This window comes from Vanellus vanellus (genome assembly GCF_965231255.1).
Source record: "Vanellus vanellus genome assembly, chromosome: 1".
Taxonomy (NCBI): domain Eukaryota; kingdom Metazoa; phylum Chordata; class Aves; order Charadriiformes; family Charadriidae; genus Vanellus; species Vanellus vanellus.
Genome location: NC_138905.1, coordinates 176162032 through 176234120, shown reverse-complemented (window position 1 = coordinate 176234120; position 72089 = coordinate 176162032). Strand labels below are relative to the sequence as shown.

The 72089-nt window shown below is 41.3% G+C and overlaps 1 protein-coding gene across 2 annotated transcripts; it reads right to left on the bottom strand.

Annotated features, from left to right (window-relative positions):
* Positions 1-25141: 25141 nt before the first annotated feature.
* On the bottom strand, positions 25142-66982 carry TBC1D4 (TBC1 domain family member 4). 2 transcript variants are annotated; one of them, XM_082488223.1, is made up of 16 exons: positions 66855-66982; positions 64880-64971; positions 63987-64097; positions 63244-63363; positions 58394-58468; positions 57168-57394; positions 55182-55331; positions 46761-46921; positions 45785-45994; positions 42113-42271; positions 40443-40601; positions 39749-39993; positions 36774-36933; positions 34367-34536; positions 29517-29693; positions 25142-27410 (listed from the first exon to the last, which is right to left on the bottom strand). In XM_082488223.1, exons 1-16 carry the CDS (start codon positions 66973-66975, stop codon positions 27192-27194), a joined length of 2556 nt encoding a protein of 851 aa, XP_082344349.1. In that variant the 5' UTR covers positions 66976-66982; the 3' UTR covers positions 25142-27191. The 2 variants fall into 2 exon arrangements, with proteins under 2 accessions (XP_082344349.1, XP_082344350.1); XM_082488224.1 differs by lacking the exon at positions 55182-55331.
* Positions 66983-72089: the final 5107 nt, after the last annotated feature.

Below are 72089 nucleotides of genomic sequence, written 5' to 3'. Positions count from 1 at the left end.
GATTAAGAATTACGCAAAGGGTTTAAATTACTGCAGAGCTGTTTTGCGTGCACTGGCCTGTGGGTAGTAAGATATAATACCGCAATTGGCAGATGGGCAGAACAAAGAGCTAGAATATAGCAAAGAGAGGCAGGATAATGACGTAGTGATGAGCAAAACAGCAGGACAAGAGGCTGTGGACCAATTTGGAAAGTAAGTTACCGTGAGGAAAATCTTACTGCAGTCGTGATGAATATGTAATTTTCCTGCAGACAAATGCAGGATCAGATTAAAGACATTTCCCAAAACACTGTTAAGGTTATTTTAGTGAATTACCATGTAAGATAATCAGTTTTCCCATGACTATTATCTGCTTTTCCATGTGCAATGACAGGTAACACATTAACACATGAAAGAGCCTCCAGATACGACGTGGGTTCCAATGTTCAACAAATCTTAGCTGTGGACCTCTCCTTCTTCTCAAAGCTGGGACCCTTCCCATCCTGACGAGTTATATTGGGATGGTGCCTGCCATGGACTCACATTTTACCTTTAAAACTCCTTGATTTTATGTTACCCAGAATTCTGTGCTTTCTAATAACTGCAACATTTTTTTTAACTAATTAGGCTAGCTGTGTATTCATTCCCCTTTGATAGAATTTTCTCTTCAGTAGGGACATTGCATTTAATTCTGTTAAGTTACATCAATATAAATATGTTACTCTCTCAAAGTACATAGTTTCCCACTCCCATTCAGTTAAGGGTTCTGGGTTTGAACTGTTTTAACGATAGCTTTGGTGTGCTTAGTTTTAGGAAATTAGCATATTGGATGGGTTATCTCCCTTTTTCTTGGCCTTTGTATAGAACGCTTTCCTATTAAATACAGAAAATTAGGATTCAGTACTAACCCTATTACTTAGACCATAAAAGCAGATTGGAAACATGATTGTTGCTTCCTTTTATTCCTATAAACAAAAATCCATCCAATTGCTAGGATGGATTTATAGTGATTCATAATGGACTAATCATTCCCACAACCCTACCAATTAACAATATTACACCAGAGATTAATTTTTCTTGTGACATTTTGGACACATGTTGCACTTACCAAGGGTAATCGTGGGTATCCATTAATATAACCTGACAATCACATCTGTGATTAGCTCAAAGTCTGTCAGTGAAAATCCACCAACACCCATAATCACCTCTGTAGAAAACAATCATAAAAAAATATACTCTAGGCAGTTGCTGTCTTCACTGTTTTACATATTAGCTGCACTAGTGTTTTATATCATAAAATGTCCTTAGCCATAAAATATTGCCATTTGCAAATACTTCTATTCATCAAAAGCAGAATGCGTGGAATGTTTCTACAAGACTGCACCCTTTAAAGCCCTGATCCTGCAAATGCTTGACTTCGATGACACTCGAATGTGGCTATTACTCACGTTTCTAAGGTTAAGCATATTCATGTCCACTGGATCACTCCTTAGCCTCTAAGCATCTTGAAGCAGGAACATTGCCTGGAGATGAGTATACCTCTGGGAATAAATTTTCATTGATGTGCTTCCATGCACAGTGTATAAAGAACCAATGATGCATGTATTTCTTTTCTTTTAATGAAAATAAATCCACCCTGTGTCCTCGGTGAGACTAGTTTATCACCAGTACATCACAGCTAAATGAGTCACAAGTCAGCTAAGGCCAGTCCTGCCTCCTCAGGCCTCACCTCTGTGTCCCACGCTGGTTTCTACCCACAGAAAACACAGCTTTTAACAGCACCTCCTCGGGACTTACTAGCGGAAAACATGATTACAAGTTTAAATCTATTTGGTTTATATATTTCAGGTAAATCCCATCCTGTTTTTATAGGGTCATACTGTGATGAAGCTCAGAGAGGTTTGAATTAAACTACTGTGGCAGTGGACAACCCAATGAGTACAGGGCTTGAAAGGATCAGGACTGTAATAAACATTAGTCACATATCATTATTACATATCATTGCAGAAGAGCATACTTATAGTTCATTCCTGCTAATTCAGCAAAACAGCAGTATAACTGCAGTTTATTATTCCTCACATGGGCATTCACCATTTCAGAGCAGCAGTAAAACAGGAGAGGATCGGGACTGCAGCACATGAGCAGCAGAGCGAGAAATGCACCGGTTCAGGCAATCACAAGGTTTGCACTGGTACAAGAAATAGTTGTGTCCACCCAAACACACTCTGTTGAAATCAGCAGCCAGGGTCTCAAAAATAAAGTTGTAGAACCAGGTTCTTTGTTTGAGAAAGAAAAAATCCAACAACAACCACCCCCACACATACCATAACCTCCAGCATGGCACTGGACACACACACACGCAGACACACATTCCTGCAATGCCAATTTTATTGCCCATGCCGGTTCTACATCTGCCTCACAGCTGGAGAGAAGAACCAGAGGCTTCAAAGCACAACCCAGCCAAATTTTGCATGTACACACACACACACACACACAGAGAGAGAAATGTCAAAGGTACAGCTCAGAACTAACCCTCTGAGCTCTAATTCACCCCAAGGCTCAGTGCCGTGGGAGTCGCCCCATCAGTGGCACCGTGGGAGGGATGTCCCACTCTCAGGAAGGCTTCATCCAGCCCCAAAACCCCTTCGGCTTCTCCACTGCAGGAAACATCCCCGCTGCTGCCCACCCCACAACCCATAGGCATCCTCCGCTTCATCCTTCACCCCAGACATCTCCCCGGCTGCAGCCGTGTGGCTGCCGGTACCCTCCCATCAGCAGATATCCATGGCAACCGATCTCCAGCCCTGGGAGGAGGCAGGTGAGCTGGATTTAAAGTCGGCTCCTTCTGCTCCTGCCTCCATCGCGCGCTGCAAACGGGCAGGCGGGCGGTTTCCCCGGCTCCCTCGGAGGAGGATGTGCATTTCTGCCTCCCTTTGTTCCTTTCTTTCGAGCCACCACCGGTATGCTCGCCGCAGACACCCTTGCGCTGCTGATGTTTCTCGCTTAACAAAGATACTGTCCACTGGCGGTCCTCTCGCAACCCACCGAAATTAGCACTCGGCAGGCGAGCCTTGCGAATCACCAACAACCACAGAGGTTCTGGCCATGCCGAGTGTTCCGTTGCGCCGCTCTCGTAGACCAGGCAGCCGCCTAATAAATAGATTCTTATAGCACAATTAAATCGGGGGATGAAATAAGTGTAATCGTTATAAGGCGGCGGTTGATGCCACGGATACTGAGACAGGGTAACAGATTGTACATTGCTTCCTCGCTCCTTGCCAGCAGAGCCCCAGCAGCTAACTTGCACGCCGTGGCCCTGTGGCACGGCAGCTGAGCCCTCCGTGGGTTTGCAGCGAACCTGTTGGCTGTGGACTGTTTGGTCCACAGACAGCAAGCACACGCAGATGCAAGCAGGTGCTAATACATGCCTTCGCACCGATTTCCGTCAATTTGCGGTATCGACAGCCCTGGACCGAGCAGGGCTGCCAAAGGATTTTGAACTCTGTTGGGGGACTGTTTCCATCCTCGTTCGTGAGCTAATATTTTTGGCTATCCAGCAAAATCTGAGTTGCAGTTTGGCTTTGTGTTCCTTGAATGAAGCACTTTTTGTTTCACTCCGTGGCACTCCTTGCCAGATCCTTGGAAGGAGGAAGGACAGCGGAATTTGATGGGAAGAGCGCCAGCACACGGTCCTGCCTCACCGAGGCTGCAGCCATTCAGAAGCTGATGCTAAACCTCCGTGCCGCGGCCAGGTTGTTTCCGATTGATGTACTGCCCTAAATGGAGGCTGAAAGATAGGTGGTTTACCTTATTGTTTCCAGGGAGAAACCGGCGTCCAATGCCTCTGGATTTACATTCCCAAGAATTTGCCTTTCCTTTGGCCGGTGCACACAAAACCCTGTCCAGCTCTGCAGTCTTACAAAGGCTTCTCAGGCAGGATTAGTCACTGCATACACGGGCTGTTAAAACGCATTAGAATATACCTATTAAACATCTGTGGTAAATTTAATTTTTAAGACAAAAAGCCATTATAACTGTTTTAAATACTAATGGTTGGGTCCATCCCCACCCCCGCCCCCCACCCCCAAATGCACAGAAAATTAAGAACATCTGCAATCTGAAGAACCTCTTTATACCCTCTGTTTTAAATCCAAATTCTGACAATTGTAGCAGGTGAGCTCCTGTTAGCTGGGATGGCTGAACGGTGTGGGTCGTGGAGGTGCTTCAGGTGACTGATTGACATAAGCAGCTAAGATGGCACCAACAGCTTCTTCAGCTGCGCTGTGAAAATAGCAACCTATAGCAACAACAGGAACCTGTGTTTTCCTCAGACAGATGCGGTGGACAGGCCACATATGTAGCCTGTTAATACAGAGAGATGATATATACAGGCTTTCTGCCTCATCCTTCTAAAAAGGTTATTAACTGTCTTACTTACATCTAAGGGGAGAGATTGGCCAGAGCTGTCATATGTTCCTGTCAGATTTTTCATACTAGCACTGCAAATTAGGGCTTTGGGGAGTTAGCAAAAAAAACCCAAAGATAGGTGGTATGGAGCTGGGAGGAGGAAAACGTAGAGTGCTGTATTTGTATAGGGTTAAACAAAAATGGGATCAGATTGAAATTCAGCCCCATGCAGAGGGCTAGCTTGAGTCCCATGAAACACCCCATTAAACCCTGACGGCTTGCATTGTGCACCCCACAGGTAAGAGAGATCTTTCGCATGGAAAAAATACCCCCATTAAAAAAGAGCAGTCTGGCTTGGTGTCCACAGCATTTCCAACTGCCTCCGAGAAGATACAATGCGGTGTCAGCATACACTAATACCATCCTCAAGCACATAAGATGCAGCTATCACTAGAACCTGGAAGGGGAGATAGAGAGAGACAGAGATATCATAGCAATTTTCTCCTACACAGCAACAGCCATTGTTGGTCAGGAGTACAAGGGTTACAGAAGGGAGGAATTTCCGCACTGGAAGTTCAGCTACAAGAATCCTCCATTTCTGTGTGATTTGTTCACTGCATGTTCATATGTTCACAAAACCGACATTACCAGGCTTTATTCTTCCCTGTCGGTTATTTCTTTATGCTGTTGTACATGGCACGTCTTGTCATAAGTCTGGGTATCTCAGAGGCTGCCCTAATGTACAATTCCTGCATGGAAAAAAAAGGGGGAAAAGGACCTTTGCCAAGCTCCCACCACATCTGCCCTGCCCTCTTCCCACACGTCGTGGACCACCAGGACACCATACTAGAGTGAGGCACGTGGTACTTCGGTCAAAAGAAGGTTTCTACTTAATCAAAATGCCTTTTGATATTTCAAACTCCCTCTCACTTAGCCTGACGACTTTGCTTTAGCTCTGTTTTGGCTCCCCACTGCCTGCACTGGTTCACTGCTCCCTCCCGTCTGCGCTTGTGGTCTGAGCTCCAGCGCTCTGGAGCCCAGGCTCAACCCATCTGAGCACATCAGCTGCCTCGATAAAGCCGTAATAACTGCCTAGAGGTGACTTCCGAACAGAAGAAATGCAGAAAAGACAAAATAATTCTGGTAAGAGTAGGATTCACAGCATGAGTTGCATGAAATTTGGGAAGCCTTAAAAAAGAGCACGAGTGTTTTGAGAAACTGGCTAAAAACCCGGAGCAATTTGTAAAAATCATTAACTGCCTGCATTTAGAAATTCAAAGTACAGAATTACCACAGGAGAGTTTATTTCCAGCCTCTCCCAAGCTTCACTTTCTCTTTTGTTTAGCTGATTCATGACAGCTGGAGGCAAAGACTTGTCATTTTATTTATCTGTAAAGTACCATGTACACCTCTTGCCCCTTATATACAACAGAATACAAATAGTTATAATAGCAGCAGTGGAAAGCTCTTGTGAAAGTTTGCTCTTTGGAGACTTCAAGACTCTTCCCTACCCAGTTAAAAAAAAAAAAAAAAAAAAAGTCCAAATACATCCGAGTAAACTTCAAATAAGCACTAAAAGTGTTTCCAGGATTTGAGGGTTTCTCAAAGATTTACTGTGCGTCACTGGAATGCTTTGCTCACCAAGAGAAAGATAACAAAGCTTGTTTATGCAACTAGAAATTTAACTTTAACACAAATTTTTCTCCTATTGTTTCTGAAGATATTAATGTTTTGTTTAAATAGAGCTTTCCCTGCTCAGAACCTGGCTGCTTCTGCTTGATCCTGCAGTGAAGTCAGCATAATCCTGTTTTATGATGCCACAGTCTGTTGCCATGAAAATAATTGCCGTGTCATAAATTCAGCATTATGACTTTACTGGGGGATGAAGAAAGAGAAAACAGGCTGAGGGGTTCAAAATACCTGGTGAAGCGAACAAATGCCTTTGAAAAGTAGCCACAGCGGCTCAAGGGAAAAAGACGACACGACACCTCAAAGGTAAGCAGATGTAGGCAATGACACGAGGCAAAGTTGCCCCCAGTGTGAAAACTCTCCTACATGAGACAAATCGGAGCATATAGGTCACAGAACAGTCGTGCTTGCATGAAGGGTGGAACATATGGAATTTTTTGCTGTTAATTAGGGTGTGCCTATGGCAAGGCCACTGCAGTTGGATTTGCTTCAATTCAGAAATGCTCAGCTCACCATAATGGTCTGGTTGGAATTCAGAAAAGAAAACCAAGTGGGATTTTTTTTTCTTTTTTTCTTTTTTTTTTTTTTTCCCAAATGCCAGAACAAATAATGTAGAAATCAGGAGGAATAACAGCACGAAGAATGGAAGAGTCCCCAAAGTCTCCAAGCTGGGCAGTGATGCCCCAGGTGAGAGACCCAGGTTTGGGATGCCAGCTAGGACGCAGGTCCCACGCTTTTGCATTCTGCTTAGGGTCAGTTCTTGCCTTTCACAAAATAAGGATGGTGATGTTTAGCGACCTATGTAAAGTTCACTGGGTTGAGACGAAGGGGATCTGGATTCTGTTCTTGTCACTTCCATCACTGGCTGAGTGATGCTGGGCCAGTTCCTTTGCCATACCCCAGTTTCCTCAGCTTAAACCAGGCTAACAATACCGACCTCCTCTATAAAGAGCTTCCCAGTCCACAAAAATCTGGATGTTATTACAATGATTGGCAATCACATCATGAGGGTGGGATTAATTTGTTCAAATTCAGATGTTTAAAATATTTTTAACTCTTTCATACCAACCCTAAGATCATGCTTACAGTCAGTTTAGAAGTTAGGGTTCTCTTTTGTGTTTGTGTGCAATATTTACGGGACTCGATCCAATCACCAAACATAAATGCAGCCCGGAGTATGAACTACATTTAGAATCACCTTTTGAAGGAAATGCTGAATCCTCAGGAATTGAAATCTTAACTGATGAAGTGAAATGCTCTGGTCCCTCAAAGGGATATGTAATGGAGCCAGCTCATCCAGGCTTATTTTCCATATACCAATGGCTTAATAATAAATAGAAGTCTTAATTATGGCTCCTAAACAAAGCAAAGCCATCCATAGAGCTGTTAAGGTGATGCCTGTTCCTTCAGTGAGATGTTTTTTTTGTCGCTTTGTTTTTCTTCTCTGAGTCAAACCAACAAAAATTCAAACTTGGGACTAAAAGCTACAGGGAGATGGGTGGACTTTGGACAAGGTCTATAGTGAACTATCATGTCACGTCCACACCGGGCCTTACACAAGTATGAACATGTCTTTCAGATGACTGTCCTTGTCACAGCACCCATCATGTATCTTATGGACCTGACAGGGTGGGACAACATGGTGCTTGGGGAAAACCCTCAAGTTTCATAAAGTCCCTTAATGCTCATAATGAACTTAGGAACCAAAGGACGCTTTTTAAAAAGGCTTTTAATTTGTACTCTCTCACCTGAGCATGAACGTGTTCCAAATTAACACTTTGAATGAAACAATTTGCTGTGGATCCAAGGAGGCAATCAATTACACTTTATCTAGGTCTTTCCAGGGGAAGAGAGGGTGAATGAAAATGAAACTGCAACATTTGAAAAAAAAAAAAAAAAAAAAAAAAGAACAGAGACACAGATACACCAGCCGTGCCGCCTGTCAGCTCCAGAATAAAGAGAAGGACAATTTAGAGAGTCTCCGCTACAAGAAGATGCCCTTTTATGAGCAAGCTTTATTAAAGAAAAGCTCACCGCTTTCATTTCTGCGGTAAAACCTGAGAAATGGACCAAGCAAGACTAGTCAGTTATGTTCGAGGCACCATTCTTATGGTCCGTTTCCCTTTGACATTTTCTGTTACACATTTTCCGTTACCGCAGCACGTACTTGCTAGTTCGTTTGACAGCCTGTGCTGCCCTATACACAGACCTGCTTATTATATCAGGTTCACTGAGGTTCAAGAGCAACTCAAATGTGAAAGAGAGCCGTCGTTTAGTTTCACAGTAGTGTTGCAAATGCTGCGCAAAGGTATCCGTAATTTCCTGAAGGACACGCTGACCCACAGACCCACGATTTTCCATCAATGTTGCAGGGATTGAGAACTCAGAAAGTTTTTTGGTGGTTTGTGTTGCGTTTTTTTTTTTTTTTCCTGCAATGATTTAACCATGAAAATTCACATCACATGAGATCTTCCAAATATAGCCTCTACTGATGAGAAGAGATATATTTATCTCCCTTTGTACTTCTCTAAGACCACCACAGACACAAAGAGTAGAGGCTATTAAGAGTGATGTCCCAGCTGTATTAGCCTTTCTATAGTCCAGCTGCATGCATGGAGTTGAATTTATTGACTAGATTTACATTACAGAACACAAGAATCCAGAAAAAGATTCCACTGAAATGAGGAAAGAGACTGGATTTAAAAAGCAATTTTGGCTTTTATTCAATTAAGAACTTTAAAAAAACAATCTTTGAAAACATAAAGCAGCAACAAGATGTTTTCTGCTGTATGTGTCTTTGCAGTCCTATGTATTAGAATCTTCTAAAATTATTCATGGTCTTTTCCTCTGAGATAACAATCAGTGGAGAAAGAGAGTACCTCCTCTCAACTGCTTTCTCCTAGGCTTGAGATAGCCTCTGATGTTGACTAGCTTATTTGAAGTTCAGCATCACTTGGCTAGAAAAATCAAATAGACCACAAAAGTTGGATGCTTTATTCAAATAGCCATTCATATTTTTTCTGTCTTATTAGAAATACACAGGATAACAACTGAAAAATTCCTGAAACATACACAAAACCCTCAATATTTTCAAGACTCATTCTTTTTGTCATGTCTGGGTAGACTCTACAATGAGACATCCTTATTCCTTATTTATGCTCATTGCTACCATTACAGAACACTTACTTTTTTTTTTTTTTTAACAAAAATTTAATAAAGGCCATTCATTCTTGACTGTTTTCACCTCTGTTTTACCACAGGGTAGGTGAAGGACAGCAGTCCCTCCAGAGCTGCTTCTGTTGCAAACCCCCTTGTTAAGTTACTAGCAATTAATTTTATATTTTCTGCTGCTCTCCCTCCAGGGTAGGTCAAGTTTGAAGCAGTGGTTAGGATTCTATTTCACGGACAGCCATGTCCAAGAAACGAAAAGAAGAACATGGTTTATCTGAAAACAATACCTTCACTTGTTCAGTTAAGGAGTCCACAACTCTGCGTCTGTAGATTCAGCTGAGCTGCACATTGCTTAGGTGCAAAGTCTTTGCCTTTCAGCATGGCTAATACCCTTCCTCGGCCAAATTCCAGAGGGATTTCATTACAAGTCCAGACGTGACCGCTTAATTGACTTACGCCAGAAGGAAGATGACTTATTAAATAAAATGTTATTTGATTTAATCATGTTTCAGAACTGACTTCTCCATTGATGATCTGGAAAAACCAGGAGGCAATGTAAACACCCGCATCCTAAGGCCAGCGCGAGCAGTAGCTATACTACCCCTTAAATTGTGCTTCTTGAACAGTTTGTGGGTAGAGAAAAACTAGACTTCAGCTGGCCTTGTACTTTGAGGTTGAAGACCGTTCCTGGGGATTCGGTGACAAGAATCCCCAACTCAAGTCAATTCAGCAGACGACTGAAGAAATACAGATGAGTTATCTGAAAATGCAGAAGTCTCCCCTATCTATTGCTGTCACTATCTGAGCTTAATGCGAGTGACGGACATTACCAAAAGTGTAAATACATTGCTCAAACAGTCCACGCTGTTTGGATTTTTTGCTCAGAAGCAGGCAGCTATGGTAAAGGCGTGCTTGGGCAGGCACTTCTATGCGGGTGGGATTTAAACCAGAAGGTCCTCCCACAGTCCCACAGCCATCCCTCTAATGAAGGGATATAAAATAATATGAAGGGATATAATGAAGGGATGAAAATAATGAAGGGATATAAAATAAAGTTTAGTTTGAGGAGGAGGAGGCTGAGAGGAGACCTCATCACTCTCTACAACTATTTCAAAGGACACTGTAGAGAGGTTGGCGCTGGTCTCTTCTCACAGGTAATTAATGACAGAACAAGAGGGAATGGCTTCAAGCTCCAACAGGGTAGATTTAGACTGAACATTAGGAAAGAATTTTTCACAGAAAGAGTGGTAGAGCACTGGAATAGACTGCCCAGGCAGGTGGTTGAGTCACCATCCCTGGATGTGTTTAAGAGATGTTTAGATGTGGTGTTGGGGGATATGGTGTAGGGGAGAACTTTGTAGAGTAAGGTAGATGGTTGGACTCGATGATCCCAAGGGTCTCTTCCAACCTAGACAATTCTATGATTCTATGATTCTATGAAGGTGTTTCGTTTTGTTTTCAAATAAGATATACCATGGCTGGAAACAGGGGGCCTGGATAGTAGGTGTGATCCACAAATGACACCTTTCCTCATCTCTTTTCCTTTCCCGCACCAGCCTGAAGCAACATTCGGGGGCAGCCTTGCGGAAACCCAGGGCAGGCTTCTCCAGCTCACTCTGCCACGTGGAGCACATTGCCATCCTCTCTCCGCAGGCTGCCCGCAAGTCTGGTCTCTGTCCCAGGCCCACAGATACTCATCCCTGGGCTGCAACAGCAGCTGCAAATTGCTTGGATGTACAGAGCAGGTGGAAAATCCCTGATCGGTGCCAGGACCAAGAGGACTTTATTGCTAAGGTGTTTTAGACTTTACCTGCATTCATCCTGCAGAGATAGAAGTGGCTACACAGCTCACAGGACTTAATCAGACCCGCTGTGCTGAATCCAGAGACGCAAAACGCATACTTTGGAGGCACGGCGGAGATCTCAATATAGCAACTAGAATAGGAAAATATAAAGGTATGTGTGTGTGGAGGATGAAAATGGGTGCCGGCGGCTGCCCATCGCATCGCACAGGAGTATGCAGCATACTGGCAATGGTCACAGGGGGGTATTTTGTCCTCACTCTGTCTGCTAGATGGTCCATGCTAGGTGGCTGCTTCCCAGGTAGCAGTAGAACTGGAAGAGCAGGGATCATCTGTTAGCACGTAAAATAAAATCTACTTTTCTGAGGAAAAAAAAAAAAAAATCTCATTAGAGAAACCATTCCCCGTATCAATGAACAGAAACCTCAAAAGTGCCCCGCACTTATCCAGATATAGAGGGCATATTTGAAAGGCAAACGTGAGAAGACCTGCCAGGTTCCCTCACCTATGGCAGGAGAGGTCATTTGTGCCCCAAAGCAGAAGCCAGTGCTGGCAATGTCCAGCTGACAGGTCAAAACAGAAAGACATGCTTGCACACTGGTCGGGTTAACTTTACAAGAGTAATTTATGTTATTCAGCTAATTTCTGAGCAACAACAATATTCACTGCTCACTGAAAGACTAACTCTGTCAGGGTAGTAATTTTCCCCATGAAATACGCAAGTAATTCAAGGAGCAGAGATCTTTGCAAAGAGAAAGGAATAGTTGTTTTTTACATATCAGATACCTTTTAGCTTCACTATCGTGATGGAGTTTGAAAGGAGAGTTAAAACGTCAGGTGTGTTTCAGTTTATACGTCCACATGCGCCAAAGGTCCAGCGCAGTACCTGTTTGAAATGAGCTGCTTTCCGCCACATAGGACCATGCTCCCTGTGCAAGGGGATGGAGTCGGGACTGTAGTCACCTCTTTTTCCCCCCTTTCGCTTCTATCAACTCATATATTCTAAGCATACACAAACGAGTTGTCTTCTTAGACAACAGGCTTCAAAAACAAGGGGGGGAAGATGTGTTTTTCCAGGTCTAGATGGCTCAAAGGATTCTACAGCTATAAAGATCTACCCACAAGGGGATTCACATGAGAAGAGGCACAGGATATGATGGAGGGAATAAAATAAAAAAAAAAAATTAAAAAACCAAGGCAGCTCACAAGACCAAGAAAAAAGAAGGCTTTTAAAAATGTAAAAATCCCCCAACTTGATGCTTTTCAGCATCCTAACCAGTAACTGCTGAAGCTGTGAGAAGACAAAGATCATTAAGCTGGAATATTGGTAGTAGTTCTTTCACAAGGGAATAAAAGGTCACGATGACGTCTTCCCTCCAGGATGTAGTTTCCTAATTTTCTCCCCAGTACCAGGAATGGATTCACTGAGAAAGCCGTGCCCTTGTGGAAGGCGTGAAATCTTCTGCTTAATATTTACATCTTTACCAAGCAGTAATATGGAAAACAGGTTTGGGGAATGTAGAAGCAGGCAGCTTGGGGAATACTCCAGCCCGGGCTGAGCCTCTGCAGAGGCAGACAGCCACCTACTGCCAAAAAATGAAACAGAAAAAGCAGCCACACAGGCTCCCCAAGAGCTGCATTACAGAAAACCGTGCCTCACATGAAACAGCTTTGCTTGGTACACCAGGCAATCCATACTGGCCAGCATCAGGACAAACCTGTCTCAGGAAACATAATATTTTTTTCTCCCACTGACACGTTCGTGCCGCATCTAGGGGGAAAAAAAAAATAAAAAAAATCAGAAGCAGATGATGGAGTGGAAGCCTTTTCCGTACAGATATGCTGCGGGTTTTCAGTTTCCATTTGTGGAAAATCCCTTCTCCCTCTCTCCCTCCACCCCCACCCCCCCCTCACCATGCACAGTCGAATTCACAATGAATCCCCACAGACTGAAACGCTCCGAGCTCTGACAAGGAAGGGCAGCGAAAGGAGGCCAGCAGTGCAAATTGGAGCAATGGGAGTACACCGCAGGTAGCCGAATATCACATTATGCAGGCACCACAGCCTACGGCTTCCACCTGGAAGGAAAAGAAACAAAAGCCTCCCTTTGTGTCCCAGGGTTTTGCAGGAATTAAACACAGCTCCCCTTTGTGGCAGACCCAGACTCTCAGCAGGAACGAGGGGGCAGCCAGTAAACTCCCCGGGCTGTCCTCAGGGAATGGCCTATTTTAAGCCTGCTTGCAAACGTGTCCCTGCGTATGCGCTGTATTTTCATGGAAGAATAATTTAATCTTCATTGCCATCATTAATTTTTGACAGAGAGCACCATACGACATCCTGTTTACAGCCCACTAAATCTCCATTACGAAGCCATGCTTACAGAAAGAAGAATAATCTGAAGAGCCGTGTTAACTTTTATGATTACATTCCAGCCCTAAAATACAGAAAGATGATTAAAGTTAAAAAAAATCTAAAAAGTAAAAAAAAACCCTCCAACATTAACATTTTGCTATGCTGTTATCAGGCTCCAGAACAAGAAAATCTTATTTAAATAACCTATAGTAATACAGCAAATGCCTTTAAAAATGCATGTGTAATGTATTGGCATTCATCCCTATTGCAATGTTTACCCTGTTGTCTCCAGCTGTGTTGAACAGCACAGGTAAGTGCTGCTATTGAGAGCCAACAGAAATTCTGTGGCAGAAGCAGAGATTTAACTCTGATGAGTGGGATTTTGCTAATACTTCTTCTTGCACTCATATCCTTTCATTCAGAAACCTAAGAAGTTTGGTGAGAATTTTTAATTTCCCCTGGGATAAAACTATGCAGAACCAAAACCTGCCATCAGCAAGGAGGACCGAGGAGAGACAAGAGCTCCAGAAGGCTTTCAACACAAAGGAATCACACACAGCCAAGGTTATTAGGGGGACTTGTAAAACTGTCACTAAATTTGACCCAATGGCATCCATATGTCTGCAAAACCTATGTCAAGGTAACCACCGCTGAGCAGGTATAGCAGATCACATCTCTGTTTTTGTCACCTGCTGCTGACACACGGCAAGAGCACATAGGTCTGTCATTGCCATTTCCCAGTGCAGCCACACTACCAGCGTCAGTCCTGGCTGGGCTCGGACCTTCTCATCTGCAGTAGGACTCCACACTGAAACAACCTGCAATGCTCGTTGCCAAATGCTGGGCTGGCTGCAACCTGGTCCTATGCATCTGGCCATTTTTGGTCATAGTCCCTTGAACAATCAAGTGCCTCCATGTTCAGATCTGCTCTGAAGAGCAAGAGGTCCCTGGCCTAACACCTCCACCACACAGAATCACAGAATCATTTAGGTTGGAAAAGACCTTGAAGATCATCAAGCCCAACCGTAAGCCTAACACTGCCAAGTTCACCACTGAACCGGGTCCTTAAGCCCCACACCTATATGTCGTTTAAATACCCCCAGGGCCTTTTTTTGCCGGGCACCTTTCCAGCCACTCTTCCCCAAGCCTGTGGCGCTGCGTGGGGTTGTTGTACCCAAGACCCTGTCATCTTGCAGCCAGGTCCAAGTAAGGTGGGTTATAGACAGACATTTTACCCTTTTGGGTACTATGTGACATGAGAGGTGCTCACCAGCCAGGACACAGCATGCAACAATAGCACCATTTCAACAAAAGGGAAATCCCATTGTTCAGGCATAGGTTTACCCAACTAAATTAAGCACACCCAATTAATTTAACACTTCCTCAAAAGTCAGTGAAACAAGAGAGGACCCTCCAGAGAGCGATTCCAATCTTAGACTAAATTACTTGAAAGTTAGCATAAAGTCTGGATTATCCCCTGGAGGTCTCCCACTCCTTACCTCCTGCAGAGTGCATAGCAACGCCAAATAAGTGCCTCACATTTTGGGTAAATCTGGACAATAACTGTCCTCTAACCCATCACCTTTATTTAGCTTTGAGATGAGGCTTTCTTTTTTGCAGGGGTTTGAAGGACATCCAAGACACAGCCAGGATTTCTAGCCCTACCTAACTATTCCAGATGGAGGCTATCCTCTTTCAGTATATACTTTAGTAAGTATGAATATATATTAAGTATTTTGTGAAGCATTCAAGTATATATTTAATACAGTACTTCTCTTGTCAATCCTGTTTCTAGCAGCAATCATTCTTCTCATACACCCAAACTCCTTTGGATTTAAGAAAGTTGACTCATGGCTCAATATTCTAAAATAATCCTCATGAACGTTAGCTCCCAGTCATCAGTTTCTAGTGAATAACCTCAGTGGCACTACTGAGGTAACAGCTCACAACTGTGCAGGGCAAACGCAGGTTTGTGGGGGTATCTCCATTCAGTGGGAGTCTCTGGAAGGAATCTACCTGGGAATCAAGATGATAACACTTAGATGCTACAGCCAACAGCACTGTGGTTAAACTAATCCTAGTAGATTTTAAAAGTTCTATAAAAGTTTATCATTGTGTATATTTTGCAAATTGACACAAAGCTCATGTTTCAGATTCGTTAGTCTTTGCAGTCTCCCAAAACCTAGCAGCAAGCACCCATAACTCTTTTTGTTAGAGGAATGAATAAAATTCTGCAGGTTGAATTTTTTGCAGGCTATTTTTCTATTTGGGCAATAGAAACAAAAGAGAGAATGACTAACAGTTTTGAGTGTTTTCTTCCAAGTTCCCTCACAGTTGAGGGTTTTGCAAAAAGAGCAGGAGACGTCTTAATCACCACCCTCGAATACTCCTATTCATAGCCTGACACTACTGGTGGCTATTAGATATGACCATCTTTTTATTTTCTTTTTTATTTTTATTATTAGTATAGCCTGCTGAACCTTGCACTCCAGTCAGCGCATTGCACAACCTTCACCTGGGAAACATTGATGTTGTCCTGTTTCACACCTCCTCTGCAACCCACATGTACTTCCCCAATTCTACTTTTTGCCTCCACCCATTTTCTTAAAGAAAAGTTGTTCTCCTTTCTCACAGGTTAATGTCCCCAAGTGCCTCCTGACTATTTCAGCGCTCATAGTCCCTACGCTCCTTTTGCTTAGAGCCACTCGCTCTTGCTTCCCAGCCCTACCTCAGCCTTCATCGGGGGTTTGCTAAGAGGCTGGCGAAAGAGCAAAGGAAGATGACGCCTCAGCCCCCAAAGAGTCCACCTCACCTTTGCTGTCCGCATTCCTCCATGGAGCTCTCTCTGTTGCTGCTGGTTTGCCCTACCACCATCTGCATCTGCTCCTTCACTTCAGGTTCCTGGGCTGAAAGCGTATGGAGCAGGGGTGGGAGACAGGCAGGGAGAGCACACGGAGACGGTTGTGTTTCCTATGAAGATTACATCACTTCTCAATTGCCCGGGTCATCACCATCTCAGCCTGGTGCCCTGCTGCTCTGTCTCTCCCTGCCACATCTGCAGCGATCCTTGCCCTCTGTGAGCCACCTTGCTTTCTCCCTCCTTTCCCTCCAGCACGCAGAGCTGAGAGCGAATGACAGAGCTTTTAGTGCAGGCTGTGGTCAGAAAGGAACTGAGTGAATGGTTACTTGTACTGACATTTCTTTTTTTTCATGGCTATTGGGGACAAAATTGAATAAGGAGATAGAGTCAGCAACCGCATCAGCTCTGCACTGTGGTTAAAGGGCTGCAAACCCTACTGAGAAACTGGAGATCTTTTTTTTTTTTGCTTTTTTTCTCCTCCCATCTACATCTACTGCTTCTCTAGTTAATTGCTCTGACAATATTTGCCTAGTGGAGATCAGATGTAGGATTTAGAAGAGAGAATAATGTTAACAAATGCAACAATTAGATTAGACAAATGAGAATAGTGCTTAAATGCTTAGGTAGCAGACTTTGCAGAAAGCTCAACATCCCAAACCTTTGCAAGCTCAGTGCTGTACTTTAAGTTAATCCTACATGGTATAATATCTATGACTACATGTGGCTTTTCATGTGGAGGGAAAGGAAGTATTAAAAGCTTCCGTAAAAAGATGCCCAAAGGAAGCCACTCTCGGTAAACAAGTTTTATTGGTCCTGCAAAATCAAAGAAATGTGCTACTCACCCTTGAGCCCTCTATACTGAAATTTTATTTATCATTTACATGCACAGAACAACGTATATTTTTAATATTAAAAAAAAATAAATTAAAAAAAAGCAACAAACAGACCAGATGGATGCTGTTGCATTTGGAGGGTTACAAAAAGCTAACCCCAAAGAGGTCGCATGTTCCAACTGCCCAGCTTGGGATCTGGATTTCTCGGGGGGTGGGGGGCAAAAAAAAAAAGTTCCTTTTCACCTGCAGTTTAGAGGTCAACCCCAATAGATGTGGGGGTCGGGGGGTGTTTGTGCACTGGATCTTCTCTCAAAAGCTCACCTCTCCTTTCCTGGATTGCAGAAGTTTGAATGGTGATGAATTTGTTCTTTGGGAAGAGGGAAAAACTTTTACTGACTTAAATGCTACAGTGCCTTTGGTTTTATGATAAAACTTAGATCGTGGCTTGTTTCACGTGGGAAAAGGAACCCTATTTGTGGAAAGCAGTGATTGTGGGGGCCATCAGGGTGTTTCTGGGGCTACCAAGGATTTGGTTGTAGGTGCTTGCTCCTCCCTACTTTGTTACGGTGAAAGGAAGGGAACCATTATATCTTGAAATGTTTACAGCTTGAAGAGGGTTGCTGGCAGAGCCCATGAGAGGTATCACCAACCTGATTTGTGAATCTAGACCGTATGGTGACAGGCACCTCCAGCATGCAATGAGAAGTGGCACAGGTTTCTCCTCACGTTCCCAATGCAACCCCAGTCCTTGTTCTCGCCTGCAATACACGTTCCCTCCTTCCCTTCTGTTTCTCTTTTTCCTTCCCTGTCTTTGGGCCATTACAGTTTTGGCTGTCTGGCGTGGTTTGCTGCTGTGCACACATTACAGATGGGGTAGAGTGCATATTTATTTTGACAGATATATTGAACCAGGCCCCAAACTCCAGCATGCTTTATCTACTTAAGGCATCTGCAGCAGCAAATCCTTATCCTCCACCTTTCCCTGCAGCTCCAGGCAAAGTTGTTTTGCTATTCATTTTCCTATCGCGTGCAGGATGGACTACAGTTCATTTCTGTATTCAGAGGTTTATATTGAGATTCTCTTCAGATTCTGACTCCCTGGGGAAGAGGGGAAAGGAAAGGGAAAAAAAATAAATTAAAAAACAAACAAAACCAACCTACTAGCTTGGATCACACCACGGTTTTAGAACAGCAGCACCTCAGGTCTCGGCATGCGTGGAGGGACAGTAAGAGCACCACACTCTCCCCTTCTCCCTTTACTGCCATCACTGACATGATGGCTGCAGACCCCGACTCTGGGGTCCAGGAGCAAGGAAGGGTCGGAAAGTCCTGCCAGGATCCTGTCTCACACAGGGGAGCAGGGAGAGCAGCTTATGCACACTCCAAGGAGCAGAGGATCTGCCATAGACCAGATAGCCTGAGGGATCGTGTTTTGTTTAATAGCACGTTCATTATAATTTCCCTCAAAGTATGCCATAAATGGGAGAGTCAGTCGGTAATTGAGATCCTTTGAGGGTCTAATCATGCTCGTTATTTGAATCTCTAAGTACGAGAATAAACAAACAGGCTGTGGAGGCTGTCCTTGTTACATATTTCCACTTGCATTTTCTCCAGGATGCATTTCTGACCAGAAATCAGGCCTTTCGCTTCCTTAACAATTGTGCTAACCATTAGGTTGTTATATAGACGAAGAGAAAGGAGGTGCCACACCTCTGCTCTTCTTGCTGGTATTTGGGGTGGGTGGGAGAGAAGAAAGGGGTAGGCAAATGTTTTAGGATCCACCACAGGCAAAGAAAGGTGGATATCAAAATTAGATGAATGAGATTTCATCTTTGGAGGTGTCTCTACAAAGTCAGTGCCAAGCCAGAAAGCTTGATAGAAGACTAAATCAAACTTTCCCACTTCTAAAAACAGGCACCTACAATACAGTACATTTGCCTAAACTAACCATAATTGCCCTGAGCCCACGCTGCTGCTCTTACCAACTCACTCTCATCCTTCTTCCCACCTCTTTTAGTGATAAATTTCTTGGGACACTGGACATCTCTTGCTGTCTTACCAGATTTATGTTGTAGCATCTTTCTAGGCCCTGTTATATCACAAATAAAATACCGTTTCCAAAATGCAGGGTTCTCCACTTTGCAACTTTGCATCATTTTAGTGCTTTGGCTTTCTGGGATGCTATGATCATTTCAGGCGATGCTAGAAAAAAGACATGCTTTTTGTAAGGAGTAAGTAGGACAAATGTCAAGCCAGAAACCCTCAAAAATTGGCGTGTTATCACGTGCTTTGGTATAAATAAGCTGCTGTAAGAGCAGAAGTGTTTGTCACATCTACTTCACAATTTCCTGCCTTTCCATTTCTTCCCACCAACCCACACACAACCACTTTACACATCCTCAGCCCCTCCAATTAAACTAAACTAAACTTTCCTCCGGGGCTGTTTTACTGCATCAGGCTTACTTCCTGAGAGACAGTTAAAAAAAGGCCCAACACCTTCATGTACTAGGGGCGTTACAGTCAGCCAAATCCCAGACCTTTAACAAGAAGCCAGCGGTGCCAGTCTTGTGAAGTACCCTCTTGCATTCCTTGTGCGTAACCTCTGCAGGAACATGCAAACTAATCCCAAGGAACCACCAGACAAGGCTCTCTGCCTTTTCACAAGATATGGGTAGCAATGCTACTGCCCATCGGGCGGATAGAAATGCATTTCTTAGAAAACCACAGAGCTTTGATGCTACGTTTCTCCAGCAGGCTGGGGTTGATGAGAACATCACCCACAAACCAACGAAAACGGTCAGTGATCTCACCGTTTGTGAAGAATATGAGCAGGAGGGGCAAGACTAAACAAGTGGGGACCAGCTGGACTGAAAAGAAAACAAGATACGCAGCAGGATCCCATCCTCCTGCAGAGGATAAAAAGTTGGAAACATGAGTGTCAGAGCTGGGCTATCCTCCGCTACACTCTTAAGTCGTGTGTGTCCATCATCGTTCCCCCCCCCCACACATAACCAAATCGCCCAACCCTTCCCTACAAAGCAGAATTTTACCACAGCACTATGTCAAGTTTATTCTTACACAAAAAAGAGGAACCAAAAGCTTTGTGGAGAACTTTACCTATTGGTCTCTGTTAGAAGTTACCCTCCAATTGACATATTATTATAGTTATGCACATGCACGCTACTAAAAACAGCTGTGAGCAATTCAGTGGTTCAGTATACCTCACTTCCCTTCACTGGTCCATTTGGAGTAGGAAGGACCACCTTGCTTTTACTTGTTTTAGCCAGAAAGTCAAAAACTGAGGTTCTTCCAAAAAGACTGCTACCTTTGCTCCTTCCACAACGTGCAATACCAGGAATCAGCGAAAAATATACCAATTTCAGCCCATCAAAGTCTTCTGAAGTTTTCAGGATTACAACAAGGACACAAATATCACAAATTCTGGTCAGGATGCTGGCTTGGCAATGCATCCAGCTCCAACAGCTGTGACTGCACAGTAGGTAAAGGATGGCAGGGAATCACTGCTCCCTGGGCTGCACAACCCCATCCTTGCTACCAGGACCACCGGCTATGCAGGATGGAGATGTGCCTGGTCACCAAATTTTTAAGCCTCTCCCCCCCTCTCCAAAGCCTTAAGCACTGCTGAAGTTAACGTTGTTTCTAATTGTTTCTTAAATAAACATGTGACATCAAAAAATTACTCCGCAGATTCCCCCTCATCTATATTTACCCAGGCATAATACCAGCTGCCTACACAATTTTTGTCTTGCTAATGCACAGCAATAATCATAGATCCACCCACAGCCCATCTATTTTGGTAGAGTGCAGAAATAGACATTAAACCTATAAATGTCAGAGCATGCCTTCATTTTAGATGTTAGTATTATTTAAATTAGCACATGAATGATGTTTCCACAACGTGATAGCTTTTCAAATGACGGTATATTGCACATGAAGTGCACCGGCCCTGCTTTAAGCACCTTCAACCCATTAGGCCCATCTATAATTTGGTGCTTTCAGACATGCAAACGCATTGGAGGATAGATGCGGGTCTCTTTGTTTATGCCCAGAGGTCCCCAGGGAAATGCTGATGCCATAATTACCTGAGTATGGTTTGAACATTAGGCTCCCTCTGGTCGGGAGGTAAACATGCCTTGCGCTTGTTGTCCAGACGTATTGGAGAAGAGCTGTGTCTTGGTGGTTGGAACAGCGTGTTATCTTGAATGTGGCCTCCGCGTTTCGGATCAAACGCAACATCTGAAAGCAGTGGTGTTGGAGGGAAAAAGCATTAACTGGAAAATGAAAGTAGCGAATCATGTTTTCCCTGTAGCTCTGGGAAAAACAGGAGCAAATCCTTCATTTTTGTTCTGATCACTGCAAACCCACTAAGATTAATTAAAAAAAAAAAACTGGGAAGAAGGAGTGGTTCTTTGAGACTTAACGGGCAGAGGGAGGCTTATTGCAAGGAAGCCTTAGTTTAAAAAAAATAAAAATGAGTAAGCGCAGAATCAGACTGCAGTTAGACCAGATCAGCTCAATGCTGGTTTCAAAAGACATAAAAATAAATCCTGCTCAACCAGAACAGTACAAAAGGAGACACCCAGGATCAGATTGCTGGGGGACAATATGCCTGTTGTAGGGCATAAAAGTGCTTCCATAGTTCTCTCACACAAGAGCAGAGGCTAAACACTGCAACAGAGGCATCCGTTTCTGAGAACGCCGTATCTGTCATTTAGTAAGTCCTCTCATGACAAAAAATTCTTTGACCACGAAGATCACATTTTATTACAAACAGTGTGCAAATAGAGCATCGTGCTTCATCAGGCAGGAGAATAAGTTAATTGTCCTCTGTAAAATAAGAGCTGCGCGCACACCGTGCATAGCACAGGAGCTGTGCGACCACCACACCGTCTCACACACGCGCACACGAGCTGCATGTACAAAAGCAACAGTGACACCTCGTGGGCAATATACAGGTACAAATTTAATACCTACAGTTTCTTCTGAAGCATCAACTTGAGCAGATTGACTATTAAAAAATTAAGGCAAATGTTTTTTGTAGCACTGGAGGAAAAAAAAAAAAAAAAAGAAAAATCAGCCTTTACTGAGTGCCGAAGAGGATCGTGCAGACAGCCCAGTAGCTTCATACAAAACTAGTCTTGTATCCTCCTGGAGAAGTGCGGATGGGATGCTGACTGGAATTGGGGGCCTACAACAGGGTTTAGTTAGCATCAGGTGCCTGCTTTGAAGGAAATGCCCCACTCACCCCTACTTAACTCTGATTTGGTTTGCATCATAGAGCTGTCTCAGCACATAAAACAAACTGAAAACGTCTTTTGGAAGCACAAATTGCATGGGACAAACACCCACTCAGTCCACAGGACCAGACTTGACCTTGTCTGAAGCACGGAGCCCCAAGATGCAGCACAAAGACAATGTCCAGCCCTCGCAGAGCCATGCACAGACTGCATTTCTGGATGCTTAGCAATCCCGGCTTTGCATGGTGTTATTGTGGCTGCTTCCAAGCTCGATCTAGCCTGGATCTACTACTCTTCACTTCACACTGTGCTCCTGAGCATCTCTATTCTCCAGCACTAATGATAATAAACCAGGAGGAGCTGTGGACTCCCTCAAGGGCAGAGAGGCCTTACGGAGAGATCTGGATAGACTAGAGAGCTGGGCAATCACCAACCGTATGAAACTGAACAAGAGCAAGCGCCAGATTCTCCAGCTGGGACAGCGTAATCCTGGTTACATGTACAAATAGGGGGAGGAGAGGCTGGAGAGCAGCCTGCAGAAACAGAGCTGTGGGTTTGGGTTGATGGCAAGTTGAATATGAGTCAACAGTGTGCCCTGGCAGCCAAAAGGGTCAACTTAGCTTCTCTCAACTGGGAGTCTTATGACTCCCAATTCCCTTGTTAAAAAGTAGTTACTGAGCAGGTGTTCGGAAAAGAACACTAAAGGAGTGGAAAACCTTCTCAACTCAAATGAAACTCCAACACAACATTTCAGTAAAGGGTCACCGCCAGCACTTTCCTTTGGTCCAGAAGGTCAACATTAAAATAAAACCAAACAACACACGAAGTACCAGTCTGCCCAGATTCCATGCCATTGCAAGCCAGTCAGCACGCAACCCATTAGCTGCTCAAGGCACACAGTAATCTCTGCTTTACTCCCCAGCTTTTTACTGTCCCTGCCAAGTTTAACATGCTTTCAGACGGAGTGAGCTAATATATTAAACTTTAGGCATATAAACTCTATCCCTAGCGCACCACATGTCTGGAGGAAGGATATAGCTATGCATTCAATATGCCTTTTTGGAAAATAAAGTTAGATTTTGTTCTTTCTAGTCACTAGAAAGACTGAGGAAGGCAAAGCATAAGTTAAATGCATTCCATAGCCAACACTGACAGTAAAAGCTGAACTACAAAATTCAGAATCAATTTCAATTCTTCAAATGGATGGTGTAGCCCGGCATCAAGCTTGACATGTCACAGCCTGCACATGCCTGTCAACACCCATCTATGACTACGAAGACTGAGTGGATAATCACTATTAACAGTGCCTGTGGTCACACAAAAGGCTATTCACACTAATACTTATGTGGTTATAGGTTTAGATTAAGTGTTCAAATGTAGACCCTCTGGATCATACTACTAATACCAAATTGTTAGACCAAACTGCTGAAATTCTTTCCTGTGTTACAAATTGTTTGGCTTTCTTGTAGTGATATTAAGCGAGGCAGTGTCATGTTGAAGAGGGCATAATCAAACCACTTAAGATTAGCTGGATTTGTGATTTCAAGTCAGGTCTTCAACTGGAACATGCCATTTATCAGAAGACATTTTTTTTCAGTAAAATCGAATGCTTTTTAGAGAAAAGTGAACAAAACGCAACTTGAAGGCACCTTAAATAAGTATTCCTCTTTTTAGGAGAGAAATAAATACTCTTCTTTTTAGGAGAGAAAAAAAAAACAAAAAAAACCCAACTCTCTGACCAAGTTTTCCATCCATAAAAGATGCAAATACCAGAGAGTTCCCTACATTAGCCTTTCTTACCAGACTGACCTATTTCAACTGTATTCCTAGCAAGTAGTACTCTTCATTTACAGGTTAGTTTGCTAGGTAAAAGGACTGGTGTCTTCCCAGACTTTAAAAAAAGTCCTCTGCCAGTAGAAACCAGTCTAAGTTAGCTGTTCCTGAAAACAACAGATAATTTTTCCTCCCGAGTTAGTTCTCCGCAAGTTGACTGCAAAAACTGAGCGCACTGTTGTGCTTAGCTCAGACAGAACAATAGCTTTATTCTGAAAACTTTTTTTCCCAAACAGAAAAACAAATACAGGAATAAAAGAGCAATTTGTTCAAATCAGGGACTTGTCCCTTCTCCCAAGCAAATATTCTTGCAGCTCTGTCTCTGGTCCACTGCACCTTAGACTTGCCTCTTCACAGCTGCACAACTGCAATCAGACCAGAACATCTGTAAAGCTATCTATACAACAGACAGGGAGAGACAAACAGACACAAACACACACACTGTTGACAGTCTTCTAGATGATTGTGCTGGTTATTCATCTGGAGTTGATCTGGAGCGTACCTGCTTGAGTGTAGACTTCAAACTAGACACTCTGGAGATACCCAGTTACAAGGCACACTTGTATTCAGAATACAAATGTCCTAATGTCATGAGGCACTTACCTCACTGCAGCTTTACTCCTGCAGTTTATTCCTACTTGTTGATATGGTGTCCTCCACCTCCTCCCAAGACAGATGCACAGCATAGAGTTCATCAAATTACTATTCTCAACATGCATATGTACTAAATGTACTGCTACAGAAGAAAAATACCTTTTAATCACTTCAGTTAAGAACAATGCAAGACTATTTTCCCTGATAAGAATTTCTACCCTCCCCATGTCCTACAAACCCTGTAGGTTTTTTTCCCCACTATCAGAAACTAAACCCAGATCCTTTTCATCTTTCATGTAAACAGTACTATTGAGAATGAGATTGGTACTTGAAGTGTAGAAAAATAGAACTAGCCATGGGAAATGCAGCAATGACATTTATTGGAATTTCTCCAGGCATTACATGAAAAATTTTATAAGTGAAATAGAGGATAAAGCACATTCAGTGCATCTTAAAAAAAAAAAAGTATCTGAATAACCTTGATTCTTTGTAACACACACTACTGCAGTTCCTGGGATTGGTTTTCTATGTACATATCAGCTAAAATTTACTCTGAACAAAACTGCAAAGAACTGCCTTTTCACTTGGCATTTTCCCACCTAGTACAATACAATATTATTGAAATATCTAGACAGATTCCACATAATTTTACACACAGTGTTAAGACCTTTCACCCCAACTGTAAAAAGAAAAAATGAAGTAAATCAGTATCTTTAATCAAATAAAACACCATGGAAGTAAAAAACAACAACAAAAATAAAACTAAGGAGACCCCAAACCCCCAAGTTCCACAGCAGTGTGCCGCAAATCAGCATTGTTGTTCCTTACTTTTATATTAACATAAAGCATAATACTTAGAAAGCAGTGATATTCAGTCCTTGCTTTCTAAATTGGACAATCTTATGCATAAAGACACTGCTGGATTTGGCACTTTGCTTAATTTTTTTTCTTACTAAAAAGAACTGTTTCCTGAAATACAGTATAAATGGTAAGAGATAACATGAGCCACTGTAACACTCAATTAACGGTTCAGACATGCACTCCAAAATACCTGTCTATTACACATTTGTCTAAGCCTTCTCAAAAATTCCACTCAAAAACATTTTCATATCTATATGCATCTTTTCATACCTTTATAAACATATATTCTCCCTTGAAATGATCAGAGCTTACCTCACCTTCTGCCCAGAACACACAAATTCATGACTTTTGTTTTAAAAAGAAGACCACAAAGCAGTATTAAAACAGGAATAACCTGAAAGCATTATTAAAACTGCACCTGTACTTCAGAATCCCCCTTGAAATGTATATCCACTGTGTATGTGAAAACTGAAAGGTATGTAATATTTTAAACTTGCTTGGTCCTCTATCGTGCACTTATGCTCAACTTCCTGCAACCTGCCTCAATTTTCCCTTCAAATAATATTTAAGAACAGCTTTCTGCTTCCCACTACGGTAAGACAAGGCTTCTTGCAGTATTTCTTTGGTTAAATGAGAACCCCTTACACACCTAACTCTTATGACGGCAAGTCCCCCGCAGAAAATGAACGTTAGAATAAATACCATCCCACAGCCTTGCTTCCTTCCTCCTGTCATCCTGACCAACCCCAGGACAGGTGGAAGCAAACAGGCTGGGAAGGAGGTAGCAGTCACTGTTAGCTCTTGCCTTTACAAGTCCTGCAAGTGTGTATAGATATAGGTTTTTTAGCTCTGAGTTACAGAGGCGGAGCCATGATATGATGCTTTTTGTTTCCAGTTCCAACATGCATGTGGAATTACATCGCTGGCCAGTACAGCCCAGGCAGCGGATGGCACTAGAGCTCTTTCTGTACGAACCAAGTCATGATACTTATTCTGCTTATTGGTCTGTGCGCACAATGTCAGTAGAATTAAAAGAGAGGCACGCATGAGTTCACAAAGATTTTCCACAGAACATGTGAAACATGCTGCTCTTTGGAGGGAAGATTACATTCTTGTTTTTTTTTTTTCTTCAAGTATTATTCAACACACATATATATAAAGACACATTATCCTCATTTCACTACAAGACAAGCACATCCAGAGTGAATTTGTAGATCACCATTATCTTGGTGGTTCACTACTGAAATTTCTCTTTTCCTTTAGGTCAACTCTAAATATACATCTACTCATCATAATTACATATAAGAATCCTTTGTTTCCCCCTTGTGATTTATTTACATAATCATAAAAAAATTAATAGCCTGAATTTGCATACTGACATTTGAAAGCCCACCTGTAGCTATGAGTGTCCCAGCACTAGTTTTGGATAATACCGTTGCCTATTGCTAAGTCTTTTGAAAGCAGCATAATCATCTTTTGTTTCTCTTCTTTCCCTTTTTTTTTTTTTTTTGAAGAAACGCTGCCTAGAAAACCCTGGTTTATGGCTTACTCCTTATTTAACTTTATTATTTGGATTGTAGTTTACTTCCTTCAGGAGCAGTTCACAGTCAGACAATGCTTCTGCTGGCAAATACTTCATTATCTGCTCAAGAGTCTTTTGATATGTTATCTTCTCCTGTTCCAGGGACTGAATTACAGTCTTCATTTTGTTCTCTCGAGTCAAAATAGTCTCCAGGCTGGATTCCAGACTCTGAATTTTAGCATGAGCAACCTGTAAACAATAACATTATAATAAATTGAGACGTTCTGAATAACTTTTTTTTACATTATGACATCCTATACGTTAAGAAAAGAACTTAATTACATAGATGTTTCTAAAAGACATCTGTGCAGGCAGATGATACCAGGAATGCCTACTGTGTATCATATACAGAATCTCCTTACAGTGGCCAGATCAATCTGAAGGATTTCTGAAAGCTTTACAGAGGGAAGGAGACATGTGAGTTGCAGTGAGCAAGTGACAGTTGGGAGTAAGAAGGAACTGGAGCTGCAGGGAGAAAAAGGAAAACAGCAGCTGGAGTAGCACTGGAAGACGTAACTTGTGTGACTGTGATGCAGCAATGGGAACCCTATGTAACAATGTAAATTAGCAGGATGGAGAGGTTAGAAGGAAAGAGAACCTCAGCGTTAAGTCTAGAAGCAGACAGCATTCCCTATTCTCCAATAAAAGACCTACAGCTTCCTCTGTGAAAAAAGCCACTGAGTAGTACTCAGAAACCCTGGGACCCAAGCAGCAGCAAATGTTTTGCTGTGGGAAGTGGGGGAATTCTGACTGTTCCTAGGAAAGGGCCCAAGCAGAGGAATGAAGAAACTATACAAACAAAAAGACGAAGAGGTTAAGGAACTGAGGAAGATGCATTACAGTATGACACTCTGCAAGAACAAATGAGCTTCAACAGAGGCTTTCAAATCAGTCACTCATAAGTATTCTATGTCCTTGGTGCATTTTCAGAAGAGAGGTAAAAGCCCAGGAAGAAGTAAATAAATAAAAATAATAAAGCAAAAATAGTAACAGTAAAAAAGTCATCCCTGTTTTCAATATATAAAGAATACAGCACAGCACCCTGAGCTCATAAACACAAAAATAACGAGGACTTGAGTTTTCCTTTTTACCCTGCTTCTATTTTCAGATTTCAGAAGCTGAAGGTGCTCTCTTAGCTCTCCCCAACATTTGTTCAAATTAACAAATATAAGAAGAAATGGCCTGGCAATGCAAAAAGAAGAGCTTGTCTTTCAGGAAGATGCAAAACAATACATATTGAAACCCGAAACAAGTCTTGGCCAGGCTATAGGAGAAAGGGTGAATAGTGAAGAAGGAAGAGAAGACTTTTGTAAAGCATGACTTTATCGGGCAAAGTCTGGTGGGCACCCAGCTGTATTCAAGTCTGTTAGGACAGACCACCTTTCAAGATTAGGACTACGAGCTTCAACAGAAGGAAACAGAACAATACTGCTTACAAAGGTCTGGAGGAAGCAAGCCTACTGCACTATGGATTATTTCTTAAAATTTTCCAGTAGGGAAGCAAAAAGATGAAGGAACAAAGAACTTATTTTTCAGCAAGATACATAAATTTTGCCAACAGATTCTGTGGGAGATAAACGAAGAGGTAATTTGAGAAAGAGAAATCTAAATGAAGAAGGAAATGTGCAAGGAATGATAAAGGAATTAAAAATATGTCTAACAGAAATAAATCACTGTAATTGAGAGAACTGCTCAACCGCATAAGGTCTTGTGGTTAGGGGACTTCTCATGTACACTTAAAAAAAGACACTTACTCCTCTATTGGCTAAATCATAGAATGGTTTAGGTTGGAACGGACCTTAAAGATCATCTAGTCCCAATCCCCTGCCATGGGCAGGGACACCTCCCTCTAGACCAGGTTGCTCAAAGCCCCATCCATCCTGGCCTTAAACACTTTCTGGGATGTTCCAGTGCCTCACCACCCTCAGGGTGAAAAATTTCTTCCTAATATCTGATCTAAGTCTCCCCTCTTCCAGTTTGAAGCCATTCCCCCTTGTCCTATCACTACATGCCCTTGTAAAAAAGTCCCTCTCCAGCTTTCCTGTAGGCCTGCTTCAGATACTGGAAGGCCACTATAAGGTCTCCCTGGAGTCTTCTCCAGGATGAGCAACCCCAACTCTCTCAGCCCGTCTTCCTAAGAGAGGTGCTCCAGCCCTCTGATCATCTTTCTGGCCCTCCTCTGGACCCACTCCAACAGGTCCACGTCCTTCTTGTGCTGAGGACTCCAAAGCTGGATGCAGTACTCCAGGTTATAGAAATGACCTCTCCATAAGTTTGTAGTCTTAAGTCATTTACCTGTAGCTTCTCCAACAAATCCATGTTTTGTCTCTTTAGATGACTGTTTGCCCTCTCCAGCTTTTCCAGGGGTTCACCTTCATCACAGGGATTCACATTTTCCTGCAATTCATCCTGCAGAACATGGTACTCTACTTCATAGGCATGCAGCTGTTTTGAAATATCCATCTCAAACACCTGCCATGAGATAAAAAAAACAATTTTTAACTGCAGTGCAGAATACTTACTCCACATGAGTGTTTGGCTAAGAGGCAACTCTGCCTGATTAACTTAATGTTTTTTCCTGTTCCTCTCAAAAAAGTCTTTTAAGGGGAATTCTACAGTAAGAGCATTTTGGCATCTAGAGTTGTTATTGTAGCCTTAATAAATGTTGGGCTTCAGAATAAATTGGATCATCACTTTTATAATTACCAAATACCATCTCTCACTATGAGATGTATCAGCAAAAAAATCTTATGTCATCCAAGAATTTTATAATATGACTAAGTCTTATTATCTCTTGCTCAAGAATACTCAGAAGTTCAAGAAGAAATTTTTAAATTCAAGTCTCACCAGCTTGTGATGGGAGCAGGATCACACAATGAAAAAGAATAATCCAGGAGTCATCAGATCTCCACCCTCAAAACTGGATCTCTTGACTCCAAGTGCACATCCATAAACTTTTAGAAAAACACTCTTCGTGGTTACAGTTTCCCTGTGTTCTGCCTCTGCGTGAAGGTAGACTGTTTTCTTATTGGGATGCTTTGATGACAAAGCATTGTGAAAACTATGGAACTAGCAGTGATGGGACCATATGACCCTCATCTGTTTATACATCTCCTCACAGTCTCTTCGCTTCTGAAAGTTACCAAGTTTTGACAAGGAGGGGAAGGACGTCTACAATGACGTTAATTCTGCTCCTTGTTCTAGAGGTCACAAACATTACACCAACAGAAGACACGCACAGCTCCCCCAGCAAAACAAGTTCTGCATTACATTCACTGTTCTTCAGGTAATTCATATGAGGTAAAACTTTAAATTACTTATGGAGTTCAAGCTGGGATACTGCCATTTTCCTGTGTGTAGCTACCTGGTCAATTCTTCATCTGTGTATTATAATCCTGCATAATGTCTACATTTTTCTTTCATTATCTGCTATAAGAGGACAGTCCTGGGAATTACAACGCTGAGACAGCCAAATGTCTCCACCTGCACGCAGCCTAGGTAGGAGCAATACGATATAGACAGTGTACATGAATGCAAATCCAGAAGACTGCTCAGCATGAGACCACACCACGGGCAATCAGGTGACCTTCCTTTCAGAGCTGAGCTGACCTGCATATAACCACATCCACCTCTGCTCAGACTACATAATCCATTCTTTACTCAGTCAGACCTGGCTCTGCCCAAAGCCACTTCTACCACATCCACCGCAGCACGATTGCTCTGCAACCCACACAGACCATGGGACAGAGATTTAATTTCTAATAGTATCAAAAGCATTGAAATACCACCTCTATTATGGCCAGAATCAGTGAGTTGTAAAGGCAGACACTGAAGGGCCTAACACAGGTTTAACATGGCAATCTCAAGCAGTGCAATGAAGAAATGAAGATTTTGCACATCATCTAAAAATGAATTCTTAACTGACAGCACCTGAAACATTCAAGTGTTAACCAAGACACAGAAATGCATCAGTATTAACTTCACTCCTGCATATGGAGATGGCTTTCTAGAGCTCTTCTGTTATCTCCAAACTGCTATCTGAAGGGGGAAAACTGCTCACAGGTTCACAGTTAAGGTAGTAGATAAAGACTCATTTCAATTTGCAGCTTCAATACAGAGGAAGAGTAAGTAGAGAGGTGAAGATCCCAGCCACTGGCTATTTCACAAGAAGATTTAGCAGGTGCTGTTCCTATATCAGCATCAGTAATTCCTCGTTTCTCTTCTATTCTCGCCCTCTGCCATGAAGTTACAATGATACTGATGTAGTAACACTACTCCAGTCCTCCTTTCCCTTACCCAATAAAGGCAGGGATCAGTCCTGAGGGGCTTTTACCTCTGGCATCAAGAATCTGCCAAATGTGACCCTTCCAAGGACAGGGTTGAGGTGAAAAGGGGAAGTTGCACAGGGGCACCCTAAAAGTGATCCCCAGGAGAACAGAAGCCATGCTGGCAACAGAACAGCGAAAGTTTGGTTGATTTTGATTTTACTACAGATCATTTAAACAGGGCCTCACCAACCTCCTAAGTTGTAGGATTTTAAGTTGGAGGTGTCAGAAAACTTCCTATGGAGGTACTGGCCTTGTGCAGCCAGAAGTTTTAAGGATCAGGAGAAGAAGTTGATGTGATGCTGCCTCTTCCCACACTGTGATGTCTTCCCAATTTGCATTTCCCATCACAAATTGTCGGACTGCTCACCCACTAGCAGGGAGCAACATCTGGGTTTAGGTTTGGAAAACAGGCTACTTTTAGCCTTCTGATGGTGACGTGAAATTTGTAAGAAAAGTCACGTTTTCCCAATAGCTGGGACACAAAAGAACCTTTGTACTGAACCTTGAGGTAGCAACTAAAGTCTTGCTAAAATAGCAGTTCAAAATCCATTGAAATCCTGTCCTTCAGGGACTGAAGTCCTTCAGGGACTGCTTCTACCAAGCTCAAGATCAGAGCATCCCGACACGTAGGAAGTCAAGGAAGGGAGCCAGGAGACCTGTGTGGCTAAACAGGGAACTGCTTGGCAAGCTCAAGTGGAAGAAGAGAGTTTATAGATCATGGAAGGAGGGGCTGACCGCTTGGGATGAGTACAGGGCTGCTGTCAGGGGATGTAGAGAGGCAACTAGGAAAGCTAAGGCCTCCTTAGAGTTAAACCTGGCAAGAGGGGTCAAGGACAACAGGAAGAGCTTTTTCAAATACATGGCAGACAAAACTAACACCAGAGGCAATGTAGGCCCACTACTGAATGGGGTGGGTGCCCTGGTGACAGAAGATACAGAGAAGGCAGAACTACTGACTGCTTTCTTTGTCTCTGTCTACTCTGTCGGGGGCTGTCCTGAGGAGTCCTGTTCCGCTGAGACCCCAGATGAAGGTGAAGTCAAGTCAATGGATGAGTTTGCCTTAGTTGATGAGGACTGGGTCAGAGACCAGTTAAGCAACCTGGCCATCCATAAATCCATGGGTCCAGATGGGATGCACCCGCGGGTGCTGAAGGAGCTGTCTGAAGTCATTGCTGGACCACTCTCCACCATCTTTACCAAGTCTTGGGAAACGGGCGAGGTGCCTGAGGACTGGAGGAAAGCAAATGTCACTCCAGTCTTCAAAAAGGGCAAGAAGGAGGACCCGGGTAACTATAGACCGGTCAGCCTCACCTCCATCCCTGGGAAACTGATGGAACAGCTTATCCTTGGTGCCCTCTCAAGGCATATCAAGGATAAGAGGGTTATTAGGGGCAGTCAGCATGGCTTTTCCAAGGGGAAGTCATGCTTGACCAACCTCATAGCCTTTTATGAGGAAATAACGAGGTGGATGGATGATGGCAGAGCGGTAGATGTGGTCTACCTTGACTTCAGTAAAGCATTTGACACGGTCTCCCACAGCATCCTCATGGCTAAACTGAGGAAGTGTGGACTGGATGACCGGATAATTAGGTGGACTGCGAACTGGCTGAAGGAGAGAAGCCAGAGAGTCGTAGTCAATGGGGCAGAGTCCAGTTGGAGGCCGGTAACCAGCGGAGTGCCTCAAGGGTCGGTACTGGGGCCCATATTATTCAATATATTCATCAATGATTTAGATGAGGGAATTGAGTGTACTATCAGCAAGTTTGCTGATGACACTAAGCTAGGAGGAGTGGCTGACACGCCAGAGGGCTGTGCTGCCATCCAGAGAGACTTGGACAGGCTGGAGATTTGGGCAGGGAATAACTTAATGAAATACAACAAGGGAAAGTGTAGGGTCCTACATCTGGGCAGAAACAACCCCAGGTTCCAGTATAGGATGGGGAGCTACCTGTTAGAGAGCAGTGTAGAGGAAAGGGACCTGGGGGTCCTGGTGGACAGCAGGATGACCATGAGCCAGCACTGTGCCCTTGTGGCCAAGAAGGCCAATGGCATCCTGGGCTGTATTAGAAGGGGGGTGGTTAGCAGATCGAGAGAGGTCCTCCTTCCCCTCTACTCTGCCCTGGTGAGACCGCATCTGGAATATTGTGTCCAGTTCTGGGCCCCTCAGTTCAAGAGGGACAGAGAGCTGCTGGAGAGAGTCCAGCGTAGGGCAACTAAGATGATTAAGGGAGTGGAGCATCTCCCTTATGAGGAAAGACTGAGGGAGCTGGGTCTCTTTAGTTTGGAGAAGAGGAGACTGAGGGGTGATCTTATTAGCGTTTATAAATATATAAAGGGGGAATGTCATGAGGATGGAGCCAGGCTCTTCTCAGTAGCAACCAATGATAGGACAAGGGGTAATGGATTCAAGCTGGAACACAAGAGGTTCCACTTAAATTTGAGAAGAAACTTCTTCTCAGTGAGGGTGACAGAGCACTGGAACAGGCTGCCCAGGGAGGTTGTGGAGTCTCCTTCTCTGGAGACATTCAAAACTCGTCTGGACGCCTTCCTGTGCAACCTCATCTAGGTGTTCCTGCTCCGACAGGGGGATTGGACTAGATGATCTTTTGAGGTCCCTTCCAATCCCTAGCATACTGTGATACTGTGATACTGTGAAATTAGCTCCTTTCCTATTTCTACACAGTTCCTGGGAAGACGACTCCTTTGGATTTCAAACCAAAAGGAACATACTAAGAAGACTCTTACATATACCTTAGGCATGATCCTTTTAAAGAAAACTAAACAGGGGAAAAAAAGTAGAGAGAAAAACAATCATACCTGGGTAATAATTTTCTCCATTTGAGGCTGAGTCATATCTGGAATACTAGTTTTAAGAAAATCAACAATGTTCTCAAAACTCTCACATCCCATTATAGACGTTTCTTGACTGCTAAGTAGACTCAGTGCTACTTTAAATATGACTTCCGTTCCTTGAAGAAAAATAATGTCTAAAAAAAAAAGAAGATAATTTAATTATCTTGAAAATGAGACCTAAAGTATTAGATAAACATATATATTTCCTGAGGTTTTTTGCTTTTTAATCAATCATACTGCGGATTTATTCAGTTCAGAAGTGCAATGTCTTATTTCAACATGAGGTTAAAGCATATAAAAGCATTTTCTGTCATCTTGCAGATGTGAGAGAGCATTTAAGAAAATATTGTGTGCTTGCTATGTCTGTTACCGTTATCTGCAATAAGCATTTCATTACTGTCTACTGTAGACTGTTAACTAACTGCTAACTATTTTTAAGTGCGTCTATGACTAAAAAGCAATCGGGAAGCGGAACCAACACAATGTACTGACATTTCACTGTTTTCTACAGGCAGAAGCTAGTCCTTAAAAGATGATCATGTAGATTCCATAACCAATCATATTATTTTCAAAATCCATAGTAGCGATCACATTGGCTACAATTTAAGCCCCAAACCCTTACTTTTACACTATGTGGATGTGAGCGGAAAGTCTCAGCTCTGCAGAAGTCAGTAGACACAGACTGCACAGAAACTGGAAACTTGATTACAGTAAGGTAGCAGCAGTGGACTTGCAGTTAGCAAGATGAATGCAGCACATGAGCAGTTCAAATAAGCCTCCTGTGCCGTTGGCTCTGTCACACCAGGGCTACACAATTGAACAAACTCCTGATCCTGATACGAAGTGGTCATCCCTGGCCCTAATCCAGTATCACTGCGTAGGTAGCACCTTGACACTGGTGAGGCAGCCATCTCACTCATACATAGTTCCTAAAAGTCTCCCTTCTCAAGTCTCTGATGTACATTCAAGCAGCATAAATTTAAGTATATAATTTGTGATGGGCAGACATTAACAATCTGTTCCTGATGTGACAATGGCCCATAAAACACTGACAATGCAGGACTCCAAAGCATTAGGAAGTAAAGCAATATAGTGACTTGTGAGTTTTAAAATGGGAACATGCCTTGCTCAGCCTATTTACAGAGAAATGAATACTGACCCACCCCACCCTTAGTTAGATTTCCAAATTCAAAGCCCACTGAGGAAAAAAAAAACAAAACAAAACAAAACGAACACATTAGCCTTGAAAAACAAATAATAATAAAAAAAAAAAACTTGAGTGTCCCAGAATTCAATAATCCCACTGGGAAAGAGAAGTATCAATCACATGAATACCACTGAAAAACAGATACACCAATCATTTGTTCACCCAAAGAGCAGTCAGAAAAAGTTTGCTGTAAAAGAGAAAAACCACTGTAATGAAGAAATCACTAGGTCAAAAAAAAAACAACACACCCAAACAAAAACCAAAAACAACCAAACCCCTCTTCTCCCCCAAACCACCAGACCAAACAAATTAAAACCCAGTAAAAAAAGATGAGACAAAAGTCAGGTCAGATTTCTTAAACAAAGACAAAACATATGAAAACAGAAATAAATCAAATAGAAAATAAGTCTGATTTAAGAGGAAATACATGACAAAGTACTCAGATTCTTGGTGCATATCTGAGCAAAGTGAGTTTTACATTAATAAATATTTTTTTCAAAAAAAGCTGTATTACTAGAGATTTGATTCAGCTGGCAGTTCTTATTGACAATAAAAGAATACAAAACAAAATACCTGACATGCTGATATTGTAAACATGACAAGGCACAACGAATATTTAAGCTTCTGTACTACACTTTAACTGAAGAGGAGCATAACATGAAAAAACTATCTATATGGAATAAGACAAGGAAACTGTTCAATACATACATGAGTACCTGAAACAGCCTTTAAGTTCAAGTTTACTTGAATTTTTATTAAAAATCATTTTAGAATCAGTTATTCCGAAAAACCTTCTTGAAAATCAATACATTCTTTTTTCAATTTGCAAGTTCAGCAAGACAAACTTTTCTATAGACGTAAACTGAATGCTTGATGCATAAAATACATTTGCAGCAATAAACTTTCTGCTGTTCACAGTTCAGAAGTCTCCTAGCTAATAACAACAGACATACTTAATTGCTCAAGTCTGATGTTTCAAAGAATACAATTTGGTTTTCCTCTTTGAAAAGGAGCTGACATCCCACCATGAAGAGCGTTGCTACTTGCCACCCACAAAAGTCACCCAAAATGTCCCTAGTATGTAGAAAACTACTCCCTGAGAGTTTCAAAACACAATGGACAACATTGTTCTGTTTATTATTGCAATAGAATGAACTTTCTTACCAAATACTCTGGCTACAAATCCTAATGGAAACTGAGATGCGAACAGTGTAAGAAACCACGGTGCAGCATAAAGACTGGGACTGATTTCATTTTCTTCAAGATGATTATACAGGTCTCTGTGATAATCATGAAGAAGCCTTGAGAGCTGATACATCTGAATCTACAGTGCATGACGGGGTTGGGGAGGCGGGTGGAAAGAAGTAGAGAAAGAAAAGTTCAGCTTTACTCAGTTTTCTAAACCATTCACATTTCACTCCAGGGAAATTAACTCCAGTACAGATGGCACTGTAAAATGAAGCTTAATTGTTGCCTAGGGCCTGAAGTGATAACTACTCATATATAAACAACCCACCCCTAATGAATTAAAACCAACACAGTAGTCAACAACAAAGTACAGTTTGAACTTGATTATTAATGAAGAATCATTTCAGATTCACAGGCTTAAGGTAAGAAAAGAATATATTGATATGACTTTATCAACAAACCAGAACTTTCAGTCTTGCAGCAATTAAAGTAGAAGTACCTCTTCCAAGACGCCAAAACTCTCCATTACAGAGGTGAACTGTTTCTGGCTAAATATACATGTTTTAGCTTTAATCCTTTGAATCTTGGCCATATTTTTGCTGCATTCAAAACTCCTATGCTACAATCAACACTTTAGACAGCTTCTGTATGTACAAAGTACATTAGATATGGTGGGTCAACAGAGGTGTAACAGATATATACTTCCCTGCACACCTCCCACATGCCAGTGGTCCAGAGGAATTTAAGATACTGATGCAAAAAGTGATACTATACAATCTGTAAAAGGTTGCAAAGCAAAGTGCTTAAAAGTTGCTATTCTAGCAAATTATTTCCTTGCAATTCTGATAGTTTATATTCCTCAGTAAGTCACTCACAGCACAGAACGCGGAAGATGAGAAGCAGACATATTAGATGTCAGGTCCAATTTTGCTGTCAACAATGCCTTATGCTTAAGGTGAATCCATTCCTCAATAAGAAAATGACTTATTTGATTCAGCTATTTTCCTACTTTCAGCGGTCATGACTCTTCCCTACCAAAAACTGCATGCACTTGAAACTATCTATCAGTCAGCAGTGTCCGCAAGCAGACAGATCACTTCTCCTTCAGGCAAATTAGCTAAACTTGTGCATGTGTTTGAGTCCTTGCTTTAATTGCTTTAATTAAGCACAGTTTGGACAATGTCAATACAAAACACATTTACATGTAAAATTAGAATAGTATCACAGAGGCAGTAAACCAATTGGATGAGTTCATTATGAACTAACGATGTAGACTACTACTTTTCCCAAACAACAATTAAAAATATTAGTCAAATAGGTTTTCATTATCCTAAAGAAACATTCAACAATTTTCTTCGACAGGACAGAAGCTAATTCTACGTATAAGCTTACTTATTTTTCAGTACTGTAAATGCAAAAGAATTTGCAAGTGCTCTACTCCTGCTAAAAACCAAACCAAAGGGTTAGGCTTTAGTGAGAACTTCTAAGTCATCTCCAATAGTCTAGTTTGTCTTGAGCAAACAAAACTTGTACTTTTGTCTAGAACAGCATAACTGCCTAGGAGCAAACTGTGGAGAAAGAGAGGTTGTTTCATTTAAAGGGCAAAAAGTACTACAAGCAGTAAACCTCCCCAAACTTAAAGTGCTCTTCCTAAGAGCTTCTGACAATAAAGATTTCAGACTCATTTAAATCAAGAGGTGAAATCCTGGACATCTGAATGCTCTCAAACCATCAGATGTTACTGAAAGTCTACAACTGCAGTACAACATACAAACTCTAAGAGAGCCTCTTGTAGGGGAAAAAAAAAAATCCCACAACCATGCATTTAATCACACTTTGACCCCCACTGGTTCAAAACACACTGGGGGGGGAACAGTGAGATAGGGAAGAGGCAGAACGATGCTCTTTGTTGTGATGAATTAGGGGTGAACAGCCATAAAGTTGTTATAGCGTATTTACATCCACAGTAAAACACTCCTCTATCATTTTTAGAATAAGCACATACAGTTTCTTTAACTACAATCTATTCTATTGCTCTGGACATTTACCAAATATGCACCTAAACTGACTGGTCGTGAAAGGTGGACTGTTACTCCCCCTTAAGTTTTTACTTAGTTATGTGTTTGCTATGCTCTTTCTCCACTGTGCATTACAAACTAACTCAGTAGTGGCTTATCCCTTTATAATATTAGAGCTTTATAGCATATAGTTATTTAAATCAGTAGAGAGCTGCATCTCAAGGTGAAAGATTTCTCAAACTTTAAACACTGGAGTTCATACAGATCTGAAAGATTTTTGTCTCCTTCCTAAGCAGCCTTGAGCATCTATAGCTAGCTGTTAAAAGAGTTAGATGCAAAGCATGCATCGTTTCATAAGCAAACTAAAAGATTAAAAATTCGTCTGTTCCTCTCTGTGTTGAGGGTGGAGGGGTAGAGGACGATGAGAGAAAAGACTTTGGTGCAAATGATGAGGCAAGACAGAGTAACCCCAAGTACAAATGCCAGTGCAGTACACTGAATGGCCACTGGGTGTCACTATTGATTCGACTTGGAGTTACAAGAGAAAAATCTACATCTAAGTGCGTACAGACCGAAGAAAAAACAAAATGACATTTATTTTTAAACCCCATCTATACAGATGCAAGCATATCGAGTTTTTTGGCATAAGGAAGAGAGAGAAGTGAGGAAAAGAAAAGGAAGAGAAAAATAGCAGAGAAAGCAGTTTCCAAACAGGAGATGATGGGGACGTGTGACAGGAAAAGTCTGCAACTTCTGAATTTCTCTGTTTGCAAATTCAGAGTCAGAGAGGGGTTCAACAAAAACATTTGCGCATGCACCTCACAACCTCCAAAACAGCATAAGAAGCTTCTTAAGGCCCTGGAGAACATGAGCAACCTCTGAGAGCTCAAAACTCATTCAAAACTCTGGTTTGCTTCAGGAGGACTGACTTACCTGTAGCGACATCATGTCTGGCCTGTACTGTTTACGGAAGCCAAGGTCATACATGAGGAATTTCAGCATTTCAAAGGCCTGTTCCTCACTCATATGTAGAAGCAGCACTCCAGCTACAAAGCTTATACCTTGACAATAACCCACTTCTTTGTCCAGCAAAGAGTATGCTTTCAGGAGATTAAAGAGTGACAGCTGTCCTGCTCCCAGGTGGGCAGAAAAGTAAGGATGTGTTGGGAACGTCCGTCCTGATGTAAAAAGAGAAGAGCAGTTGATGTTCAATTTTTCTCATTAAAAAAACCCAGATCCATTTGACAACCAGCACTTCTCTCTTCCCATAGACCTCTTCTCTTTGCTTTCATATGCAGGTTGATTTTAGTCAGATCAATCCGTATTTTACCACTGATTTTCGACTGTATCCATTGAGCTCGTTTCATACTCTCATCTGCATAGAACTTGCAGAAGCGACTGCTTGATTTCTCTTTTCAGACTGATGTAGAAGAGCATAAATACAAATAGCATAACCTAAGCAATCATTTGTTTAGGGGACACTAAATGGCATACACAGAATGCATCCTGACAGCATAGAAAGTGGTGCTGATACAGCAGCACCTATCTTCAGCAACAGCTTCCATTAAGACCAGTGTGTTTCCATTCAAAGACATACAAAACATCTCCCAGCTACAAACAGACGTACCTAGATCTACAAGGATGGCATGCTGTTGAGCAGTCAGTTGTTTCAGAAGTTCTTTATAAGAGACATCAGGAGGCTGCTGCTTGTTTGGCAGTCTGTGTCTAACTCGATGTTGCACAGCCAGAAACTGCCAAATTTCTCCCCGACGACTTTTTGGTACACCTGTAGTCAGTAAAAAACCAAGAGGCCTAAGCATGGGCATATTTTTAGTGCTGCAACACACGAATTTGCTCTGTCATAATCTTGCCTGCCACAGTCTGGGCCGAACCACTCTGGAGGATCCCTTACAAACAGTCAGCTTCAGAAGTTGTCCCCTCTGCAGTGTATTCACTCAGTAGCCACAGTTCAGTCCCACTAACTAAACATTAACTACAAACTTAGGGTAATTACACTGAACAGTGCATTGGGCAACTAAGGTACAGACAACACTTGTGTTGCCACCTCTGAGCTGTTAGCCTCCAGCAGTAAAAGATGCAAGACCACATGCAGAATGCAGACCTGTCTGTTTAGACAGGCTGAACTAAATTCAGAGGTGTAAAAATAAAGGGAGGTCCACCTCCCCTTCCCCTTCCCCAAGGGCTGCTCATGTCAGTCCATACAAAATGCGCAGTTCAAACCTAAAAGCGTTAATGCTGCATACCAAGGGAAGGACAAAGAACCACTCATAATGAAAGAGCATTTCGCTCAAGTCAGCCAAACACCTGTGAAAGCATAAACTAGATAAAAATACTACTTAGGACTTTCACATATGTCCCCCTGACTCCGTAAATTGACCCTTGAAATTAAAAATAAATTGTCAACTCTGCCAATACTTTCCAGGCAAGTAATTATTTATCAAGAATACAAATTAGAAAAATCATATCCTTGTTTCCCAACTCTAAACTGCAGTCCAGCAGCAGAAGATAGGGCAAGCAAGGAGAGATCTTTGTTGGCAGTCTTCTGCAGGTCACTAACAGGAACCGCCTTACTTCTACCACAATTTTCTTTGGTAGCAATTTAAACTTCCTTTCTGTATGACAGCCACCTTACACTGAAATATTATTTTTCAGCATCTGTAATACAGACATGAGACTCTATGGAGGAGGACATAGTGGTGCAATCAGAGTCTACATCCATATTATACTAACAAGGCCCTCAGGGTCCCCCCTTCGGGCCTATGGCTAGGCCTCAGGAAGATCTACTTCACACCAAAATACTAAAAAGACCATAGGCTAAACTCTGGTCCTTCTGACTCTCTGAAGCTTGGCTGTGATTCCCCCAGGTTTTGGACACAGTCAGTCCACATTAGATGTTATGGCGCTTCCTGCTCAGTAAGTAAAATGAGAACATCTGAAACTCGGAGTCAATTGGATAGGAGCCACAGACCAGAAACCAGAAGCTCACATTGCAAGCTGCAGAAGCTCCCAAGTTCAATCTTCGATGTAATAACACACAGGCACAAGATGCTACTTTCAGGAGTATGACTATACATGTTTCTGCATTGCTGACAATGTAAGCTGCAGACACAGCAGAACCTATTTTCTGTTTGGCAGTGGGAGGTGGGTGCATTTGCAAAAAGAAGGCAATTTTTTCATGATTTTATGCTACTGGGAAGATTTCCTTTGGTATCAAAAGGGAACAACAGAAAAAATAATCTTCAGACTTCATAGTTAAAAGCCATCCTAGATAAATACCTTCTTTCAAAGTGGAATGAATATCTTCCATGTCACACCGGATTTTGGCTCTGCAGTTTAGTAACTTCTTATCCCAAACATTTATGGCATCTTTCTGACATGTACCAACTTCATCATAGTCCAGTTTTACTTTTCTTGATTGGAGCTCATCTCTGCTTGCTAGAGCACAGAACACAAAGGAGGAACACACACAAAAAAACCCAGACCATCAGAAAATTACAAGAGACATCAAATACGCAAAACCCATTCAAGTTCAATAAACCTATCTGATAACGTGACTAGGGATAAATACACCTTCTACAATTCATCAGTTAATAGCTGAGATGGGGCCAGTCTTTTGTCATAAGATGCTGCAGGTAACAATTTAACTTCCATTACTGGGCCACAAACATTAGTAATTCACGAAATACATGAAAAATTCATGAAAATACACGAAAACATTTTTTAAGGCTTGGGGCAAGAAGAAAAATCCACTGTCACACTGGTTCCTGTTTTTACATGTCCCTTAAGAGAGTGGTAAGAGCTCTTGGTACTGCTACCTGGCGCCATCAGGCTGACTAGAAGTAAAAAGAATGAACCACATGAACCATATCCAGAAAGTTACATCTGTGCTGAAGAACAGAAGTCATATTGCTGCATACTTAAAACGTTTGCTGCATAGGACTACCTGGCACAAAATATTTATTCCAGAGGACTCACTATTTCTGAAATAAAGCTGCAGAGTTACTCCTCTGGAATTTCATGGAGGAGCAGCTTTCATTTCCATTACTGAGAAATTAAGCGTGGCTATTTTATTATACATGATATGCATGCAGAAAGACACACCAATTCCTCATACTACTGGTGTATAAAACTGGAATCAAGACCTGAATGTTGCTTAAGTTACAGAGATAGGTTTAATTATCATTGGACTGAATTGTACATTTCACAACACAACTTGTGAAAGCTGCAATTAAGTTTATCCCAAATTTGCCTTGATCTGTGTGTAGTACTTGCTCCTTGCAAGAGATGTCTTCCTCTTACAGATATACCCCCCTATCCACCACCATTTCTAGGTGAAAGCAAAGTCTCACTCATGTTATTATACAACCTGCAAAACAAGACAATCAGTTCCTTCACCTAATCAGCACACTTTGGACACAGCCAATATTGGATGAACCCATAAGATCGTTGCCTAGCCCACTCCAAACACGTAGGTGACAAATTATTTCCAGAAGCTGTATGTTACACCTCTGAGACCATACCTATTCAAGACTATAGGGGGCCTTGTAAGAAGCAACTATTACACAGAGTGCAGTACACTTCCACAAAAACGGGAACGTGATCTCACCACAGGAATTTGCAGTCCAATCAGGGCAATTTTAAATGCTATCCTATTGCTGTATGATTTGAGAATGCTCAGTCTCTTAAGCAGTACACAAGAGATTCAAGACAACAGTAACATATTTCAGTGTGACAATGAACTCCAGAATTAAGTGCATGGGTTATCATTCACTGAACAGTACTTTGGCTCTGCAGTGAAAGCCAGCAAGCTTGCCTGTTGATCGTACTTGCCCCTACCTACTATGCCGATCTTGGTTGCTTGCAACCATCCTTGTTAACATTCTTCCTCATCATAGCTAGGTGGCCTACTACTTTTTGTAGTTCTTTTATTTCTAGGTGATCTATTGGAAAAATTAGCTTTTAGCTGCTCAGGAAAAAAAAAACAAAACAAAACAAAAACATAAGCAAGTTTATGCATTTCACAGAACTTACCTTCTGTAAAACAAAGAGCTAATAGTATTCAAGTCTCCTCGACAGCAAAAGGAACAGGAAAAGAGGTTCTATTAATATTTTGTAAATAAAAAAAATCAACAAAACATTAACAGAAAACCACGAAAAACAATTCCACAGCAATTTCAGTCTTAAATTAGTCATATACAGCTGAATAAATAGGCTAGGAACCTGGCTTCAAGTAGTGAAATGGCTGCACTTTTGTTATTACATTTCCTATTCCTGAGATGTATATTTAATTGCAGGCTAGGGTGCCAACCACTGCCCAAACCAGTGCTGGTTTGGAATGTATCAGTTCTGCATATGTCCTGTCCACAAAATGGCCCATGTTTCAGCAGCCCATAGGAACAATGCCTAGAGATAGCCATTAGGACAGTTTACTTCTCACCCTTTGAAAATAAGACGATGAATTCTAGCTAGCCAGAACACCAATTTCACTAGCAGCAGTTACGAACCTGCACACAATGGAGACATGCTCCTTGGAGCACAAACCAAGATGCGGGCTGGCAGACAGGTGCCAGTTTGGAGTCTCCACTGCTGACACTCCTGTTTTCACCACAAATGATCAGGGAGGCAGAACTTATTTCCTATGTATCAGTTACAGAATGGAAATAACCCACAACTGAGTCTTAAGGAACTGGACTGATTTAACAGTTTTCACTACCTCCAGCCATGCAGGGAGGGTACAGGAAAGAGTTTGTCCCTCAGCAGCTCATACTACCAGAGGGAATAACATGAAATTAGTCACTACAGCAGATGTCCAGCCTCCCCACCCTACAACATGAGACTGACCGTTTGCTTAAAAAAACAAATGAAGATTTTGGCTGAAGTTAAAACAGACTTCTCTGTAGATGTTCCCTATAAATCTAGACGTTTCCACAGAAGTGTGTGTCAACAGAGACACAAACTGTAGAGAGAGTGCACAGAGAAATACACTAAGTGCATAGGAAATACACGCAAGGATGTACACTTGTAAGGACACAGAAAGACTTCTGTCCTGCTGTTTTTCTTTCCTCCCCCTGCCTTCTCAGTAAGGACCCCTAAAGAAGGAAAAAGAGTTGACTGACCTTAACAAGATCGTTGTTTTATTTGAAGAATCAGACTGCTATATATAATGAGGTTATACACCATACAAGAAAAGATGAAGGCAGCAATTGCAGAGAGTACATTTGAAATTTCCAACTTGCACCAAAAGCTATTAGTCTATTATATTGAAGAATTTCTATATGCTAGGATAGACATTGCATTCTATCTTCTCTATGTGCGACTCTTGATCAGTCATGAAAAAAAAGTCTTAGCTAGAAGCTTAGGCAGACAAGAAGTCAGCATGGCCAACTTCAGATCCCAAGGTAACAGCACTCAATTTTCAGTGTACAGTGCTCATCTTCAGAAAAATGAACTCTTTGACATACCTCAAGAGCCAGTTGCTCAAAAATCATATTTGGATTCAAATATTTATAAGTTACCACTGTGATGTGGTTCATGAAGGACAGAAAGCCTGGAGAGAAATGCCATGCGCTGCAAAGGACTGAAACGAGATATAGAGGGTAAGGTTTACCATACCTAAGTGTTCACACAGCATCCGTTCTCCTGACTACACTTCACATTAGAAATCCTAGACTTAGAAGACAGACTGTAGTAACCTTTGTCTAACATGCACTAAAAAAGGAAAAGTTATCGTCATCTTCTTCAACTAAGGTGACTCGTTAAGAGTTGGCAGGTAGACAGAGAACCTGGTAGGCTGAGAGACAGGACTGGGAGAACACATTTCTTTCTAGCACTGTTAATCAGAAAGTTACAGAACCACACCTCTGTTTCAGGTGCCCAACATCAGTACAGTTTTGAGCTTCAGGCAGCAGAATTTATAACATTTTTAGGGGTATTTTCTAAATAGCTAACCTTCCAGCTTCTGGTTTTCTTTTTCCATTCGAAGTAGCAGAATTTGTTGATGGATGGCTTTTCTCCACAGACTTTGTAGTTCTTCTGAGTTTTTCCTCTCTCCAGTTTTATCTGGGACATCCTCATTTTGCAATACTAGAACAAGAGGGTCCTCCTCCAAGGGTGGAGCAAGAGGGGATAATGGTAACAATTCACTTCCATCATGACCATCTGCAAAGAATCAGAAAGCTATTAAAGGAAACTCAGATTGTTTGACATATCATGGAAATCTAAGTCAGAGCAGAACAAAAATAGTTGTCTTCCACATTCAGCAGTGAGGCACCGATTCCAAAGACAGAAGAAATGCAGTTCAACAGTAGAGAACTATTTTTAAATAAAGTGTTTTATTTAAACTAAATAATGTTATATTTAAATTAAATAAAGCTAAATAAAGAGTCACCCAGTATTTCAACCCTTTCCCCTGCTAGCTCCTTCTAGAGGCATTTATCCATAAATAAAACTCCACCAATGGGACTTTATCAACATAGCAGGATTTCAGGTATTTCAGAGGTTTCTACCTTAAGTGACCTACTAATAATAAGAATTATTAACCCATTCAACAGGTGCTATGCACAGTACAATGACAAGGCAGAAAATTTACCATTTGCTGCAAACCCTGCTATTATGTAAGCAGGCTAGGGCAAAAATTTGCCAACTGTTAAAGAGGGTATCTTTGCCAGCAAGAGGCAGTTCTTCATTTCCTTACTACCAGTGCAACTATGGCAGATTGCAATTCATTTGATTGTGATGACACAAAGCTCTGTTCAAAGCAACAAAGACCTAAAGCCAACTGCACACAACTGATCTCTAGTGAGGTTCTAGCAAGAACATTGCGGACTCCCTTCTCCCTTTCGTATTTTCACGTATTACAGTTCACTATAGTAATAACTATTCAGTAACAAGTGCTTGTTTATTTTCTTTAAAAGCACACACAGACCTGGATGCTGCATCTTGGAAGGAGATTTATTCATAGGTGAAGCTACCTGCAGGAATATTCTCCGCCGCCAGGAGATGCGGCGAGGTGTGAGTGTAGCCCCCGCAGCATTTAGAGATTCACTACTGCAGACAGTTGATGTTCTTTTCTTTCCCTCCCCATCACTGAAGGAAAGAAAAAGCAGATGATGTGATAAAAGTCAGTCATCTTTGGATGGATGGAAAAACAAAATAAAAAAAATCTTTATTAAGTCTGTCTAATGTACAACCAAACCTGCAGGAGCATTTGCTGGGAAGCTTCAGAAGGCAAAGCGTGCTGTGCATGAGGTGCACCCTGAATACAGAAATGCCCAGTTGTTTTCTTGTAACACAGTGCTGTGAAGTTTGCACTATATACCACCAGGAAGAATTCATAGCATTCATACAGTGCTCAGCTGGAAGCTCAGAATAAATGCTAAACTTTCTGAAAAGCTACAAGAAAAACATGGTAATATTTAGCCTCTAGAACAGACAGCAATGGGTTTTGTTTATCATACATTAGTCTTACAGGGGCAATCTGATGTAATGCCATTAAAAGTACAGATGTTGCTTTAGCAGAGCACATCGCTCCATTTAGTCCCATTTTAAATGGCATGATGAGCTTCACAGGTGAATATTTCATTGGAGGCAATGTTCTGGCCTTCTCATTTAGCCTCTTTCCTATGCTTCAAGAGGCGGAGACTTCACTTTGTACAAATAGGGCCAAACGTCCTCAAGTTTCATCAGCATCTCCAGCTGAAGGAAGAGAGCCTTTACAAACAGAGGGCAGGCTCAGTTCCTACCACAGTGACCTGAAAGGAGATGATGTCCTCCCCAGTTGCCATGTAGAAATATATTTACATGGTAATTTTAATAGCAGCTTATGTTGCTGGAAGAGACAAGGAGAGGACACAGGGAAGCTTTGCTGGGAGGTCAATCTAAGAGGACAACAAGCACACCTCTCTATTGACTACTGCTAGAGGAAAGGAAATTTAGCCTTCATAAGTACTTGAGCCATTTTCAGAAATATTTCAGCATTTTGCTTTTGTGGTTGTAAAGTAGATGCACAGATCTCTCATAGCAGTGGGTACATTGATTATCTGCGAAAAATCCTTCTGTGCAACATCAACAGTGACACACAGCTACAGGCTTCTTGGGAAGACAGCATCAAATACAGGGAGTTGTGTCTACAGCTTTATCTTCATCACAGGGAAAACTGCTACATCAATGCAGCAGCAAACACTCAAACCTTCATCCTGTGAAGAACTTTCATGCTACAGTGCAAAGTCCCTAAAAAGAGTTAGATGAAAGGAAAGCCCAGCATGTTAACTGTTCATTATGTTTTTAGTGGTAAGTCAGTTCCAGATGATCACAGTTTGCCAGCTGCAGTTTGGCTCCCCACATCTGGCTTGCACAAAAGAAGAGATCTGCAAGAGAGCCAGACTATGAAGTTTCAACGACACCATCCTATCAGCTACACCATCTCTATCAGCACTTTTTGTATCAAATACTCTGCGCTGAATGATAATCTACCAAGCATGTTTGGTGACCAAAGCTGCCCCTATACTAATGATCTGCAACAGCTCCCTGGGATTTGTAAGCCTCAGTGAGCAAACTGGACTCACTGTCATACACAGGTATCAGACCCTGCTTCTCTATCCCGGCAGAGAAATAATCACGTCTAAGTTCACCTACCCAGCGTTAGGCACCACCCTTGCTCTCCTCTAAGAACAGTGCTATGGGCTGGGAGCCCTGGATAACAGACAGTCTGAATTATTTTCTAGTCTCAATTTAGTTTCTAGAGTACCCTCAGTTCCTTGGGGAAACTAACCCCATCCTTGCTGGAACCAGCACAGCATCATATTATTAGTAGATGGTCTCAGTAGAGCCCCATGCTGCACTAACCAAAACAGCCACATAAAACCCTGTGACAATCTTCTTTGGCTAACTGTTACACAATCTTTGGTGACAGGGTAACCACCGCTTGTGCTAGCTAAATACAGACTACAAAACTAATTTGAATCTAGAGGTGCTGTTTTCCAAAGCTATTTTAGTCCAACAACTCTTGGAAATAAGATAATGATTAATATAACCAAACTCAATACAACTTGTGTTTCTATAAATAATTGTAATGAAACTACTTCTCACTATTTCAAGTCTTACATATCCCATGCTGGAACACAAAAACTTGAGTCATTCCAGGATTTACTAAATAGAAGCTACATAACAAGGGAATGAAAACTTTCTTTCTACTGCTATGTACAAAAGTGTACATTCAGCTACTGTGCCTCTAAACACGCAGACAGTCCTACGAATAGTGTTCAATTTGCAGTAGTAAAATTTACAGGCAAGTCAGAAGAAGAAGGTGGCTATTGTAGGATATGAAACAAAGCTTTTTATATCATTTGAGTTGCAGAGTTTACAGTGGGATGGATTAGTCACATGTGCTACCTCGTGAACTGTGCAAATCATACAGTTCTGAGGACCCACATTACTGTTGTTAAACCCTCCCTTCCAAAATTCCCCTGACATTTTAAGCACTTAACATTAATCATCTCCTCTTTTAAAGAGCTGTCTGATGAGTGATTAGAGGAAAACTTTTGAAAGTCTCATTTGCACATCTTGCTGTATTCAATGAAAACAAGATTTAGGAAAGAGAGGCTAGAAAGGGAGCAAAGAAAGTTTCCTCATTTCAAGACGGACAGACGAGTCCTAGCTTAACATCAGATCTGAAGGTCTGAAACAACACCCTACAGAGTAAAAGCAGAAAGAAGTCAGTAAAATGGTAATGTCTCCTATCCTGCGATGAAACGGTTCAGAAGATTGGTGCAAAAAACAGATGAGTTAACTCAATTACATATTCCCCACCTTGAAACAGGAGTTGCACAGTACTTATTCTCTGGACTTCAACATCTTTCATACCTAAACTTAATGGGCTGGCTTCACTCTTGGTCATATTTACAAAATTACTTCAGGTTTTAAGGTAGTTGTGGATTTTTCCTCTAGACAGGGTGGGGGTAAAGAAAAAAAAGTGTATTCTCAGCATTAGGTATCAGCTCCCTGCAAAATGAAGATATTTATTAATGTGAGCAGAGAGACTAAGAGCATAAGCAAGTCCAAAACAACAACTTCTTAAATGGAGTTCAGTCATTCCTACTGAAAAGCAGCACAGAGCTTTCACTACCTCCCAATCTGGGGAAACAGAGACTTTCACAAGTTTCCTGTCAGGGCACTGATACCGAACCTCAAACACCCACAGGAAAAATTTTTAAGGATTCTTAAGAAAAGGCCCTGTTCTGACAACACACAGGCTTAAACACCTACATGGAAAACACGTTGCAAGTTCAACTAGCAGAAACAGTCCACTCATTTATTCCAGTTTTTAATGATGTTTTCCACTTTAAGAAAAAGTTGCTACCTCAAACTCAAGAAAATTACAACTTCTCTATAAACTATGGATTATAGAGCCTAGACATCGGGGCAAGGCAAAGGATGAGTATTGCTTGGTTTATACAGTGACACAAAACCGTTCTTTAAAATGCTCCCAAAGCGCGATACTCAAAAAACCACAAAACTACCCCATTTCTTGTGAACTCTTTACACAATACTTATCCGAATTATTTTGCGCTTGAGTCTATGCAAGCCAACTGACTTGAGAATAAATACTGTTGCTGATTGTGCCAAGGTTTGCATTCTTTCCCCAGTTCACTTTCATTTCAACTTCTCTTGGCTGCTCTGAGTAGCAATTGAATCAACTCGACCAACTTCGCAATTTGGAGGATGAGATGGTACAAAATCCCCCAGATTGAGTACAGAAAGAGCTAATATATCAACTCCAAGGACTTAAGCTGGCAGAAGCTGATATGTAAGTACATGAAGTATTTTTCCCCTCTGGTAGGAAGAAAAACTAGTTCCAACCAGTTTACACCTCTCTATTGGTTCTCACTCCTGGCACATATTTTTATTCTGAATAATTACTTTCTGCTATTTTGTTTAAAGAACATTTGTGGGGACTGAGGCAAAAAAAGGGTTAAGTGTGGTAGAACTAATAGGGAGGAATAAGCAGCTGCAGCACTGTTCTGGCAAAGGATGAAGTTGTGTGAAGCTACTCCCTAGATAAGGAGGTGCTGCTCATACAGAAGAGAGATTCCCTTTTCGGTGGGAACGTGATCTTTCAGAGTACACGATGGTGTAAACAAGTAAAGTAGAAAATTACTGGCCTTGGTAGAAAAGTATATAAAGAGCACTACATACAGTATATAAAGATCCTGCATATCGGAGTCTGTGCATTTCAATTGCCACAAACATTGTCAAGTATTTTACTTTCCTCATGGGAAATGAAGCTGTTTTGAAAAAAAGCAACCTGTTTAATTCAAGTGGTGATAAAACAGCTTAAATTATTCTTGCATAACAACGCAATGAACAGAGACAGTGTGGGTTACTCAAACCTATCCTGAACGTTGTCCCATTTTTAAAAGTGCTGCTTTTATTTGTATATTAAAAAGCCAAACAGATTCTTCCAATAGCCTAGCTTTCAGGAGTAGCTGTTGAATAAAACCCAGAAATTCCAGAAGTTACAGAAATGAAACTTTACAAAACAGATTATGCTTTCAAATTCCTGTTTGTTTACCTTCACATTGGCAGGATTTTTTTTAATCCTTATGTGTGTTTGTGTTCAATATTAAACGCTGCACAACATGCTTGTCAAAATTCAAGATTATGCAGACCATATCCACCATAGTCTTCTCTCTAGACAAATGAATTGACAATGCAGTAAAAACATTCTGAAGGCATCTATTAACATTGTGTTGATGCCCAACTTTACTATACTGTTCTTTCCTTAAAGCAGAAAATATATTGGCATTTTCTCTCTTCCACAGAAAGCATCACAGTAGTGATCATTAGAATTAAACCAAAAAAAGCTCAGTCTCTCCACAAACATTAGGAAAAAAGACATGACTTTCACCATAGTGAACTTATCTGTAGAATAATATTTTTTTTTCTCCTGGCTTTAAGTATCTCCAACACCACCATTTAAACCCTAGCAAGTCAACTGAGGCTTCCTTTTAAATGAAGGCCAAGACATTTTTAGGGCATGATTCGTGCTTCCTAAATGAAGATGTTCCCCGTCACAGGCACAACTGGCTGTATTAGTGTTCAGGAAGGATGGCAGATAAATAGGCAGGATAAGTTCTGTAAATGTCAGAATATTAAAGACAATCACATTGTCTTTAATGCAAAGCTGCCTGTTGTATCATGTGTAATCTCAAAGCTACATGATATGGGAAGTCAGACTATACAGGATTCTTCTCCAGTGCAATGTGGCTAGGATTCACTTCATGAATGTGTAGTAACCATGATGATTCTTAGAGACAAAAATACACTGAAGTTTTAATTAGGGTTCCTAACAGTTAAATAGCTTATAGTCTCCAGATTGTAAAGGACTGCCACACTGTGCTCAATTCCAACCTAGCATACACTCACACAAGAATGCTAAGAACACCTCACATAGGGCCTACTGGGACAGAAGATAGTCCTCCCTGTGAAAAATAGCCAAAGGAAAAGAAACAAACACCACCAAAAAAAAAAAAAAAAAACACAACACAAACCAACACACAAGAACAACCAATCTAGTCTAGTGGAAGATATCCCTGCCCTTGGCAGGGGGGCTGGGCTGGAACTAGATGATCTTTAAAGTCCCTTCCAACTCTAACCATTCTATAATTCTATGAAAAAACACATTGTAAAAAATTTGAACTTCCTCTCATTCATAAATCTGATGGCACAACACATATTTGCAAGCTAAATCGGGGGAAGTTTAAAGAGTTTCAGCCACCATCAACTGGACAATATATTTCATTCTCCATTAGCCACTTCAAGTGACAGTTGGATTACCTCAGTCACTCTTATCATTATTCATTCAGCACTTCTTTCTGACTATATTTGTTGTATTTGCTTCATGAACCTAACTAGATGACAACACTTCACCCTTGCTACTGCAATTTCTTTACCATGATAGCTATGGCCCAGTTGTTCCCAGCAAGATCTATAGTTACTGAGATCCCATTTTCACAAGAGTTTTTGAACAAATTCAAGATTAAATGGTATCAGAAATCTGTACAAGACAAAACCTAAGTAGAAACACAGTGGTCTTCTGGGAATTACTCCTAATTTGAAGATCTCTTCATCTTAGGGTTCAAAACTCCATTATAATGAAAGATACTTCTTGACTGGCATGCATAACCAATTCCAGAAAGAGTAGTATCTCAGAAATTTCAGCTTGGAATTAGATAGCATTAAAGTACAGTTTTAGTACAATACTCAATCCCCAAATCCAGAAAGCTAGGTTCAATGGGACCTGAGCATTGCTTCAGCTTGGACCAAGTCTGCTAACCAAAGGGAACACAGAAACGAAGTTGAACTGCAGCCCATATAAGAGGTAGTCTGTAAGAGACGTTTGGGTTTTTTTGCCATTTCTCTGCACACCCTGGTGTGCACTCATCTGTTTCTTTAATTTCAACTTTAATAATTGACCTCCTACTAGTCTAGCGTTACTGCAGTGTAGCAGGGAATGGAAAATCTAGGCATCTAATTCACTTATATAGTAACTATTACTGGACAAAAGGTTTAGAACAGGTGATATTAAAAGACTACTTCTACACTGGACAAGATGTCAATCTTTCGTCTCATACTTCATAGACATACACTACTTATTCCTTATTCATTTGCGTATGGGTAAAAAGGTGGGGTCACCTTAAAGTGACTCCCGCTTCAAAACTGTCAAATATTTCTAAGACTGGTTTTGGAAAGACCTCTGAAAATTAAGGAGTGGTTAGTTTACATCACCCCTTTACTGGAAAGTGAATCTAGAAAAAACACCATCTACTTAAAATCTGTGGGATTTGGGGGGGGGGGGGGCAGGGAATGGGCCAGCAGAGGTTCTGCCCCCAAGGCTATGCAGTCACCTTCCTGTAAGGATGTTTCACCTTATTCCACTTATACACAAGTTTACTGTGCTGGAAGGACCTAAACTGTAGAAATTTCCCACGAGGAGTTTTGTAATTGTGTCTACATTACAGTTATTTGCTGCATGCTGTACACCAACTACAGATTAGAGGCCAGGAAGAGACACTTCAAATGTCCCTGAAATCAAGGTAGGATACAGTGTGTTTAAGGAGATGATATGTACCTTTGTATTTATTCTAACCTGTATATTATTAGAGAGGACTAACCCAAACTGTACCTTAAAGCCACCTTTAGGTCAACTGCCTCTCACATTAGTTTGCATATTTACATAATAACTTACAGTCTACCCCAAAACAGAGATGAGAAACTAATGTGCGTTTAATGAAACTGCACTCCACAAGGTGAAAAAGTTTCTTGAGGCACCTCTAAAAACTTCCACAACCATCTCATATAACTGAAATCCCTGTGTATTAGAGTCCTAACACCCCCAGAATACAGATATCACCAACACTTACTTATTTTTGGTAAGAATGCAATCTACTGTTATTTTTCCAGGGAGAAACAGTCACAAAAGCACCTTCTACAACTCCACAGGTTTCTGTTGGGAATGATTAGGGGAGAGCCACACTCGGAGATGAGGAGTACCAGAAACACAAACATAGTCAGTGAACAAGGAGAGACTGATGAAGGAAAAAGGAGTTGTCATTTACAGAAGAGAAATAAAAAGGCCAGCAACTGGCAAAAAAACATCATGAAGTTCAAAATTATGGTTCCACCCTATTCACTACAGGACTACTTCAGAAAAGTAACCCATACGCAGTTTCCTCAATTGCCCTCCTGAAGGAGAGCCTATTCTTACAGTAAAAAGTAGCGTGATTTCCATACAGACACTCAGTCTTTCACACTGATGACAGAAAGCCCTTCTTTTATCTTCACTTCTTTCCCACTCCTCTTTATCTGGAGGTTATTTGCTGATTCTCTCTAAACATCTCACAGCTAGGATCATCCAGCTAATTTGGCGTTTCCCCTTCCTCATGCACAGGCATCCCATGTTAGTACTGTACACTCTTCACATTGCTCTGTTCTTGTTTTCACATGCCCGTGACCACAGCAACACATGCCAGTTTGCATTCAGCAGAGAAAGCATTAAATTGGAGTGATATTGCTAAAAACCGTTGCATTTCAAGTGACAAACCAATGCAGTAGATTTGCAACACTGCAACAGAAATGGGTCACAGCGATGTCAGCAGACAAGCTTGTATTTTCAACAGCCTTTTTTGGCCAAAAGCCTGTTTGCTTATTTGCATCAAGTACTTGGGAAGTCTGTTAGAAATGCAGGAGCACAAGGCAGAGTGGGAGACCCCCATGTGTTGCACTGCACTGGGAATCCTGCTGTTAAGCTGTTGGCACTGAAGAACTAGGCAGGAGACAATGCTCTCACCTCTTGGAGAGGTCACTTTCCGAGTGCTGGAGCAACCTTCCTGAGCCCTGGTAAAAGCTTTTCAGGAAAGAAGGGGCAGAGACAGAGGAGGGGAGGCGAGGTGATGCAGATTCACTCTCATTGAGAGCATGCCGAACCCCTACAACAGGGCTGTGCAGGCAACAAAAGAACATAGCAGATGGGTCAGCATGGATTTGGATACAACAACAAAACATCCAGATTAAAGATACTGGCCAAGTACCTCATCTTGGCTTACAGTAACTTTGTTTCCCAGAAGATAAAATGTACCAAGTGCACTACTGGGCAGCTTCCCTGATGATATTGATCAGCTGTTACAGTTGATTTCTTTTCAGAAAGATGTCAATGACATTGCAGTACAGGCAGACCACCTTATTTCTTTAGCCTTATTTATTCTCAAAGCAAATTCAGAAAAAAGATCTCTGAAACATTCAGAAAATATCTTTAGAAACCTGCTTCCAGTAACATGAACCATCTTTTTGCTTCCCTTCAGTTTTCTCTTGCTTTTGTAAATAACATGTACTGTTAGAACACATTAGAAAGTGGAGATTATTAAATGTAATAACTTTGGATAAATTGTTGTGAAGTGTTTAAATCAAGAAAGATAGTCCTACTACATAGTTAAACATTGTTACAATAGTAACAAGTGTCGGAGAGACATAAAAATTAATTCAGTTTCTTTTACTTAACATTTTTGATTAATCCTCACTAGGAAAGGGGAGAAGGAAAAATCCCAGCCTACAACCGAGTTGTTACAAACTGTTTTGACTGAAAATCTGCTGATGATGCCACTTAAACAGCGACTTCTTAAAAGTTATCACAAAGAAGTGAAGTCAGCAAGTCCTTCAGTTTGAACTGTCAGGGTTTCCTGTTTGCATACAACATGGTCAGTGGAAAAAAAAATAAGGAAAGTTTATCTCAGTAAAAAACACATTATTTATCTCTTCAGAAACACAATGTAACAAAGCTATTTCAAGGCTAGTTGCTTACCCTTCACCCCCTTCCACTCTCTTAAACAGAATAAACTTGTTTGTCTTTCTCTACAAGCTGGTGCGGCATTCACACTGATATTTTAATCTAGACATCGAACTGGTGAGAAACTACTATTTAAAGCCATTTTTAGAAAGAGCCCACAAAAAGCATAATTGCAGCCAAGCATTGAAACAGACGAGTAATTTGGAGAAAGTGCTCCTCCAACAGAAAAAAAATCAGCTCATCTGGGCCAGAATCCTGTAAAGGTTTTGGGGTTTGCACTACAGATAGCGTGGATGGAGGCAGAGAAAGAAAGTGCAACCAAAGAGGCCCACAATGAACTGTGGGGACCTCTTCTGACTGAGTGAAGAACTCCTGAAGGAACAGCGTTCCACCCTTTAATAGCTGGAGAGTCTCCAAAAAGGAAGGGGAAAGAAGTTACAGAGGGAAGCTCCGGAGAAAGGTAAACAGGGAAATCGCATGCCTCACAGTTCAGTGGAGGTATGTTTAACCCTTATGTCCTTTTGTGAGATTCCGCACCAGTTTTAATTCTGGATATACTCTCTGGGAGCTTCGCTAACACAGCGACTGACACTTGAAGTTGCCGGTGCCTTTTTCATCCTGGCCTAAAACCATCAGGCTACCATCTCTGCAGTTAAAAGCAGTGAGGACCTCTTCTCCAAAGGGCCTGACTATGGACACTGCCAAAAAAGGCTCAGCTCAGAGGTGACAAATAAATAAATAAACAGATCGGCACTGGCATCCAGCCTGATGATCAATTTGCTGGATTGATGCTTCCCCTGAATCACTAATTCAGGGATTAGTGAGTTACTGCAAAGCACTAAACTACTGAGAGGCACAGAAGACAGGCTGAAAAGAAATATACAAAACTCAGAGCAGTGCAGAAACAGCTTCCGTAAGAAGGAACATGGGTGAGGCTCGTGTACCAAAATCTCTGCAGTCAGCAGGCGCGTGGCATAGCATGCCCTAACTCACCTTGTCGTCTCGACGCAGCTTTGCCGCAGCAGTGGGGATCGGACGCTCTGGGACCTCCCGTTCTGGAAGGTTATCCTCCTCCTGGTGCTGGAGGGGGGGTGGCTGAAGGTGTGTGCGCGCCTCCTGAACTGGGGGGAGTCCAAATCTTCCTCGGGAAATGGCTGCCAAGCTGAGGACACGGGGGACGCCGGAGGAGTGGCTGGTGGGGAATCACCCGGCGAAGCGTCCTGAAAGGAAGTGCTGGCGGAGTGAGGCCTGCCGCTCTGTGCCCTACGAGAGCTCTCGCCTAACCCCACAAGTCATGCACAGCATCGAGGCACCAAAGCCTCTCCCCCTTCTTGGTCATGACCTATTGTATGCTAATTATCGCCAAAACCAGACATCCTTTGATAATTTACTCCAAACCAACAGCCTCCTTCTTTAAAAAAGAAAAAGAGAAGAAAGAGGAGGGAGGAATAAATATATATATATACAATGCAAACAATATACTAATTACTCTAGGCATCCTCTCGCAGGGATCTGCATTCCAGCTTCTGGACTTCTGGCTCTTTCGGGAAAAAACAGGAATTGAAAAGACTAGGGAAACTGCTTTCAGCTAGTTTCCTCGACATATCGTGAGCATACTTCCTGTACCGTCATAGCGATATCCTGGAAGAGAGACTGTTACTACACAGCCAGTTTATGAGTAATTGTAGCCGGAAAACCATAACAGAATCTTCACCTCCTGGGAAAACCAGCAGCCAATCCTCACGTAAGGTAAAACATTAAAAACAGGAAATAAAAAGAAAGTGAACAGAGTTCCGCCCGCTCGTCCCCATACAGCATCCCCAACAGCTGGTTTTAGGTCAGAAATTCTTACTTCCCTAAAGCAACTATTACTTACAGAAAGGATTCTTCACCTTCCGAGCATTTCCTTTTGTTGAGGTATGACCTTTTTTAATTACTTCAGCAAAACAAGGCATAAGCTGACCAGAAATTCCCTGCTTTTTGTAAAAGCAAGGGAAGTGTAGAAAAAAAGGACTGGCAAGAGATTAAAGCTGAAGCTTCAAGTCAACATACATGCGAGCTTTCTTACACCCTCCACCTCCCAGTGGAAACTCTTATTTGAGTTTTGTAAATTGATGTGCTTTGTGCTACTTCCTTCAAACTGAAGCAGAGTGCTACATTTATGCTTCGTTAACACCCGTACACGAAACATGCCAATTTTAACTAAGCTCCGTACGCACTTTGTCAGAAGCAAGGCTGTTGCAGCGCTCAAAGCTGTCCACGCTTCCCAGGCGCCCTCGCATTCTGTTGGCTCCCTACAAGAAAAAAGGCAAGTAATTTCATGTGGTCTTTTTCCTCTTTTACTTAAGGTTAAGCAAAGATGGCAACAGCTGTGCAGCTGAACACAGGACAGTTGGGGCACATGACACATTTGACGTAAGACCACAGATCGGGGGGCAAGTACTGGATTTTACAGGCAGTGACGTCTTTAGCTGGCAAGACTCTATCTTCTACCCCCTTGCTCCCAGGAGTTTTAAATCTGCAGCTCTGTTGTCTGAAACTATTTCTTGATCCATTTGAGGCAAAATAGCTGAGTTGGCTTAAAAAGTCAAGTTGCAAAAGCTCCAGACTCCAATACTGTGCATGCACCGCAGCTCACAGACGCATTTGACATACTATGATCCAAACAGAGAATTTACTCCGTATCTACTCATTTCAGACAAATTAATTCTACCGTGGCAAAAGTAATGAAAGCATTAAAACTGGGAAAAATGCTCTCTGGATGAAAATTCAGCCAAATAGCGCCAGATACAAACAAGCCTTTTCAATTATAATGTAGATAATCCTGAGGCAAGTTTGCTAGAAATTTGCAGATCCTTGCTGAAATTGTTAACAGTCATCTTGTTTCGCAGGAAGAGGTGACAGTGCTGCAATACTTTTGACTACCTTCCACTCCTAACTAATTCCCATGAAACACGGGTGATGTCCGCTGTTGGACACTTAAAACTGCTGAAGTAAGTTGCTTTCAGTACTTTATCAAGGGAAAAATAGTTTGGGTTTTAGGAAGACTATAGACAGAGCTCCTCTAGGTATGCTTGCAACTACAGGGGAAGTTATACCAAGATCAGCAGTATTTATTTAGCCTACTTTTTCATGGTAAGGTTTATTCTCAAGACTTAGAGTGCCCTTTAAGTACATTATCCCATTTAAGCTCATTACCAATGAATACTCTGCCTGAAGCATCTCTTTGCTGACCCTCACAATAAAACAAGAGCAAAGAATAACTTGGAAGTTTCTCACTAGCTTTAAAAACAAACACTTTTGGCACCATAATAAGAGCTTTTTGGTTCAGGAAAAAAAAAACAAATACAGAGGAGGTTAGTGCAGCATGGGCTGGAAGAAATCTGTTCATAAGGTCAAAGAGAGGTTGTATTTATTTTTCTGAGGTACCTCATTAGGAAGCCACAGCCTGTTTTCAGTTCAAACCTGACAAAAATAACATCAGTCCCAAAAAAAAACAAGTGAAAAAGTGACACTCCTCTGGGACTAAGGGAAGCCAGAGCACCGAACGCAGCATGTTTCCCCATGGTGAGTAGTGAGCAGCTACTCCTTCAAGTAGCTTAAAATGTCACTGGATGCTATTTGTCTAGCTAAGCAGCCATCCACTTAAAGTGTTCCTAGATATCTGGTTACTACTTACTTATTTCTAATTTTGCCAAGATTGAGGCTGCATAAGTCTCTCCCCCACATATATGGACTTTCACTTTTTACTTAAACCCTTTTATCTACAAAAAGATGCTGAATACCAATTTAAAAAAAAAAAAAAATCTTTCCTGGTCTCCTTGTTACTAAATATACTTAAAAAAAAGATGGTAAGTCATGCAATAATTAGCAACCCATTACATCAATACCATGTGATTTGCAGCTGGCTTAAGGAGGGGAAAACCCATCACACCAATAGGTACTGGTGCCTAAATACCTTTAGGAATTAGCCACGATCCACTAGGCTTGTTGTAATAGCCCGATGAAGAATAAGAACTATTGAAACAGTCTTTGTATAACACACGTATGCATGTAATACACAGTATACACACACAGAGACACTCATCATATATACCTGCTTTAACCAAATGATTAGTGGTTGAGCTGCACTGTAAATTATTTTTCTCGGTCTTGAATTGTGTAACCTTTAAATGGATCTGCAAGGATGAACCCCTATGTGTATCATGATTCACTACAACATACTGCTGTTCCTCACCTCTTGCAGTTTCAAGTTAAAGATAAGACAACCTTCTTCACAACAGCAAGTCTGCTCCATAAATAGCAAACTTAAAATGGCCCCAATCCACACTTAGGTCTCCACTTCTCTTGAACTCAATTATGGACTATGTAGATCCTTACACTATAACATGAAGCACATCACAGTAGCCCTGGTAAGAAGGAACATACTATATGGAAAAAAAAAAAAAAAAAACCAAACCAAACCAACATATAAGCAATTTCCCTTCAGAGACTCTTCAATTTAAGCAGTGCATTTCATCTACGTGATTTTTGCTTGACATGATCAGAGCGCTAGTATGTCCGTATATGGCAGGGCTGCTTTGCTGTGTTATTCCCAGTGATGTACGCCTGTTCCAAACCATCGCAAGGTTAGTGACCCACCGTCAAAGCTAGATCACTTTCCAGTCACATGTGCTTTAGATGTGGAAAAGAAATCAGACTCAGCACAAGCATGACTGTAGCTGTCACCATTTGATGATATTCCAGACTGCTGAAATTATCCAGATCTTCTGTCGTCACTCTCTTTTGTGTGCGCACTCTCTCTTCAGACAAGTCCCTAGCACGTAAAATGTGCTACACAACATAGGCCAGATTTGACTAGGAGAATTTTACTGCTAGCTTCAGTCCTAGGTCAAATTCACATCAAACTTTAAGTACAAACAGTTCTAAGGATCTTCCTGCCTCCTTTATAGGGAACATCACATGGTGAATGACCTGCTACAGCACTTAGATGTACACAAGTCTATGGGGATGGATGCAATCCACCCAAGGGTACTGATGGAGCTGGCAGAAGTGCTCACCAAGCCACTTTCTATCATTTATCAGCAGTCCTGGCTAACCAGGGAGGTCCCAGTTGACTGGAGGTTAGAATGGAGTTAAATCCAGTTGGCGACTGGTCACAAGCGGTGTTCCCCAGGGTTTGCTATTGAGGCTGGTTTTGTTTAATATCTTCATCAATGACCTGGACGAGGGGGTCAAGTGCACCCTCAGTAAGTTTGCAGAGGATAGCAATTTAGGCAAGAGTGTAGACCTGCTTGAGGGTACGATGGCTCTACAGAGGGATTTGGGCAGGCTGGATCGATGGGTCAATGCCAGCGGTATGAGGTTCTACAAGGCCAAGTGCCAGGTCCTGCACTTGGGTCACAACTACCCCATGCAGTGCTACAGGGTTGGGAAGAGTGGCTGGAAAGCTGCCTGGCAGAAAAGGACTTGGGGGTGTTGGTTGACAGTTGGCGGAATATAAGCCGGCAGTGTGCCTATGTGGCCAAGAAAGCCAACAGCATCCTGGCCTGTATCAGGAACAGTGTGGTGAGCAGGACTAGGGAAGTGATTGTCCCCCTGTACTCAGCATTGGTCAGGCCTCACCTTGAGTGCTGTGTTCAGTTTTGGGGCCTCTCACTACAAGAAAGGCACTGAGGTGCTGGAGTGAGTCCAGAGAAGGGCAATCAAAGCTGGTGAGGGGTCTGGAGAACAAGTCTTATGAGGAGCGGCTGAGGGAACTGGGGTTGTTTAGTCTGAAGAAAAGGAGACTGAGGGGAGACCTTATCACTCTCTACAACTACCTGAAAGGAGGGTGTAGAAAGGAAAGGTAGGGGTCAATCTCTTCTCCCAAGTAATAAGAGATAGGACAAGAGGAAATGGCCTCAAGTTATGCCAGGGTACGTTTAGATTGGGTATTAGGAAAAATTTCTTCACTGAAAGGGTTGTCAAGCATTGAAACAGGCTGCCCAGTGAAGTGGTAGAATCGCCATCCCTGGAGGTATTTAAAAGACAGGAAGACATGGCGCTTAGAGACATGGTTTGGTAGTCATGTTGGCAGCGTTAGGTTGATGGTTGGACTTGATGATCTTAAAAGGTCCCTTCTAACCTAGATGATTCTACGATTCTATCTGTGGCATACTACATTTGCAGGTTACTTTATGACATACCCACATAAGCTGAAGGACAAGTGCAACTTAAGCCTTGATTTAGCATAGTACTTTTAAAATTACTAGCAGAAGGAACTTAATTTCTCTGCTCCAAACTATATTTAGACCTTGCCATCCAGTATTCACCGCTCATCACACTTTCTTTGTAATGACATACTGGATTCCAAGCACCAAGCCTTCTTCAGTTACTCCTCTACACGCCTCTTCTCTGCTTTCAGGACTCTGCCTACTGAGTAGGGGATACTAAGTAATACTTGCAATTCAGACTTCTTTAAAAGGCTTTTTAATATAAGACAGTTCCAGTAATTATCTACAATTCCACATCATACCTGGCTAGCAACACTGAAATAAAGAACAGCTAACTTTTTTTCTTTTAAATCTATTGCTTTTTTTTCCCCTGCAAAAGGACAACTTTGTTACTACTTTCTAAAGATTCTTCGTGACCAATATGAGTAATTTTAGCTATTGAGAGGTAAGGCATTACTTCTCAGAACAGTAAGACTTCCAGTTTATGCAGGCACACTTAGTCACACTTTCAAAAAAAGCTAACATGTCTCTTTATGGGATCATGCAACCATCCTCATTATTTTTTTTATTCTGAAGCAATATATCTGATAACTCACTTGCCATCTACAGTGAATGTTTATTATTCAAAAAAAGTTGCCTTTTTCTCCCCTCTGTATGCGTGGCCTTACCGTAAACTTTCTCGCACAGTTAAGCCACAATCAATCCACCTACAATCCTCAGATTTCAAAACAGGGTTATCACTTCAATAAGTATTTATCAGACTGAGGCCAAAACCCCCCAAAATATAAAATCTGATAGGTCTTTACTGTCAAGGATATCTGGGAGAGCTGCTGACAATGAGTTGTTAATCTTACCCTTGAGAAGATATTTTCCAGAGAGCTGGTCAAGGATTTCTTGGCCTTGTTTTTCAGAATGTCAAGTTTAAACCTGCCACCACTGGTGGTGCTTTCCGGAATCACACTGTTAGAAATAGTCTGTTGAAATGAACAAGGACACAATTCAGCTTTGGCAATTCCTTTTACAATTGCAGACCTCCAAAGACTAGAGCTGAACTAAGTTACATAATAAATAATATACCTGGCCTTTATTTAAAAAATAACACCAAAAAAAAATCCCCAAACAAACAAAACCAAACCCAACCCACAGTTAAAGGCACATTTCATCCCTGAAGACTATCTTGTAAAAGCATATACATTTAAGAATACTGTTACCCATTTCCCTTGCTAGGTAAGTTTGTAGTTTAAACTGAAACCAAGGCCCTCTTCATCCCTATTCCCCCTAGAAATGACTGTTTAGGAGTGGGGATCAGGGAGGAAGGAAAAGGATTGAAGAGGTATCCTCACACTGTAAGAAAACCTAGACCGAAAAACATTTGGTTGTCTTTCTTCCCTCCCCTCCTGCCCCCCGAACTTAAATAAAACCCAAGCATGCCACAGCAAATCAAATCAAATTACTTCTCTTTCACAGTCCTCTCTTAATTACAATACCCAGCTTCAGCTACGCCTTGATGAACCATAGCAGAGGCCCTGCTAGTATTCAAGGTTGCATTTGAGTAAGGTGGGAGGAAGCAGAGGAGTAATACAAAAATAAGCTTTACCGATGGTGCTTCACCAATGTGAACGTGTGTTTTCTGCTTAGTTTCACAGAGTTGGCGTAGATGTAAGATCACAAGTTCATTTTCTTCCTGGTCATTGTCAGGCTTCATTTTCTGTTAGTAACAGCAAAGAAAAGAAAAAAGTTGTCTTTCAAGTCATCATTTGCTTATTTTACGCTCCATATGTCTGTATTCTTTGAAGTTAATATATTGATATGCCAGAGTGCACTATTAGTGTGTCAAATTGTACTACTGTTTGTGTGTCTTCATGCTCCTGAGCAAAATAGACCAAAGCTTTCCATATGGAGAATGTTACAGGCTGTGGAGAGGAGGAAGCCTTATACCCACACATTTTGTTCCTACAGTTGTCTGCCATTGTATAACCTTATAAATGGAATAAGGAACCCACAAAAACCAAACAGGCATTCCCTTCCTCAGGCAGCTAGAGAGGAGCACAGCCTTTGGAAATATAATTATGGTATACTTCATCTGCTTGAGTACACTTGCTTACACCTCTTGCCTCAGAATAAGTCAAAAGAGAGTTTCTGCAAATACCAACCACCTCTTTGATACCTGCATGTCTCACCTGCTCTCAACTCATTCCCACACCACTTTCAACTAGGGAAATGCATTTACAGACAAAGAACTAAGCTCGGAAAAAAAATACTCTGGGTATGAACACAAAACATCTCAGCAGACTTGGGAAGCAAAACTTTTCCGATAGCAGTGTATCACACATGAGGTTGGAGCATGCTATTTCAGTATGATGTTTGGTGGAATAACAATAAGTTCTAGATCAACTACAGAACAAAACAAACATAATCAAAAGAAAAAATGTCTAGTCCATTTTATTATGGTCTTTTTCAAATTTGAAACAACAGCATCTAATGTATTACCTGAACACGTTCAAAAATGTCCGCCTGCTCATTGTCCGTTAGAGACGACAGATGTCTCTGAATTACAAGTTTGGCTCTTGGTGGATAGAGTCCTGAGAAAAGAAAGGAACATTGAAGTTTCTAGATTCTCAAACGATCTCTCAAAAAACTTTTGAAAAAATGATAATAGAAGATAAAAGCCTGCATTTGAGTTTATAAAAGTTTAACGTATGACAGTTGTGTATCTGCAGTATCCATGATACAAAACCCTTCAGGTTTTGCTAAGCCACATGATTTTCTCTCCTTTTTTTAGCAGTAAGAACAGAACTAGCAGCAGCTAAGTGGCTGGCTCCTGTGTAAAATGTTGTGCTCCCTACCCCAGTGATGTCTTCTGTCCTAGCACCAAGAGAACACTAAGATGGAATCCTGACAATTGTATGGGATAGGAGGAAGAGAGGAACAGATCAGGGATATAACTGGAAAGATACTCCATGCACAAGACACTCAGAAGTTTCTAGCTGTGTTTAATTGAAAAAGTCTACATGCATTTCTACACTAGCAAACGGTAGGGTACAGGCCATACCAGAGAACTGAAGACACTTTTAAAAGCAAGAACACCATATAAAAGCCGTAAGAATAAAGGAAAGGATTTCTGATGTTCAATAAAGTGCACATTTGTTCACAGAGTTTATTCTAGGAAGCTGCAAAAACTGTGGGGAAAATAACCCCTCCAAATGAGATGAAGATATGTGTTTTTTCCATCCAAGGTATCATTCTTAGAGAATTGCAATCAGAACAGATCAAGATTTTCCCAAGTCAGGAAGCCCTGGATTTGATTATGATAAACTTCTAGACTCTAAACAAAGCAGATGGATAAAAAGAAAGGGACACTAAAATAAGTATTCCAGTCACTAAGTAGTGACTGAAGTGACTAAGTCATAAACTACTATTACCGTACTCAAGTTGTTACCCTAGAAGAGATTTTAATACTGCATACTCATCCCAGGCTTGCAAGTACCTGTATTCAAGATACTTACACTGCCTTATACAGCATCCTCTATAGTTTTTCATTGACAGAAGACTTTCCCAGTTAAGCTTTACCACTTCTGAATATCTGCTGTAAACCCAGAAAATACCAGTCACGACCGAACAGAATTTCACTCCACTAAGATTTTATACTTTGCTTTTCATCCACCAGAGGGAGGTAAGTAGCAACAGTGACTTTTAATGAATGGGAGAACTGGCAATTATCAGCACTATCATCACCAGACCAGTAGATACAAGATGAGTGTAACATATTTGGGGTTTTTTGCATAGGACTCTTCGCAAGGAGACACAGTGGAATGACTATAAAAATAGGATCCTGTTACTATAACTGTTTTTTTAAAAATCCTATCGTGTAAGATTTTTTGCATGTGTTCTGGCATACATCACATCCAGAGAAACTACAAAGGTTTGTGTATTCATATTTGAAGCCAGGTAATTGCCTTAACTTTCTACATTAAACTCCTAACTTAATCATTTATTTCCCATAATAGAGCTAGGTTTTGAAGTATGTAAGAGAACAAACGCAAAGAAGGAAAAAAATAATCCCACACAGGTAAGAACATGAGAAAGTAAGACTCTTTTTGATCACAACTGTCATTTTATGACCCATTTTGAAAGCATGCATCTTCAAGGGGAAAAAAAAAGAAGAGAAGATGAACTAGTGGGTTTTTCTGCTCTGCTTAACATTTAAGAGAGGTACAACAATGAAAGGCTATGTATTTATAACACAAGCTATACTATATTCAGTTGCAATATCATTACTGCTATCACCTACACATGAATACAGAGAGTGCAAAGTAATGCTAAGAATTGCTTATTGGGATAGTTTTCCCTCTGTTCTTACACTGTTTAAGTTGAAAGTGCATGGTTCACATGATTAACATTAACACAGTAAAACTGTTCCAGAATAATCAGAAAAACACAATTAGAAAATAAACTCAGCTGCTACCTTCAATTCTTTCACAAAGTTTGTGCAATGAATGCATAGGGCAGGCCTCACACAGCTTAATCTGCGTCTTGGCATTTTGCAGAGCTGCAGCAGTGCTAAAGGCTTGCTTTAGGGTAAGCATTACCTCATCAACCTAAAGGGGAATGAGGGAAAAGACAGTATATAAACAAAAATGCATGCCATATACATCAAATTAGATTTATAAATCACATCATAGACAGGTGCTTTACAATCAAAAAACCCTGTTTGCTGTCTTCTAAAGAGATCAAGGTTGTATTCCCAGCTTTTCTGCCTTTTCTGTGGATGCTCACCATCTTCAAGTTGTTGTCACTTCAGAGAGTATAATTTTGAATATCTAGCTGCACCTACTCAAGCTTACTGGGCAGGCAGCTGCTGTTTTAAGAAGCCACCAGTGGGGAATTTTTGGCTTGAATATATGCTGGCTAAATAAAAAGCATTAATTTCTTTTTCTTTGGCTTCAAATTTCTCCTGTAAACTGCATATGCTTCCTCTCAACCGTTTTCCTCCCACTACTGTACCATTTTAGAACAAAACCCCACAGAGATCCATCCTGCTGGCAGACAGAAGCTTCCCACAGCAGTACACTTTCTCCAGGCTACCAGACTGGCTACCAGTTTCATTACAATCATCAATTTATCTTGAAGAACTGCTGGCCCACCTTGCAGTCTGCCCTGATCTTTCTTCTGCCACTACCAGAAACACAGCAGTGCTATGTTCCCACACATCAGCCCTATAAAAACTCAACTTTTGAGTAAGAAAGGTCAAGGTGACAGCATTTCTTTGTACTCATTCAAATACACTCCCAGATCTTATATACAAAGCACTTCGGAGTTCCCCTGTTTGTATTTTAGGGGAATACAATGCTTATTAAAAGCTGTTTACTTGAGTCTTTGCATTAGCAGGGAAAGGAGACAACAGCTTGATGACAATCTTAGGAAAGAAATTATTAGTCTACTTCAGAATCAGGTGCTTGCTCTTACCTGTTGGTTTTGGGTTTTTTTGTTTGTTTGGTTTTTTTTTTTTATAAGCAGGAAGAAAAAAGCTGAAATATTTGACACTAAAATCATGCAGTCTAACATTGGAAACATACAGACTTTTTTGAGGAAAAAAAAAACAGAACAAAAAAAAAAAAGAAAAAAGGACACCTGAATGTGAAAATTTGAATTGGTTTGTGCCCCAATATGTTTAGGGTTTATTTATTAAAACCCACTGTTTTAAGCACTACCAGTAATTTCTGGATGCTCTCTCTTCTTAGCAATAAAACAGAGCATTGAACAGTGAATACCCCATCTTGCAACACAGACTGATAATTTTTAGAAGCTGGCAACAACGCCTCTCAAATGGAAGATCCACAGAACAGTGCTAAGCATATGGATTATGACTACACTAAAATTGTGAGAACTGTAGCACAGAACATAGCTAGGTTTAGAGCAAATATACACAAGACTACCAATATAGCCTGCCTGGCAGCACAGAATCCGGAAGGCGTTAGGTTTTACAGTTCTGCCCTGCCACAGTCAAACTGTCACTGGGGTGCAAGTGATTGCATCTGAAAGTAGCTCAGGAATGTTAATTTCATATTGCAATGTGGGCATACCCACACATATCAGTACCAGAATATGTAAAGAGGTTCATAAATACCTGGTTTCTTTATACACCGCATTTTAAGTCTCTGAATTATGCATGGTCAGATTTACCAATAGGTCAGATGGAACATTTTCTGTTAGTACAAAGATAGAGCTGATTTCATAACAAGCTCCCATTTTGATAAAAATGCAGCCTCAGCTGCCATTGTACATTTAGGGCTGTTAGCTGTTTCAACATATTTCAGAACAGAAACCAACTTCTTTTAAAGTGTCAGACCTTTAAAATAAAAATGCAGTAACCAAAATTATTTCATGTATGCATCTCATATTACTAAGCTACCTGTATCAGTTAAATAACTGGCACCTGGAACTTCAGTTGATTGATACATACTTTACCAAGTGTCCAATGGACTTTTTATAGTTACACACATCCATACAACATTATGGTTTTCTTCTTCTCTGATCAGATGCTGCTACTTTCTTCTCCTGATGAGCAAAACAGACTACAGGGAAAATGCTAAAGCCACATGCAGGCTAAACCCTACCCTGAAAAGTATGTTCGGGTTTTATCATCAGCTTTGTTACTGATTCAATACATGTAATTACATGTTTAATGGGGAACCAAGTGTCTCAACAATTAGAAATGCAAGAATTATAATCAAATATAGAGCCCAAATATGCTCACAGTCTGCATGTACGAACTCGTCCATCTGCATCTTTTCTATTTGTTATTAATACATGCACCAGCAGAGTACCAGAATATGGATATATATGAACAGAATACATGCATTTCCTATTGCATGTTTTCATTTTCACAACTGAGGCCTCACATCTGAGTAGACGTGACCACTGAGGCTCAGCTGACACAGCAGAGTAACAGAGACTCCCACGGTTCAGGAAATGTCTCAGACATGCTTCGATGGAAAAGTTAGTATCATTAATAAATACTCACCAGAGATTCGTTTGCACACTGGAACACATAGCAAACATACTGGCTTAACCCAGGTTCAACAGATTCCCGGCAAATGAAGCCAAAGTGATCAACGTGTTTTATACCCTAGAATAGTTGAAAAACAGCATTAGTGGAGTATTTTATAAACAAGTTTAGTTTCCAAAGCGATCCTAAAAATAGTCACCAGACTCCAATACTTGCCAATGCAAAAACCTGAAAAACTATAAATGCATACTAATGATCTGTTTTACAACTACAACAGTTATCTTTCAATTGCTTTTTGCATGTAAGCGTTACATAAATCTCTTTACACAATCAAAACAAAAGTTATACAGCAATAGACCTGGACCTGAATTTCTTCTACTAGGAAAAATGGATTTTCAGGGAAGTGAACAACAGAGTCCTAGGTTGTATTTGGAGTTGCCTCTGCAGTGAAAACTTTATGTCGTGAGCCCACGCTAAAACACGGGACTAGTTAGCATCAAAGTAGCAACGGATCTTTGCTTTCCTGTAATACAAGTTTTGACTACACCAAAAAGAGCGAGGAATGCATGGTGACATGCAGAATTCCAACAAACTTCTTAAATAAATTCTTTGAGACTGAGGTACACACCAGAAGTTTCAAGACTTACTACACATTACTACTGATGTTTTCTTTCAAGATCCTAGTCTAACTGCTCGACAGGGAACGTTGCCTTGCTAAAAACAGCACTGAGAAGATCAGAGAGCTGCTTCCTAAGAAGCACTATATTCCCAGTCTCAATTCATAGAACATGACTCACTATTGTTAAAGCTTTTGACAATGTTTTTATCATCTGATTATGGTAATAGTAGATTTTCTCCAAAAGAAAGCCTAATCCCTCAAGTTCAAATACAACAGAAAGCATAACTCGGTTGCTTGGATCCATCTCCAAAGAAAACACCTATATCATAAAAGAGGGGAAGAGGCAAAACAACTTGCTTGTCAGAAAACACTTTAGACAAAATTGGTAACAAACTACGTGACAGACTGAACATACTGTCACTACACACTCTAGTTTTTAAAAACAAAATTCCAAAAGTTACACTTGTGCTACTTAAACAAAACTTAACAAAGGTGCAGAGGGCTTCTAAGACGGAACAAATGGCATTAGGTTACTATAGTCCACACTAATCATGACTTAATCGAACCCATTTTCCTGTGATACATGAAGTCTTCAAAAGTATAAACCAAAAAAGAACAGATGTATGCACATATGTTGATCTACGTAAGAGTAAAATGTTGCCTTCTGTTTTGCAAGTAAACCATATTTACCTAAGGTGGTTCAGTGAGATGCCAGTTCCCTCACTGCTGACAGTGCCTGAACAAGCCTACTGCTGTCCGATTTCTCAGTCTCCACAGGACAACATTTGTGGGGAGATGGACGTGACTCTTGCACCACTGAAGCATAAATAGCACAGTACGTTCCTCAATTAACAGTACCTCCATCGCATTTCTTTAAGAGGATGGCTGGACTTGTCATGCCAAAAGAGCAAATTTATTTGTTGTTCTGGGTTCCTTCAAGGTCAGTAAGGCTGCAACAAGAACACTTCTACAGCTGCCTGACACCTGAGCTTAGACAGCACACACAGGGGTTTATCATCAATTACATTTGCTGCTTTGACAATTATATGGAGTGCAGATAATGAACTGAATGCAGCAGATCAACCATACTTTAGCTATAAAATAAAAATACCTTTATTAGACCAGATGAAAAGAATCCAGAACACAGGCTGAAGAGAACATCTCCTTTTCATTGTTTGTAAAGCTTAGAAGAACAAACATTCCTAAGCTGCAGTCTCACAATACACAGTAAATCACTGCCCTATAAATCCACAACAGAGAAGCCCTGTGGCTAGCGCCGAGTTCTTAAAAGTACCACCGACGAGGTTTATGCAACCAAATCCTTAGTCTTGAACAAATTAACATTTCATTTCTATTGAACGTAGAAAAAAATCCTGACTTCTCTAAAGTAGCTGTTTTGCATTAAAAAAAAAAAAAAAAGACCAAAAACCCCACAGTATTGTTAGTGCCTGTTTGAGTTATTCAAGCGTGCAAAATAACAAATGCCTTGCTCCAAATGAAAGTGAAGAGGTGGAGTGACAAACTCCACCTCCAAAGCCCAAAACACAGCGTTACCTAACACTATTTTCCGTACACAGTTATTTTACTGAAGGAAAGCTTGGCCTTGAAGGTCTGCCATGGTCTTGCTAGTCTCCACCATGCTTTAAAGTCAGCAGAACAACAGTTGCCCCTGCTTAGGACTGTTTTGTTTGTCTATTATCAGTACGTACATGCAACCCAGGAGCCCAGTACATGAAGCTGAAGTATCACTTTTATTCAGCTCAGTACACCCACAAAGCCAGAGAAGACTCAAGCCATCTGTAAATTTTGCTTTCCATACCACTGCTTTAACAATCTCTTTGATCTGTATTTATTACAAAGCTATTAATACATCATTGCTTGATTATACTGGCCTATTCTATATTTGCACTTGCCTTTTTTCTCTACCAAGAAAAATACAAATTGTAGCTAAACAGTAGAGTCGACTTAAGGGACTGGACCTTTAGGTGGTCATTCAAGACTTCACTTGAATTACAAGTACTGACCAGATCTTAATCTGTATTAGTATTGGTAGCACAGTCATGGAAGAGCAG

Bases quoted from the DNA above. Each gene is read 5' to 3' on its own strand.
- TBC1D4 (XM_082488223.1), bottom strand. From the start codon at position 66,975: ATGCTTACCCTAAAGCAAGCCTTTAGCACTGCTGCAGCTCTGCAAAAT. The intron at 46,922-55,181 runs GTGAGAGCATTG...TCTTTCCTTCAG, and splicing joins GAAAGTGACCTCTCCAAGAG to TGATGGGGAGGGAAAGAAAA. The intron at 36,934-39,748 runs GTAAGTCAGTCC...CATGCACTGTAG, and splicing joins CAGACATGATGTCGCTACAG to ATTCAGATGTATCAGCTCTC.